This window comes from Amborella trichopoda, chromosome 10 (genome assembly GCF_054954075.1).
Source record: "Amborella trichopoda isolate Santa Cruz 75 chromosome 10, AtrichopodaSantaCruz75HAP2 v2.0, whole genome shotgun sequence".
Taxonomy (NCBI): domain Eukaryota; kingdom Viridiplantae; phylum Streptophyta; class Magnoliopsida; order Amborellales; family Amborellaceae; genus Amborella; species Amborella trichopoda.
Genome location: NC_142345.1, coordinates 28,351,612 through 28,423,700, shown reverse-complemented (window position 1 = coordinate 28,423,700; position 72,089 = coordinate 28,351,612). Strand labels below are relative to the sequence as shown.

The following is a 72,089-nucleotide window of genomic DNA, read 5'->3' as shown; positions in this document are numbered from 1 at the left end:
TTATAGTGTCATATTTTCCCACAGTTATAGTAAACTGATATTTTTCTTTTTCCCTTCTGTTTAAAGGAGTGATCTTGTAAAAAAATTTTAGGAAAGGTATTTTTTTTTCCTTTTGAATATCTAGACTTTGTCTTTCTAGAATCTCTAGAGTCTCTATATTTCTGTCTGTAAGATGGCTTAGAAGTAGCTATTGTGTTGAAGCCGAATTGCTCAAAGAAATCTCTCAATTCCTTTTTCCCCGTCATTCTTTGTTTCTCCAATTGTCATTTCAATTTTAAGTTTGCGCATAAAGCAATACCTTCAATACAAATTTCTGCAGATAATTCTCCAAGAGTATACAAAGAATAAGGAACAATTCCCCCACGCTTGTTTTTCAATCTTATCTTAACTTTTTTCTCAAACAAATGAAGAAGTCCAGCAATGAATTTTTCTTTCTAATGGTCAACTTTACTATCTTCTCAAGATAACAGTCTGTAATAAAATACATCTTTATACCATTTGATTTGAAAGTAAATCATCAGATCTGGCTGATAAAAAGGCTGTACTTCCCACAAAGTGAAGCATAATGGTATATATTAGAGTATTTACTGCATCTCCATCAGTAACTATATTCTCAAGGACCTGTCCAGGTCCTACCTCATTTTTAACAGCCTTGTTTAGTAGCATTTAAGATTTGATTTTTTGCTTCTTCGTCCATATGAAAATCCTACCATCCTCTAAGCCATCCAGTAAAACCACATATAATGACTTTAGCAATTTCGTGGTCTTGGTTTTCACTTGCGTTACATGCTGTAGCATATATAGTCATATATTTCTTGAGATCGAGAATTTGATTCTCAGACATCCCATCCATATTCCAATTTACTACGGATCATCTTGAATAGGAGACTGAAGTAGTAATGAGGTCATCCTCTATTTGTAAATCTACAGGAGTGCGCCTAGGATAATACATTCTTGTTGGGGCTACATGCCTAGTTTTTCTCTCATAGTCAATCCTATTAAGCTCTAAGCTTTATGATTTAAAAGCTTCTTCTATTTTAGATATTTCAATATCAGAAAAACTTTTATCTTGTTGAAGTACTTGGACATTACTTGATTTTCCTTTAATATCTAATTTTTCAAATCTTTTCATTAACTCATCTACCAATTCTTTAATGTCTTCTTTCTTTTTAATTCCTTGGAGGTTAAATTTTCCTGCAACAATACTAGGAGGTGGTTTGAATAAACATGCACTCTTTTCTTTATCTTCTTTCTTCTCTTGAGGTTTTATTTTATTTAAGAAGTTTTCTATTCTATTGGACTGTTTTCCTATAGTCGGTAGAAATAAATGTGTATAATTATTTTGTTCTATTATATGGGATATGGCTTCAATTTTAGCCATCTAGTTATCAGAATCTTTTGGTCCAATTTTGAAAGGTGAAGCTTTTATTTATTGTTTTTCTCTTTTTAGTTTTAGACTAGTTTCAGGAGGATAGATAGCTTCAATCCTTTCTCTTTTTACTGTATGAAAGGTTTGTAAGGTGTTTTGGACAATATTAATATTCTGAATAGTATTATCTTGAAATTCTGGGTATTTTATTCTTTCTTTTTTAAGGATATACCTAAGACATTTAAAGAATTTTATATTTGTTTTATGTTGTATCATGAATTTATTGAATTTAATATGAAAGAGTTCTTTCTGTCTTTCATTAAATTCTTTGAGGAACCATTCCCTTATTTGTCTATTTTCTTCTGACAAAAAATCTCTTTTTACCCATTCTTTATCTATGACAAACTTATCTTGGGTTTGAATTGTCAGAACTTCGAAATCAAATTCAGACATGGTTGGCTCATCGGGCTCAGTCTGAGAAGAGATGGGAGTATTTACAGTATAAACAGGATGTTGTACCTGTTTTTCATTTTTTCTTAATCATTCTAAAATGATTTTGTCATCATGCGCTTTTTCATAACTAGATTGAGGTACTGAAGAAGTTGAACTTCTAGAAGAAGTATAAGTTGATGGTACAGTATACTTAACTGGCAGCCTAGGAGCTAAAACAGTATTTGGAAACAATCTAGTTCTTCTAAGGGATGAAAATTGGATTTCAATTTCTCCATTTGGATATTCAATTATTTGTTCTGGATCTTTATTTTCGGGAATAGGTAAACGAGTCTCAGTTTGTAGAGACTAATTTTCAGGTAAGTTTACCTGCTTCCAGCATATAGCTTTAGGCTAAGATTGGATTTTTCCATATTAGTTTGAAAAAATATTGTTTGTCCCTTTTTATCCATTAATCTTGCATTAGAACAAAGAGTGTTCATGACCTTATAACAAATTCTAAAAACAAAAGCCAAGTTTTGGGATCTAGGGTCCATGTCAAATCCTTGAGTTTTAAGGTCAAGAGTTAGAACTTTTAATAAATTTGGATTGGATAGGGACACAAAAAAATTTGGGAAGCAGTTGAAAGATATAGGTCCATTATAGATACTCGATTCAACGATCCCTATAAGAGAGTCACTGAATCTTCTATGTCTATTATCTCTTATACAAAGCAAAACCGAATTATTTAGTCCTTCTCTAGTTAATGGTTTTTCTACTATTTGTGTAAGATCTATATGAAGATAGTTATAACCCCTTTTGATATGATTTGCAATCATTCTAGTTGAAAAGAGTTGTACGCTATCTTGATTTTCCATAACTGAAAGAGTTTCTTCAATCGTTTTTATTAAAAAATTGCTTTTAAACTCAAATGTTCCTGCACCATAAACAAATTTGCCATTGATTTATAATAACAGAAACAGAGATGCAAGATTATTCGCTATTGTAGGTTCAAGATTTACATTGCTGGTACTATAAATCAATGTTATGGAAAATTCAAGATTATTGTATTAAAGATGTTAGCTAGGGTTATATATATATTTTATGGGGTTATATATGTATTGTATGAGGTTATATGAGGTTTATATGAGGTTTATCAGCAGAAACCTCAAGCGTAGGAAATTGGTTATAATTAAAATTATAAATCAAAGAGGTTAACTGGCTTATTTTAATTTTATATATATATATATATATATATATATATATATATATATATATATATATATATATATATATATATATATATATATATATATATATATATATATATATATATATCGGGAAAATATGGGATTAGCCCACTAGCTCATATGAACATATGAGCCCAATGGCCTAGATTGAATCTGGGCCCATCTGACGATCACAGATGTCCAGTAGTGCTTGAATTTTAGTTTTTTTTTTCTACAAATTCAAATCACTTAGGTGCGTGTTCTTCTCATCAAGACGCACCAAATAAAATATAAAAAAAAGTATTCACAAAAAACAAAATTATCAAAATACCCTCCAAAGCTTTTCGAGGATATTTTGGTCAATTTATTTCATGAAAAATATTTGTTTGATATTTTGCAAAGATTCAACTATTTTTGATGAATTCAGGCCTAAAATTTCAAGTGATTTGGATTTGTAAAAAAAAAAAAAACTAAAATTCAAACACTATCGGAGATCCGTGATCATTAGATCGGCCTAAAATCAATTTGGAACGTTGGGCTCATATGTTCATATGAGTTAGTGGGCTAATCCCATATATATATATATATATATATACACACACACACACAACAATGATTTCATGCAACAGTTGTATCATAGTAGAACACAATCATACTTCTAGAAAAACATGTTTGTGGTATTTGTAGGACCCAAAATTTTGCATACACACTCTCTTCATCTTAATAATCAATTTAAAAAAAATAATAATGTTGGATTTGAACCCTAGATATGGTCAAAATGAGTCCTCTCCAATAACGATTCTAGATTATTTATTTGGTGAATTTCAAGATCTTAGCCTTTACAAACTCAAAATCATTTTTTCTTTTTTCATATTGTTCATCTAGTGATAAAGCCATGTAAAAAAATTGGAAAGAAAAAATCTTTCTAAGGCCTAGATCTAAGCATCTCACCAAAATGGATGGTCTATGTTAATTGGGCTAAAAATTTCTTTTCAGTTTGTGTTTTCAAAATTTTCTTTTTAATGATTGTTTACTAAAAGGAAAAGAGTTTATATTTCAAAGTTTGAATCAAACAAATGGTCCTAACATGGTTTTTCAAGCTTGTTGCATCACATTACTATACAACGGTTGCATGAAATCACTGCTCATATTGATAATGTCATACCTTCCTAATGACAAAAAATACCCTTATTAAAAAAAATACTCCATGTATAAAACAAATGTGTAGAAGTTTCCAAAAATGTTGAGTACAATGATAAATTATTAAATTATTCTATAGTGTGAGCACCCCAACTTAACTTATATATATATATATATGAAAAATGATTTCACCTACCCTCATCACCGTCCAAAGTTCCTTGCACGGTCACGATTGTCTGGTAGTATTTTATTTTTTATTTATAAATTGGAATGACTTGAAATTTGAAGCATATAAACATATTCGTGAGGTGCACCTAATAAAAATATTAAAAAAATATTTCGTAAGAAACATATTGATCAAAATACCCCAAAAACTTTTCAAGGGTATTTTAATCAATTTTTTCATGTAAAATATTTTTTTTGATATTTTTTGTATATTCACCTATTTTTTATGAACACGCGCTCAAAATTTCAGGTCATTCCGATATGTAGAAAAAAATTAAAAAGGAAATACCACTGGACAATCGTGATCGTACGATGAACTTTAGACGGTAATGAGGGTAGGCGAAATCATTGTTCATTTTCACCTATAGGCATTTTGTAGTATATATATATATATATATATATATATATATATATATATATATATATATATATATATATATATATATATATATATATATATATATATATATAATGCAAAATATTGAGATTAGTCTACTAGCTCATACGAATATATGAGTCCAACGACACAGATTGAATCTGGGCCGATCTGACGGTCACGACCTCATTTTGTATAAATTTGAATTTCTTTTCTACAAATCCAAACAACTTAAAATTTTAGGCGTGTATTCTTCTCATCAAGGCGCGCCTAATAATAAATTTTAAAAATATTTCGTAAAAAATAAATTGACCAAAATACCTACGAAACGTTTCAAAGGTATTTTGGTCAATTTATTTATTACAAATCATTTTTTTGATATTTTTATTAGATTATCCTATTTTTGAAGAATACACACTTCAAATTATAAATTATTTAGATTTATAGAAAAAAAATTAAAATACAAAATTAAGTCATGACTGTCAGATCGGCCCAGATTCAATATGGATCGTTAAGCTCATATGAACATATATGTTCATATGAGCTAATGGGTTAATCTCAATATTTCTCTCTATCTCTCTTTCTATATATATATATATATATATATATATATATATATATAGCTCAACAGTCACTCAAGGAAACCCTTCAAACACTCATAAAACTCCAGTTTTGCTCTGCCTCTTCCTCTTGGGTCTTGGTTTCTTATATAGAGGAGGCGAGGCCAGATTTCAAATATTCATTTCAAATTTGTACCGACATACCGACACCAAGATGCTTTACTAACATAAGATTCTATTCAAAAGTAAAAGTTATGACAAAAGTAGGATGCTTTAAAAAAGTAAAGAAAAATTCTTCACTAACTGTTCATGATTATTAATGTTTTGTCTAATAATACCAAACTAGACCAGTGGTCCCAACCAGAATGTATTATCCTAGGCCAACTCTGGTAGACTTTCAAATAGAATAAGACCTTATTACATATTCAATATCTTATTCAGGAAGGTCAATTGTAAATTGGAATAAAGATGGCATGTCAAAAAGTCAGATACTTGATCTTATGAAACATATGATAATGTATGCCACCGCACGCAAAGCAAACGAAACTAAGGACCATGAAATTGCTAAAGCCATTATCTGAGGATTCACAGGATGGCTGAGAGGATGGTGGGATTTCCATATAGATGAATCGGCAAAAGATCAAATTCTAAATACCACAAAACAATGGATAGTTAAAACCGAAATTGGACCTAGACAAGTCAAAGAAAACATAGTCAATGAAGGAGACGCTGTCAATACTTTAATATATACCATTATACTTCATTGCGTAGGAAGTACGGCCCTCTTATCTGCTAGATTTGAGGATTTACTTTCTAACTTACGATGTCCAACTCGATGTCACTTTAAGTGGTATAAGGATGTCTTCTACTCTAGACTGTTATCTAGAGAAGATAGTAAGGCCGATCATTGGAAAGAGAAATTTATAGCTGGCCTCCCCTATCTTTTTGCTGCGAAGGTTAAGATTCGCTTAAAAATAAACATGATGGAATCATTCTCTATTCTCTGTATACCCTTGGAGAATTATCGGCAGATATATGTGTCGAAGGTCTCGCCTTGTGTACAGACCTGTAACTTAGAAAACAATTGGAGATACAAAGAATGACAGGGAAAAAAGAGTTAAGAGATTTTTGTGAACAATTTGGATTCATTACTCTGCCTACTTCCAAACCAAATCATAAAAAACATAAAGACTTGCATAAAACCAAGTATAAAAACTTTAGAGAAAAAAATAGAACTTTTTCGAGAAAATTCCTACAAGATCACTCTTTTAAAAAAGGGGGAAAGAGGAAGATACCTGTTTGCTACAACTATGGTAAGATATGACATTATAAAAATATATGTAGAGTTTAAAAGAAAATTAGTGCTCTTGAAATAGACTCTGAAACTAAAAAACAGATACTTGATATCTTCTTAATTAAAAAGGATGACTCTGATAATTCGTCAACCTTTGATGATGAATTTTAATTGAAGAAGTAAATGATGATAACTTAATTTTTACTAGTTCGGATTCTGAGTTTGATCTTGATAATAGTAATAACTGCGAATGTAGTTTTTTGGAAAATATGAAGGGTTTAAATTTAAATACCATAACAAAAGAAGAAAATCTAATTATTGACGTAATTGATGAAATTATTAATCCAGAGGCTAAAAAAGAAGCCTTGTTACAATATATCAACATGACTAAAGAGCCCTCTGAGCTTACCACTTCCAAACCCTCTCTTATACCTATCAAAGAAGATTATAACTTTCTTGACATTTTAAAAAGAGTTCAAAACAAAACTCAAATCCTAAGGGAACCTTCGATTTCTGAACTTAAAAGTGAAATCAATGAAGTTCGTAATGAACTTAACCTTAAAAACTAGGGTTCAAATTCTTGAATTAGCAACTTCTACTTTTAAAGAAGAAAATCAAACAAAAAATGTAGAAGAAGAATTCAGTAACTCGATCAGTGACTACAATTATAATCTCCTGCCCCCTGAAATTGAAAATACCTTACCCAAGCTCTTTGAGAATGATAAACCTGAAACTTCAACAGAATGTAATATGCTGAAGAAAGGAAACAATTACAAATATGTTAATCGTTTAGATAAAGTCATAACTCAGAGATGGTTTACTATGGTTAAAATTGCTGTCCAAAATGAATATTCTTTCCAGACAACTGCCCTTATTGATTCAGGTGTAGATTTGAATTGCATAAATGAAGATTTAGTTCCAACAAAATATTTTAGCAAAACAAAACAAGTTCTCAATACTGCTGATGGTAGTAAAATGCTAATAAACTACAAACTTTCTGATGTGGCAGTCTGCAACAATGGTGCCTACTTTAAATTCCCTTTTATCATGGTTAAAGGCTTAAGCCAATCTGTCATACTTGGTACTCCTCCTTTGTTAAATATGCTATATCCTATCAAAATTGATAATACTAGAATTGAAGCCAATATTGAAGGACACAGAGTAAAGTTTGACTTCCTTGATAAGCCTAAAGTACATGAAATAAATAACATTAAAAATAAAATCTCTAATAAGGAAAAATTTCTTTTCCATTTAAAAGAAGAAATAAAATATAGAACCATTGACGAAAAATTGCTTTCTCCACAAATACAAAGCAAAATCACTAACTTCAAAAATGTTCTTGAGAAAGAAATATGTGCTGACATTCCCAATGCTTTTTGGAATAGAAAACAACATATTGTCGCGCTTCCCTACGAGCCTGAGTTTAATGAACAAAAAATCCCCTCGAAAGCTAAACCAATCCAGATGATAGCAAACTTCTTGAAATATGTAAAATTGAGATACAAGATTTGCATATAAAAGACTTATCAGAAAAAGTTCTTCACAATGGAGCTGCTCAGCGTTTTATGTTGGAAAGGCTTTTGAGATTAAAAGAGGAGCCCCTCAGCTTGTCATAAACTATAAACCTCTGAATAAAGTATTAAGATGGTTTCGCTATCCGATCCCAAATAAAAGAGACCTCTTGGATAGACTAGTAAATGCCTGTATATTCAAAGTTTGATCTAAAGCCTGGTTATTGCCAAATTCAAATAGTAGAAAAAGATGGATATAAAACTGCTTTCAATGTCCCCTTCGGACATTATAAATGGAACGTTATGCCTTTTGGTTTGAAAAACTCCCCATCTGAATTCCAGAATATAATGAATGATATTTTCAATCCTTATACTAAAATTATGATTGTTTATATTGATGATGTCTTGGTTTATTCTGATACTATTGACCAACATTGGAAACATCTGAATATTTTCTTTAAAACAGTTAAAAATGCTGGATTAGTTGTTTCAACAAAAAAGATAAATATTTTTAAAACTAAAATAAGATTTCTAGGACATAATATTTGGTAGGGAAGAATAATCCCTATTGATATTTTTTATTTTTCTTGAGAAAGATCTATTCTTTTATTATTTGACTTCTCTGATGATTAATCTTATAGTGAATTTAATGGTTAACAGTAATTCATATAGGGAAAGATCATTTAAATATTCACATATTGATGCAAAAAAATGAAAGTTAATAATGTAGTAGCCCTATTTCTTCTTGGATTCCTACAAAACAATATTTATAATGATTTTTAATATTTTTTTTGGATTTTTTTTAAGGCTGAATTTGACTGATACAGATGATTCCCAATCCGAATCGTCGATTCACAGATCCAGATTGGTTTTTTGGGTGCCCGATCCGGAGCACCTATCAGTTTTTTAAACTCTTTCTTCAAGTAATGCTGAAATATGTTGTTTCAGTATCCAAGATCTTTATAATAGCCTGAAAATTTATTTTCATCTTTAATTATAGGTCTAAAGTTTAACAATAGTGTAGATTCATCAGATCTATAAATACTTGAAAATTGACAGTCTCGATAGTATGTTGATACACTATTTTCAAGACTTAGAATCTATTTTTCTTATGGCCATGCATCTTGAGGTTGAGATAATCGAATTGAGGATTTTTCAACATCAAAATAATAGTTTCTAATGAATTTTTAAAGAGGGCTTTAATTTGATTATTTAGGGCCTCACCCTTATATAATTTTTTTCCAATATAGAAACCTCCCAATATTTTATATTTACCATTCGCCCAACACTATTTTATTTGCAGCCACCTTTTAAGTAAAAAAATTAATCTTTTTTTTTTAAATACCCCTTATTTTAATCCCTAGTTCTAAAGGAAAAGTATACAAAATTGCTAATTATTTTTTATACCAAGAAGTCACAATCTACACGATTGATCTTTTATACAAAGAAGTCCAACAAAGCTACAGGCAAATTCTATAAGACAGCTGTGAGACCAGCTTTGCTCTATGGGGTAGAATGTTGGGTGGTCAATAAACAATATATCTATAGAATGAGTGTAGCGGAAATGAGGATGTTGAGATGGATGAGTGATAAGACAAAAAAGACAAAGTTCAAAACAAATCTATTCGAAAAAATTTAGGTGTGGAACCAATCATCGATAAGATGAGAGAGAGTGGACTTAGGTGGGCTGACCATTTGTGGTGCGGACCCAGTACAATACTTGTTAGGAGATACGAGTTAGTTCAAGTGGAAAGATTGAAAGGTCAAGGAGTAGGTCCAAACGGATGTGACTGAAAGTAGTTCGAAATATATATGAACTTATGGCCTCATTGAGGGTAAGGTATTTAATAGAGCAGACTGGCAGATAGAGATTCATGTAGTTGACCCCAAATAATTAGAGAAAAGGTTGTGATGATGATGGGGAAGATGAAAATAAAATCAGAAATATTTTTATCACTTGGATTTCAAATCAAATGGCTGTAAGAATGTCAATGACAAGACTCAAAATTAAATTATTTTTTTTCCAATGAGATAGGTGATGGAGAGAGATAGGAGGTGATAAATCCCTTTGTGCATGGTCTAGAAAGAGAAAGAAGATGTGAGAGACAACTTGACATATATACAACACGTGTGCATTTGACACATTAGAGCGAATGTTCATGGAAGAGGGGGATGTGTGCAATTGTGCATTTTATGTGGAATGATTGTTTCATGCGGGCTGGACCACGTTTCTACAATATGCGGTCCAGATATATAAAGAATCCATCCTAAAGATGGATGCAAACAGGTGGTCCATCTAAAAACACTTGTAAATAATCCAAATGTTTTTTTTAATATAATCATTATTTATAGTTTTCAATTTTTTTTTTTCATATTCATGATTTTCATATTAAAGATTGTAGATTATCTAAAAATTAGGATCAAATTATATTTTAAAAATATATTTATTGCAAAGCCCGTATTTCTACAACATGTGGGTTGGCCTCATGTTAACCGCGTCCGAAGGAAAAATATACAACAATACTATTCATTTTTAGTAGAAGAAGATCATAATCATTTGAGTATCAAGTGGCTAACCAGGTGCGTACCAATGATCAAGCACAAAGTGCAAATAAAAATATCTCCAACACCTTCATACACCCCAAGCCGATATTTTTTTAGTGGCTAAAGATAATTATCGCTTCCTTATACTCAAAATAAATAGTTGTCTAGTATTACATCCCTGCTATTTTTTAGAAAGAAATACAAAGCATCTCCACATCAAAGAAGAAATAACGAAAATAAAAGTTTGGCATACAAGGATCATCGTAACCAAGTTTAAAGAAAAAGGATTGTCAACCGGTTTGTCACCCCAAAAACTGTGTCGGATTGATGGATCGACGTGTCGGATCAGAGAATTGGCCGAATCGGCAAGTTTTGGCCAATCAACAAGTTTTGGCACAAAACAATTTCAAAAAAATGATTATAATTTCTTAAAAATCTAGTTTCTTCGAATTGTTTTTATAAAAGTAGTGGTAATTGCATCATGGTTTTTTATTATTTGATAAAAAATAAAAATATTGCGAACTTGTTTAATTATTCTATACAATAACAAATTAACAGTAAGTTATTTGCTGATGTTTATAAAAGTTATACATACATTAATTTGAAATCACATTTTTTACTAAACATGAAAATAACATAATCTATATAATAAGAAAAATTTATTAAATAACCTAACAATTTAATATATTAAATTATGTGATATTTTAATGTATTTACAACAATAAAAATTTCAATATAGTAGGAACACATTGGATGCTATTTTATTAGCAGATATGACATGCCTCTGATGATACCAAATTTGGATCAGGCAAATCCGAATCGAAATGATGTTTTTTAAAACGTTGATTGTAATAATTACCCCATTTTGTTGACTCATCCACCTTTTCCATTTATTTCAATTTGGACAAAGGAGACATCTAATATCTCATGTCAATAATTTCAAACCAAACTGGAGGGATGTATGCAGTAGGGAAAGAATAAATGAAGATGAAATAGAGTTATAGAGATAGAAAGGGGGGAAATATCAATAGTAGATAGAAATGGGGCATATATCAATAGTTTCAAACCAAATTGGGAAGATTAGGGGTGGCAATGAGCCAGGTGGCTCAACATTAAAAAACTTAGGGCATGGGCAATAAAATGTGGCCCAAGGGCATGGCTTGGGCCCGATGAGGCTTAGCCCATTATGGTATGGCCCTTTACACTTTTTTATCTTTTTTCCTTTAGTTTTCTTTAAATTTTGCCTTGTTAGGCCAAACCAAGCCCATCATGGTCTGGCCCTGATAAGGTGAAGGTCGAGACTGGTCGGTCCTAAGGGGAATAGAGCCACGGCATCCCCAGCCCAAGCCCAACCCATTGAATATTCAGAAGAAAAAGAATGTGTGAGAGATTTTTTTTTTGAGTGAGTCAGTAGGGAGAGGGTTCCTCTACCCTCGGCAAGACTTGAGCCAAGGATGTAGTGTTGCAAATCGTTAAGCACTAATTTAGCCCCGGCTCTATCGAATTACACTGAGAAAGAAAAGAACTAGAAAGAACTTATCCTTGGAACGAAAAAGAATGGGGTTTTCAAAGTTAGGTTCGTGACTTCAATATACCAGATAGTAGGTCAGAGACCAAATAATAGTTTGGCTGGTAACTAAGGGAAAGCTTTTTATGTTCCCCCTACAACATAGAAATTCTATGTTCCCCCTACCATCCAGCCATCCATTTTTTATCACGAGAGCCACTCACCGTTTGATCTTAGATTCGACATCTTAAAGTATGCTATTTTTAAATTTTTTAATACAATTTTTTTGAATATAAAATTTGGTGCGTACTATCTTCTCATTGGGGTGCACCTATAAAAAATATTAACAATAATTTTTCGATAAAAAATAATGACCAAAATACCCCTTGAAGCTTTTATAGGTATTTTGGTCATTTGTTTTATTGAAAATATTTTTTTTATATTTTTCGTTAGTGAAAGTTTAATATAGGAATGGAAGTCAAAAATTTGGTGTCAAAACAATTTCTAAAACAAAATAAAAATGAAACAGTGTAGAGACGTGACATTGTGATTGGGTCAATCTTAGCCCTCCATTAAAAAATGGACGGTTGGATAAGGGGGAACATAAAACTTCTATGTTGTAGGGAGAACATAGAAAGCTTTCCCTGTAAATAATACAAACTAAACAAATATAGTAATATTGAGTACGGTATAACAATTTTAAAGTAAATAATATTAGATAAACAAAATTAATTATCAGCTAAATAGGTCTTTAGAATACCCAAAATCAGAATTTGCATAATGCCAAAAGATTATCTGCTGAACTTATCAAGGTGCATTATGTTGGGGATGTAACCTCCTTGCCAAAATAATAATAATAAATATTAAAAGAAAGAAAGAAAGAAAAATAACATAAATCATATGCACTACATGCTGCTTGATATCAATAAAAATGGCATTTTAAAATTAAATATAACCATTCAATATTGGGCATGGTTTGTATAAGGCCGAGGTTCTAAACAATCAAAGCAAGGCGCACCTTCAAATATTGTTGAAAGATGTTGTTTCAATAGTAGAAATCTTTATGATTTCTTGAAAATTTATTTTCATCTCTAATTATAGTATTAAATTTAAAACTTCAAAAGTAGTGTAGAGTGAGTAGATCTATGAATACTTGACACTCTTGAAAACTAACGGTCCGAAAATACATTACAAGATGCACTATTTGTAAGACTTGAAATCTTTTTTTTCTCTTGTCCATACATCTTGAGGTCTAGATCATCAATTTGAAGATTTTTGGACTTCAAAACAATATATTTTATGGAATTTTGAGGTGCGCCCTAAATTGATTGTTTAGAGCCTCGCCCTTATATAAAATGTTTGCTTCAAATTCCAAAATTTCAGGTCGAAGTAATCCCCTAAATAGCTCTTTCGCTTGAGAGAGCCCCTGTGAAATGTGCTCCTTTGGGATTACCTCGTATGTGCTCCAATGTACATTTACAGTATGCTGCTGCAGACTTACTCTGTTAAATTTTGTCTTGAATCTCTATAATTCACGGATTGTTTCCTCAATTTTAGGAGATTATGATTAGCCAACTTATTGTTATCAAGGAGTTAATTTTGGGGTGGTCCTATTTGTATTAGGATGGACTTGTAGACCCAAATTAAGAATGTTAAGTTTCAAATATGAAGAGGTCCTAGTGTACCTATTTTTCGACTGCCTTTCCCTTTTTTCTTTTATAAGGAAAATGGTTTGATAGGGCTGCAGCCCTATCAAAATAAGGAAAGTCTTACCTCATAACTCATCAAAAATTATAATTCAAGTATTGGAGAACCTTTACATCAATCATCTCGGCTTAAATATAGTAATTGTGAAAAAAAAAAAAAAAGGATTTCAAGTCCTAAAGATAGTGTATATTGCAACAAATCATCTAGATCATCCATTTCGCCCAAAAACAAGTGTTCGCAGATCCACAAGATCTGTGCTATTATTTGAGTTTTAAATTTTATTGTCATTGTTGGAAATTAGTTTTAGAGCAATTATAAATAATTTCAATGCTGAAAGTGCTTTTCAATTGAGGATTTGCAGTGAGGCTTTATTTTGTTTTCATAAAGCCTCGGCACAAAAAGAGAAAATTATATATAGAGAGAGGTTTTGTGAGAGAGTTGTTTTATTAGTTAAAAACTGTCTATCGTATTTTCTTGTGGATATTAGTTTGACGAATTACGTAAATCCTGATGTTTTTTTTGCGTTCTTTCCTTCCTGCTTTATTGTTATTATTATTTTACTTGGTGTTGGTTGTGGGTTGTATTTCCTCTCACTCTTTACTTACCAAAAATCAACCCGAGTTTGGCGTTTCCATGCCAAACATACTCCATGGTCTACAAGAATACACACAAAAAGTGAAGAATGATAATGGAAAAATGGGAAAGTAAATGAGAAAAGATCAAAACTCGTTCTGTACAATCTACTTTGAATCATAGTTGGAAATGATTGAATTGTATGAAAGTACCACATGGATAACATAACCACTATCAATGTCAGACTACAAGTTAATTTCTTTAGAGATACAAAAGCATGGTTTTGAGTAGCACCAGGATTAACGAATACAGTTCTTTTCTCAGTTTAATATTTATATCCTTAAACTCTAAAAGCTTAATTCGATGCTTCTCAATATACTTCAAAAAATTCATTAAGAAAATTCATGCAATGCTCTTGTTATAGTATGTTTGGACCTCTAAACTCTATTGAACATTACTGCAATATGCATATTTGAAAAGAGTACAATTCTAATGACCATTATAATACCATTATAAAATGAGCAGTGATTTTGCCTACCCTCATCACCATTCAAACGGTCACAGTTGTCAAGTAGCGTTTTAATTTTTATTTTTTTTCTATAAATCCAAATTACTGAAATATGCATATTGCAGTAAATCATTTTTTTCTATAAATTCATTTTTTTTCTATAAATCAAAATTCATTTTTTTTCTTTAAATCCAAATCTAGTAGTGAGGCGCACCTAATACAAATATAAAAAAAATAATTCGTAAAATATAAATTGATCAAAATACTCCAAAAACGTTATGGGGATATTTTGGTCAATTAATATTTTGTGAATTATTTTTTTCATATTTTTATTAGGTGTGCCTCACTAAGATGTATACATGCTCCAAATTTCAAATCATTCCGATTACGAAAAAAAAATGAAAAATGAAACACTACCGGACAACTGTGACTGTGCGATGAAGTTTGGATGGTGATGAGGGCAGGCGAAATCACTGTTTATTTCATCTACCTTTATCACCATCCAAACTTCATCGTACAGTCATAGTTGTCCGATATTGTTTTAATTTTCATTTTTTCTGAAAAATTCAAATTACTTGAAATTTGGAGCATGTGTGCATTTAAGTGAAGCTCATCTAATACAAATATGAAAAAAATAATTCACAAAATATAAATTGACTAAAATACCCTAAAAAAATTACAAGGGTATTTTGGTCAATTTATATTTTACAAATTATTTTTTTCATATTTTTATTAGGTGTGCCTTACTAAGATGTACACATTCCAAATTTCAGATCATTCCGATTAGTAAAAAAATAAAAATAAAAATTGAAACACTATCAGACAATCGTGACCGTGTAATGACGTTTGGATGGTGATGAGGGTAAGGAAAATCACTGTTCATTTTCACCTATAGGCATTTTGCAGTATCTTCCATATATATATATATATATATATATATATATATATTGTTTGATCCAAAATTCGAAATATACACTCTTTTCATTCTAATGAGCAATCACCAAAAAGAAAAATTTTAAAACATAAGTTAAAAAGTATTTTTTAGGCTGATTAACATAGGCCGTTCAGTTTGGTGAGATGCTTACATCTAGCCTTAAAATGATTTTTTTCATTTCCAATTTTTTTGGATGGTTTTATTATCATTAGATGAATAATGTTAAAAAAGGCAAAAATGATTTTAAGTTTATAAAGGCTAAGATCTTGAAATTGACCAAATGAATGGTCTAGATTCATTTTTGGAGGGGACTCATTTTGACCATATCTAGGGTTCAAATTGAATGTTTTTTTTATGGGGGATTGATTATTGAGATACAAAGAGTGTGTGTGCAAAATTTTGGGTCATATAAATACCACAAACATCGTTTTCTAGAAGTGTCGTTGCATTATACTAAGATACAACCGTTGCATGAAATCACTGCCCTACATATAAAGAGTTTGAACATTAAAATGTGCTTTTTTTTTTATAGGGGATTTTTTTGGCACTACCCATATCTTAACAAAACATCCATTTTGAAGATACATGTTGAAGAGTCATCGGGCTCTTGCACGCACTCACTCATTCAACACTTTACCTATTGTCTCTCAATCTAGATGGTAACTTATCATGCCCCTATATAAATATTAGTTCTCATTTTGGATTGCTTTCTCTCGAGCTCTTAAGCGGGATTGTCAATGGTTCGGGTAGGATACTGGCCCGAAATTTTGTGATATTCAGGCTTCGGGCTAGCCCCAGGCCGGGTATAAAAAGATTGCTTTTCAGGCTAGTGCAGCCATGTGATGCACTGCCCAAACCGAACCACCCTCCCTTGCTCCTCTCTATGTGGAAGAATGCCCAACTAAGAGCAAAACTAAATGTCACATTGAGAGGACATATAAATGAGCACCCTCTTAAAATATATTTTTGAGATGGATGTTTTGACCCAATTATTAAGGATATATACTCTCGAACACGGAGATCATAGATATAAAAAAAATAGGGATTATCTACAAAGAGGCAATTTATCTTTCGTACATAGAGGTCACAATAAGTCCCACTCATTAAATGTCAAATTAGATAGATTGGGAGAGCCACCAAGTCTGAGAATTTTGCTTTTGGATCTTCGTGTTTATTAAATGTCACTCTTACATCCATCCACATTCACATCCGGTCGGGTCGAGTCAGGTTCTGGCTAGGGCAAGGGCTGAAAATACATTTTTCGGGCTGAGGTGTATTTTCAGCCTGAGGTCGGGCCGGATCTAAAGTAATTTGGGCCTTTTCTTGGTTCGGTTTTGAGCTCCCCCGAGCAGGCCTGGTGGCGGCCCTACTCTTATGTAAATATTATCATCTATTTTGTTTCAAGGGTACATAGTGTGTCGATACTCCACAATTCTCCTATTTTTCCCTCTTCTTAATTATCATAGGAATGGGACTGATTTTGATGGACTTTATCAATTTTGTTAAAGAAACTAGCGAGACTATCAAGTACCAGGGGATTCAGTTGGACTAAATTGCTTGGTTCCACCCATTTGATTATTTTTTATTTTTAATATTTTGAAATTTTTTTATTTTTTTGGATTAGTTCCTACATTAAAAAATCGGTTTGATTTGGCTTAGTTTGTTGATCCCATTTGGTCCTGTCGGTATACGATCAAGCCAGCCGATCTATGTTTTAAAATACCGACTTCGTGCATGCCATGTAACTTCATCCAAGAGTTCACGACTCTGTTTCTTATGTTATCAGCTATAACTTTGGGGATGCCATTTGTTGGTTTAGAATTGGGTTGGTATTTAACATAAGGTATAGTTATATGGCCCACCCTTAATTCCTTTGTAGAAGTAAGGTTGCAGTTTTTTATATTTATTATTTAATTAGAGGATATAGATTTGACAAATCTTTTATGACGACATCAAATTTATATTGTTAAACTAAGTTGAACGGTGTAGATTACTGAAACTATCTGCAAGCAAGGTTGCCACCCTATATTAACTTTTTCCCCATTTTTTTGGGTGAATAAATTTTTCCTTCAATATAAAAATAAAACAAGTTTAAGTAATTTTAAGGATTTGAGGTGTATTTTTATTTACATATGAACGCAATATTTTATTAGGTGAGAAAAATTTGTGCATAGTCCGTATGGGAAAAATATGTTTTGGTCCATATTTTCATAAAATTTGAAGTGAAGTCCAACATTTCCGTGTGTTTTATTTTAAATTACATTTGCATACACCTCATATCATATTATTGTAATCGCTCATATTTTTTTGACAATGTTCCGTAATGTATATATAAAGGAGAATTACAAGGATTTCATACAATAAGATCATGCAAAAATATCAAATTCGGCAAATCAACACCTTTCTTTGCCAAGAGATCAACAAACTCTTTATCTTCCCTATACACATGCTGAAATGTGACATTCTTCTCACGCACCAGATCCATGATCTCCATCAACTCCAATATCAATATCTATGGGACCCTTGATATGAAGTTACACCAATTAATAACATTCAAGGATTCCCCCTCGGCAATGCACGTGAGTTGAACATTTTGATCCATGACAAGTTTCAAACCTTGAAGCACTGCCAGCAACTCTGCTTCATTAACCTTTCTCCACATGGACCTGCATAACAAAACAATATTTCCCCTCCATAATCTCTAAAGATTCCCTCCATCCTGCTCAGCCCGCCTTACCCATCAAACTACCTTCACAATTAATTTTAATACTACCCTCCAAAGGCACTACTCAACGCCCAATGGGTCTCGATTTGATCATCTGTTGTGCCATAACATTAGTAATATTCACTTCGAAATCAACTTTAGAAACTCCAAAACCTTCCTTTGTAAAACCAACTCCATAAGGTATGTAATATCCTCTTTTAAATCACTAATTAGAAACAACCCCTCAAAAACTCTCCTATTCCTTTCCAACCAAACCTCCCAACCTTACCAATCTGAAAAATCATACAACCTACCTTAGGTAACCCATCAAAAGACAATTATTCAAGAATGTGAATATGATTTTGAGGCAAGGTACAATTTACAAAAAAACCAGAACCAAATGTCATAGGTAAAAGGGCAATCAAGGAATAAATGATCTCCATTTTCATCACATTCGTTGCAAAGCATGCAAATATTGGTTACAATCCTTCCTGTCTCAATCAACTTTCCAATTGTCAAAGTTTTTCCTTGGAATATCACCCAAAGGAAGACTTTTACTTTTTGTGGACCTCTCTAAGATCAAATTTTATGCAACAAAATATGATAAGGTGATTTACCCGAAAAAGAACCATCACATTTGCCTCTCACATCAATTCACCCTTAAAGCTTTGGAATAATTTAACTTTATCCAGCAAATTTAATAGATATGTTATTTGGCTGATGAAGTCATCTTTCACCCTATTATACAAGCACTTTACATCCTAAACCCTCCTCTCCATAATAAATAGATCATTGATTTTTGCCAATGGATCACTTACGACATTGAAAATCAGTGGACACAAATATTTCAAAGGATACTCCCCAACCCACTTCGCCTGCCAAATAGGATGAGTCGTTCCATCCCCAACCTCCCATCGAGAGCACCTGATCATGATGCTTTTAAATCTACATAGCCAGTCTTGGAATGAAATCCCGATCGAAAGATAGTATGTATCTCCAAAATAACAGGCTAAACTTACAACGATGAAATGGTTTCAACTCCTACTGATCTGTCATAGTTTGTTTCTTAACTCCAACAAGAAGGATGAATGGATTTGGCCATTGAACACATAGGGCTTTTTCACTAGGGCTGAGAATTTACCTAGCTTGTATTCAAAATATGAATTTCGAAAATTCCCTGGAAAATTATAAAAAAATAGTCCAAAAATCCTTAGAAAATTAGGAAATTCCTCCAAAATACTTAGAAAATTAGGAAAGAAACAAGAAAAGCATAGAAAAATAGAAAATTTGACTAAAAATACCAAGGGAAGAAGAAAAAATCCTAAAACCTCTAGAAAATTAGGAAAAGCCTCTAGAAAGTTAGGAAAAATTCCTAGAAAACCTTAGGCTAGAGACCCTAAGTCGAAATCCTCTTAAAATCTATTCAAATTAAGATCGAAATTTAGGAATAAGTTGTCTTAGATCCAAAACCTTAGAATCAGTCATAAAAAATGCAAGAGAAGGCATTCAAAGGTGTAAATCAACCCGTAGTCCTAATGCGGTTCTCTCTCTTTTATTTATTTATTTATCCATTTTTCTATTTTATTTTTATTTATTTTTCTGGTTGTTTTTTTATTTCTTAAATTCTAACTAGAATTTAAGCTTTTTAAAGTTTAATAAACGGATTCTAAAGCTGGCGCAGCCAGTATATTTAGAGATTTAACTCATTTCACAAGAGATTTAAGTTGATCTCACTCATAGATTGATCTGAATTCATGTGTAAACACATTGTGTGTGTGTGTGTGTGTGTGTGTGTGTGTGTGTGTGTGTGTGTGTGTGTGTGTGTGTGTGTGTGTGTGTGTGTGTGTGTGTATATATATATATATATATATATATATATATATATATATATATATATTTTAAAATGGATTGTTAGGTCAAACCAGTCACCCACCAGTTCTATGCTAGAATAAAATGTACTCCATGATTTTTTTTCTACTACAAGTGAAAAACAGAAAAAACGGTGAGAACCTATAGAAATCGGACAAAATTTGGACTTGGACCAATACGAGGCTTCGAAAATGCTGATGAGGGGGCACTTTGTATTTTATTGATGCTTAATGAGCAGTAACCCCTTATTTTATTTCAAAAGGAAAGAGACTTCACCATGGCAACATTTCATTGTGGGTTACTTCCTGCTTTTTGTATTAGACAAATGATCATTAGTAAGAGGGAAAATGAGGGAACTCATGAAGGACGGGTTCATAACTGATGTTGCAAGCCATTTCTAGTATTCCTAAGTTGATGACACGGATAAAATGGGATTTTCCATGGTGCTAGAGATTATTAAATATGTGAAAGTTTATGTATCAAATGGACTCCGTTATATGGTTCTCCATGACTTTCTCCTCTGACAGTCCGCATGAATGGATGGATTAATTTGGATTAGGCCCAAAGACATTCAATCACGTAGCAATGGGTATTAATCTCCATCCATATGTTTGTGGGAGCTAATGGTGGGAAACCATTGAATTGTCATCCACTTGCCTTACCAAATGTAATATGTATTCTCTAATCATCTAATTCATTTTATTGCAGGCATTATTGGAGAGGAGTTATGATACTTCCCAATTGTCAAGTGGAAGCATCTAAAAGGAAAGATCAAACAAGGTTATTTTGGGTGGGTTTAAGTATATTTAAGGGATTGTATACTATGAGACCATTTATATTTGTTACAAGGAGGTCATAATTATTCCTAAGCATTAGATGTCATATTGAATGGTTCAAAATGTATTACAAAGTCCGAGAAAGTTTTTTATTGAACTTTGAGTCTGGTCAATGACACTTTTATAGCCACCTAATTTTAAATCTTGTAGAGAAGAGTCATTGTGATTTCCTTGTACCAAAAATAGATGGTCTCTTTTTATATTTTTCCTATATTTAATCTGTCTAATGGAGTATGGTATATGTTTCCAAGGCAACGCTCACCTTCCCTTTCCACCAATATGATGAAATGTCTTTGTGGGTACAACTATACGTCAGTCTTCAGCTGTTTGTCGATAGGACCTGCTGGTGTTTGTATCATTCGAATATCGATAGGAACTGTTGGTGTTTGCAGCATTTGAATAACGTATGCAACGTTTCTTTGACTGTGGTATATTTTTCTTATGAGCTTGTTGTTTTTTCTCCTAATGTTTCTCCCTTTTGCATGCATAAATTAGAGTTTTGCAACACAATATGTGCGGGTCCATCCAAGTGGGATGAAGCAGTGTTTTAAAAAATGGCGATTTGATACGGAATCTCTCGAATCAACTCGGGAATCGGTCATCCCATGTTGATTCTCGCAAAACCTAGGAAAACGCCATGTTTAGAGCCGAAACGTCATTTTTGAATAGTAAAACGACTGGTCGCTATAGTTAAAATGGGCCTTCTACAGTAAATCCCATGCATTACCCATATTCCACCCAAAAATAAGCTGGATCTATAAATATATGTTTTTTTTTTTATCAATAATGGAGGGAAAATATCGATTGGGGTTGAATCGAAGCCAAAACAATGCATTATTGTGAATTGTTTGACTGAAATTTAGGTTTTATTTGAGCGGATTAGGGTTTTTCGAATCGTGATTTTGGTGGCTATTCTTCAACAATTTGATCCAATGCTTTTGCTGAATGACCGTGGTAATAATGGATTTTCATCAAAATCAGGTAACATATTTTATTGTTTTGTGCTTTTTTTCGATTTTTTTAGCGAGATTTATGTTTTGCTTTTTTAGGGTCTAGGGTTTTCTCAATAGTGTTTCTATGACCTAAGGTTGGCTGCCTCTTCTATCTGCACTTAACCTTTCTCCTTTGTTCCTCTTTTGAGATTTTTATTATCCTTTGTTTTGGTTTGTAGCTTGTTATTTGCCTCTTCATTTAGTGAAAGGAACAATTTCTATTTCCTCGTATTGTTTTGTTGTGGTTCTTAGATGTATCCTTATTTATTGGAGCAATTGAATTCTTTTTTTGGGTTTTTTCCTTTTGTGAATCGCTTTCCCCATGTTTGACTTCTGTTGGTGGCTATGGTTTGGTTTCCTATTGTTTAGATCAAACCTTGGTATACAGTTAAGTTCTAGGTCATACATGGACGATGTAGTTCCTGATAGTTTTATATTTGATAATTTATTAGTTTTCCCTTGCTTTACGTGTAACATTTTGGAATTATTTGGTTTGGTGCTTTTGAATTTTATATCTTTTGAGTTATTGATTTTGTCTCTTTTTAATTATTTTTTTTATTGATAATCTCATAGCACCTACTTGATCATAAGCCTTGCGATGAAATTTGTGGACTAATAAATTTGAATTATGTTGAAGATATTTCTCTCCTTGCGTTCCAACAATAGAATATGCTTAATTTTTTGGAATTGGCTCACATGAAATAATAGGTGGTTTGAAGTTTGTCATCATTTTCTGGATTCAATATCTAATGTTGGCAGTTTGATTTGAATTTTCTCCTATATTTCTTTGTGGTGTGTTTGCAGACAAGAAACATGGTTATCATCAGATGGAAACACCCAAAGTTTGTCATGATTAACATTAGATAGAAACACTTAAAGTTTGTCATTATATGAGTTTCATTAAATACTTAATTTTGTGAGATCTACAATTTTGAAGAATTATTTGTCATTTAAACATGCGTGATGCCTTTTGTCGATTTGGATAGTGCAAGATCAGTACATGGTACTGTGGTAGCAAGTATCGCCTTGTTGAGATGGGTTTGGCCTAAAGAGAGGATGTAAGGAATTTCAGGGAGAGTTATTGTACAAGTTCCATATACATCTTTCAGGGAATATTATTTCTACGTATCAGAAGAGCTTGGAAGTCATACTTGTTTGAAAATTTGGAGCATAACTAAAAGTGAATGCATGAAACTCCATTCTACCGATTAAGTAATTCTTGGGACCTATCTAAAAGTTGTGTCTTATATGATACTGTCCTGAATTATATTTGCATCTATTTGTTTATTTATTTTTATTTTTTGAGAAAGATCTATTCTTTTATTATTTGACTGGTTCGAGGATTAATCTTACAGTAAATTTAATCGTTAACAGTAGTTCATATAGGGAAAGATCGTATCAATATTTACATATTGATGCAAAAAAATGAAAGTTAATAATGTAGTACCCCTATTTCTTCTTGGATTCTTAAAAAACAACATTTATAATGATTTTTAATAATTTTTTTTGTTTTTTTGAATTAAGAATCTGACCGATTCTAACGATTGCCAATCTGAATCGCCGATTGACCGATCTGGATCGGTTTTTGTGGTGCCTGATCTGAAGCACCTATCCGTTATTTAAACCCTTGCTTCAAACAATGCTGAAATATGTCGTTTATGTATCCAAGATCTTTATAATAACCTGAATTTATTTCATCTTTAATTATAGGTCTAAAGTTCAACAATAATGTAGATTGATCAGATCTTTAAATACTTGAAAATTGACAATTTAGAGAGTAAGTGATACACGATACACTATTTTCATGACTTATAATCTATTTTTCTTATGTCTATATATCTTGAGGTTGAGATAATCGAATTGAGGGTTTTTCAAAATCAAAACAAACTTTTCTAATGAATTTTTAAAGAGCGATTTAATTTGATTGATCAGGGCCTCACACTTATTAATTTTTTTTTCAATATAGAAACGTCTGGAAACCTCCCAATATTTTTTATACCATACTATTCACCCAACACTACTTTTATTTGCAACCACCTTTTAAGTAAACAAAAGTAATCTTTCTTTTTGAAATACCCTTTATTTTAACCCATAGTTCTATAGAAAAAGTATATAAAATTACTCTTTATTTTTTATACAAAGAAGTCACAATCTACACTATTTATCGTTTATACAAAGAAGTCAAACAAAGTTGAAGGGCAACTTCTATGGGATAGCTGTGAGACAAGCTTTGCTCTATGGGGCAAAATGTTGGGTGGTCAATAAACAATATATCCATAGAATGAGTGTAGCAGAGATGATGATGTTGAGATGGATGAGTGACAAGACGAGAAGGACAAAATTTGAAACGGATCTATTTGCCAAAATTTAGGTGTGGAACCAATCGGATGAGAGAGAGTAGACTTCGGTGGGTTGGCCATTTGTGGCGCTGACTCAGTACAACACCTGTTAGAAGGTGTGAGTTAGTTCAAGTGGAAAGATTGAAAAGGGCAAGGAGTAGTCTCAAAAGGATGTGGCTGAAAGTAGTTCGAAAAGATATATGAATTTTTGGTCTCACTAAGGGTATGGTATTTATTATAGCACATTGACGAATCAAGATTCGTGTAACCGACCCCAAATAATTAGAGAAAATGTTGTGATAATGAAGTAGATGAAAATAAAATCATAATTATTTTTGTCAGTTGGATTTCAAATTGAATGGTTGTAAAATGTTATCAACAAGACTCAAAATTAAAAAAAAAAACAAAAATCTAGTAAGATAAGTGACGGAGAGAGATAGGAGGTAATAGATCCCATTGTGCATGCTCTAGAAAGAGAAAGAAGATGTAAGAGACAACCTCACGTATATACAACTCGTGTGCATTAGACACATTTGAGTGAATGTTCATAGAAGAGAGGGATGTGTGCAACTGTGCATCATATGCGGAACAAATGTTTCATGTGGGATGGACCACGCTTCTACAATATGCGGTCCAGATGTATAAAGCATCCATCCTAAAGATGGATGCAAATAGGTGGTCTATCTAAAAGCAATTGTAAATAACTATCCAAATGTTTTTTTAGGACAATCATTATTTCTAGTTTTCAATTTTTTTTTTTATAGTCAAGGTCTCCATATTAAAGCTTGTATATTATCTAAAAATTAGGATCAAATTATATTTTAAAAATATATTTATTGCAAAGCTTACATTTCTACAATATGTGGGGTGGTCGCATGCTAAACGGGTCCTAAGGAAAAATATACAACAATATTATTCATTTTTAGTACAAGAAGATCGTAATCATTTGAGTATCAAGTGGCTAGCCAAGTGCGTACCAATGATCAAGCTTAAAGTGCAAATAAAAATATCTCCAACTCCTTCATACACCCTAAGCCATTATTTTTGCAGTGGCTAAAGATGATTATGACCTCCTTATACTCAAAACAAATAATTGTTTAGTATTTCACCCCTGTTATTTATTAGAAAGAAATACAAAACATCACCATATCAAAGAAGAAATAACGAAAGAAAAAGTTCGGCATACAAATATGATCGTTACCAAATTTAAAGAAAAAGGGTTGGCAACTCGGATTGTCCACCCCAAAAACTATGTCAGACCGATGGATACGTGTGTCGGATCAGAGAATCAGCCGAATCGGCAAGTTTTGGCCCAAAAACATATTTAAAAAATGACTACAGTAGTAATTGCATCATGATTTTTTTATATACATAAAAAAATAGAAATACTAAGAACTTGTTTCATTATTCTATACAATAACAAATTAACAGTAAGTTATTTGCTGATGTTTATAAAAGTTATAAATACATTAATCTGAAATCACAATTTGTACTAAACATGAAAACAATATAATCTATATAATAAGAAAATTTTATTAAATAACCTAGCAATGTAATATATTAAATTATGTGATATTTTAATATATTTACAACAATAAAAATTTCAATATAGTAGCAACACGTTGGATCCCATTTTATTAACAGATCTAACACACCTCTGATGATACCCAATCCGGATCTGGCGAATCCGAATCAAAATGGCGTTTTCTAAAACCTTGATCGCAATGATTACCCCATTTTATTGTCTTATCCACCTTTCCATATATTTCAATGTGGACAACGAAGACATCTAATCTCTCGTATCATTTAATTTCAAACCAAACTGAAGGGATGTATGCAATAGGGAAAGAATAAATGAAGATACAAGAGAGATATAGAGATAGAAAGGGGGCAAAAATCAATAGTAGATAGAAATGGAGCATATATCAATAGTTTCAAATCAAATTGGAGAGATTAGTGGTGGCAATGGGCCGGGTGGCCAGCATTAAAAGACTAGGGCCAGGCCGGGGCCCAGTGAGGCCCAGTTCCTTACTCTATTTTATTTATTTTCGTTTAGTTTTCTTTAAATTTTACCTTGTTCGGCCAAGCCCGGCCCAACATGTCCTGGACCTGATAGAGCGAAGGCCGGGCCTAGTCGGCCCTAAGGGGAATCGGGCCAGGCCTTCCCCGGCCCAAGCCCAACCCATTGACAGCGCTATATTCAGGGGAAAAAGAATGTGAGAGAGATTCTAAACTTTTTCTTGTTGGGTGAGTTAGTAGGGAGGGGCCCCTCTACTCTCGGTAGGAATTGAACGTAGGATGTAGCGTTGCAAATCGTTAAGCGCTAATTTAGCCCGGGCTCTAATTTACTCTATAGAATTAGACTGAGAAAGAAAAGAACTAGAAAGAACGTATCATTGGAAAGGAAAAGAATGGGGTTTTCAAGGTTAGGGTCGTGACTTCTTTGTAATATACCAGATAGTAGGTCAGAGACCAAATAGTATTTTGGTTGGTAAATAATACAAACCTACTAATATTGGGTACAGTATAAGAATTTTAAACAAAATAATGTTAGATAAAATAAAATTAATTATCAGCTAAATAGGCCTTTAGAATACCCAAAATCAGAATTTGCATAATGCCAAAAGTTTATCTGTTGAACTTATCAAGGTGCATTATTTTGGGGATGTAACCTCCTTGCCATGAAAAAAAAAAAAAGAACAAAAAAAAGAGAGAAAGAGAAATAACAGAAATCATATACACTCTGTTTGATATCGATAAAAATGGCATTTTAAGATTAAATATAACTATTCAACATTGGGCATGGTTTGTATGAGGCCGAGGTTCTAAACAATCAAAACAAGGCGCACCTTCACCTGAATTCTATGTCTCTTGTTTTACAGTTGAAATTATCAAAGTCACGGTGTCGACTAGTTTTGGTTAATGTCACTCATGTTAAAACCAATACTGGGCTATTCTCAGACACTTTCTGGTCTTACTCATATCACTTCCACCATTTGGAAGGTTTATCAGATCGTTTATTTGCTTGCTTTCTGTGTACTGATGGCTGATGTTATGGCATTGACACATTTTATGCAAGTTGTTCTTCATGCTTCATGCTTCTTTCAACTGAAACAAGACTGAATCTGCTACATAAATTGGCATTCTTGAGAGTGCTACACTTGGTTTCGGCATTGCTGTCATTATTATACAAAGGTGTCTATCTTCTTTGAATTTTAGTTATTTGATGATTAAAATTATGAAATCCATCTTTGATGGAATGAAAAATCAAAGCGCTACCATTTGTTAGTTAAATGAATCTACATTTTTTGCAGGCTGGTGATTATTCGTCCAATGCATGTTGGCTGTGATCTGCTTGTTTTAAGTCGTTTCAGCCAGCCATGGAATGCTTGAGAAACTACCTCGAAAAGAGAAACCCACATACCAGCAACTGAAAGACAAAGAAAACCCATGATAATGAATAACTTCACTTAGACAAGGCGGTGAGTGGGAATGGATGCAGTGCACAACCATGGAAGTAAAAACCACGCGAAAACATTTCTAGAGGCCGAAAATATAGAGGAAGACGATGAGTGGGTTCTTCTCAGTCAAGGAAAAATTTCTAGCAATGAAGAAGATAGATTTGCTGAGTCTTCTGATTCTTCTTCCTCTGATTCATCTTCTGATGACCTCGAATTGGGTTTCAGAGGGGAGCCAAAAATGGGACAGAAAGTGATTCTTGAGCCTTCACCAGCTATTCCCCGAGCCCGATTGCATGGCTGATGGGCATGGCTATGAACGGCCCATGCTCTTGCGGTCAGTTCACTCTGATTCAGTTCAAGCACCAGGCGTTTCTCTCTTACCCCCTAGGCCTTCTGATACCCAAGGTTTCTCGAGTGTGTCTAAGTAATCACCACCAATTCAAGTGATGTATAAATCTGAATATTCAAACCCATCAATAAGTAAACATGAAACCCCGAGTGCCAAACAATATAGAATCCCTTCTTCTGTTTTTGCTAGAACAAAGTCTCAAACACCCATGGAATGGAGTGTGGCCTCGAATGAATCTTTGTTTAGTTTTCATGTTGGAAATTCTAGCTTCTCGAGAGACCATGTTTTCCTGTTTGGAAAGTCAGGGGAGCTCACTAATTTCTCAAATAGGCCTCCTTTGGGGTCTCGTCCTATACCGTTCGTAGTGGGGTCTGATGCCAGAGAGGTGGAAGACGAGCATGATTTGGTAATTGAGGTTAGCACTGATGATAAGGAGGATGCTCAAATTTTGCTTGAGGTTAGCACTGATGATAAGGAGGATGCTCGAATTTTGCTTGAGGTTGAAACTACGTCTCCTGATGAACCTGTTGGTCCTTCATGGAAACCTGCTCCAGCATCAGTGCCTAATTCTTCTAGTATCTCTCACCATTCTAATGATAGTGGAACCAGCATCCGCTCTTTTGCATTTCCTATGCGCTCTCTCTCTCTTTCTGTGGCACACAGACACCAATTTATATTGTTATTTAATATAGATCAATGATCAGATTGGCTTACTCTGCCATTGGAGTTTATGCCTATTTATTGGCTTACTCTGCCATTGGAGTTTATGTAAATAGGCACAAGAAGGTGTATCCAAATCCAGTGGCCTAGAAGTCACATTCTACTTTTCTACATGGTGACTTAAAGTAAATTATTGGTCATTTTCACTCTTAAAACCGAAGTCCTTTGTCGATTGTTTTTTGTTTTTATTTTTTTGGTTTCTTAATTTAGTTGCGGACTAAGACAAGTACTAATTTGGGGCCCTCTCTCTCTCTCATGAGGTTTCCTTTGACAATTATGTGCAGACTGACTGAGGGAGGACATAGAGCATCTGTGAAAAAGGTTGGCGATGACTCTACCCAAATAAGTCGGACAAGTCAGAAGAAATGGTATTCATGCATCTGCTGCTGCCAATTCTGCTTTGGAGAGGGTATGCACAACTTCTGTTCTTGCTAGCCTTTAGTAGAACACATTTACTTTCCTATGCTTCAGAACAGTTTACTTCATATAGTTCGATAGTTTTTTGGTTTGATTTTATCATGAGTTGGAGTTAATCATAGCTTTCTCTTTTCAATCATCTTGCCTGTGGGTTGTCCTACGAGTACTGCTGTTCTCCATTCTACTCCCCCCACCTCCTCCTCCTCTCTCTCTCTCTCTCGATCTCTTGATTGTGAATGTCGTAGTTTAGCCAGACTGTACCTTGGTAATGCATTGCTCAATTTTGTGTTACAGCCTGTATATTTGAGTTCTATTGACTGAACTCGGTGGTTCACTAATTCACTTGGTTCCCTTGTGTCTCTTCATGGAGAACTGAAATCAAACATTCTAACAAGCTCCTCTTGCATCATTTTTTTTGGTTCACTTTCTATCTCCTAATGTGAAATATGGATTGAATCTGTGTCAACATTAGATACGGCAATAAATCATTGCCTATAACTCTCTGAAACTAACACATTTGATTTTGCCTGCCATTTTCCTGTTCGAAATGTGAATATTCAGATTGTAAGTTTGTAACTTAGGGGTCTCACAGTGTAATACCGTTGATGCTGCTCTTGTTCGATCAAAAGTGTGATATGCATTATGAGAATTGTATGAGTTTGAACCTCTGAACTCTACTGAACATTACTGCAATATGCATATTTTAAAAGAGTACATGAACTTACAACAAATGACTTGCACAAAGAGAGTTTATTCCTCTGCTCCCCATTACAAAATGACTGATAATTCATATGTAAAAGCTAAAACAGTTCACACACTAAATATACCAGAAAAAAAAAAAACAGAGGCAAAGTGGATCCAATTCCATAAACTTAATTACATTTTAACAATTTGTCAGCTTAAATAACTTTCAAAAGCTCCATAAACTTAATTACATTCAACAATTGGTCAGCATAAATAACTATCAAAAGCAATGGAGATTTTTCCTAAAACAATTGATGAATTCATCACTCTATACAAAACATTTCCCCGTAGAAAACCATTAAACTGTGCTAAAAAAATGCAGCATGCAAAACCACAGAAATGTTGCCCAAAAAATGGTCTCTAATCTTCCAAACTACTGAATTGTGGACCTTCCTAAACTCCTGAATTATGCCTCAGAGATCATGAAAAGTCTAGATCTCGCATAACCAGCATAAGCAGGCACCACCTCCAACATACGTATACCAAATTTCAAATCCTCATCTTCAATAGGCATCACCCCCATTAAGATCCATAACCCCCATTCTGTCTTCATACCTTCTCTCTCCTTTCCCATTCTTTCTCTCTCCTCCCAATTCAACTTGAGAACCCATTGTCAACCTCTTTGAAGAATGATGAGCTTTCAACTTGGCTAGATGCTTCTTTCTGTCAAAATGTTTCCTCATATGGCCACCTAAAGCCTGACCTGAATTGAACCATTGGTTACACTTAGTGCATATATGGCTCCCTTGCCTTTCTGGTGAGAAATTGGCAGGAATTCTGCTGATTTTTGGTCTTTTATTGACAGATACTTTCAAGCAGGCCACTGAAATCTCAGACCCAATTCCAGAAACTTGAACATCCTCTTATGATACTTCCTCCTCCTCAAGAGTTATTAGCGGCAGAGACTCCAATGAAAAGCTTCCTCTTCTTTGAATCATGGCAGTTTGAAATGATTTCACCTTCTTGGGGTGTGCCAGAATTAGTAGTTGTCTCAATAGCTCTCGCCTCCCTCTTCACCTCCGTCTTCTTCTTCCATTGGCCACGACGGTAAACTAAGAAGCTTTCATGGAGGATTTCACTCTTTTTGGGATCCGATTCCAGGCTTTCTTTGTCAGTTTCTTGTATTCCTCCAAATTTCCTTGAGATTGAGAAAGAATGGGTAAGTGATGCACAGTTTGTTTGATGCTTTTTGAAACTCCCTTAATCTCTGTCTCTGCAAATCTTTACTTTCGGACCTGGCAGTTTTTTTCTTTCTTGTTCCAGATCTAGTGACCAACCAATTTGAGAGGGGAGAGAGAGGATAATGTTCTTTCGAGCTCTCCTCTGTTATGGTGCTATTGGTATGGTATGACAAACTTTCCACAGAATTCATCTGTGCGCCATTGCTGGAATATTGGACCTGCAGGTTCCTCTCATACTTTCTGGCGAGTACAGGCTTTTCCGGTGGCTGAATCCCTCTCCAATCTCTCTTTGGGTGGCACCTCATGTGGCCAAACGGAGTCTTCATCGAGGGAAATTTCTTGGTGCACAGAGCACACACTGGTTCTTGTTGGGTATGCTTTGTTGTTTTCTCTATTGTTGTGCTCTTTCTTTCTCCTCTCGTGCTCATCTTTCAAACCTATCTTATCACTGTCAGTGAAACCTGCAAAAACACAAAACCATCAAACTTCGATTTGAGAAAAACCCATACCACAATACTTTGATTATAAAAGAACCGATATCAAAAAAAAATGATTCAGAAAGACGTATTCAAGGAAATTATTAGAAAAAATCTTGATTAAAAAAGTACACAGACAAGGCAAAGAATCTTGATTAAGGAAAACATTAGGAAAGAACCCATATAATAAAACCTTGATTAAAAAAGTACCCGTACAAGGAAAATATTCTTGAAAGAAGTAGCTCAAGAACCTGCAAAAACTTACCATAATTGGATGCTTGGGCTTTAACGTGAGCTCCGAGAGGTCGCTTTGAGCCGAACTTCAGGTTTCAGAGCTTGCAGCTATAATGGCCTAAAACTCCAGCGACCTGATCAAATTGAGAAGTAACTGATTCGGGGGAACGGATTTGACATTGAGAGTCTGTTTTCTTGCCCACCTTGAGCCTGATCGTTAACCTTGGGGTTGATTGGTTTCCATCAATGGAAACTGGTTTGGCCTCAGAGCCAGAGGAATTTGAAAAATCAGAGATGGAGGGTTCCATGGAATCAGAGAAGGGAAGATAAGAAAGACCAAGAATTAGAGGGAGAAAGAGGCAGAGGTACGCAATGAACGAGGAGGAGGTGAAGAAGGGAAAACAAGACTTAAAATGAGAGAGAAAGAGAGGGGGAAATGAGAGAGAGGCTGTTTCTTTCTCCTCAACCGTAATGACAAGACTGTTTGCTTCTCTCAACTGTCAGGATCGATGGGAAGACTTAGAGAGAGAAACAATTAGAGAGAGAAAGAGGGCTCTAATTCTTTTCCTCCTCAACTGTCAGGATCGACGGCCAGGATCCAATTTTTCATTTTTTTATTTACCTAAATTAAATTTTAAATTTCCTTTTAATATTGTCTCACCTTAAATCGTTTGTTTCCGTTAGTTTTCTACTTTTATACTAGAGCATAGTATATATACTGTGCTCCTTTGGGAGCATACTTTACTTTATACCCTCACTTATATGACTTATTTGGAAGGATTTGTTTTCAATCTGAAAATTGGGTAATCACATTAGAATTACTGGACGATTAATCTCATTTTTATTTATTTATTTATTATTATTTTTTTTTTGAAATTTGAGTTTTCTAACACTTAAATCTCGTTCTCTAAAAATTGAACGGTTTCCATTCAATTTTAAGATTTTTTTTTTTTTTTCAAGTGCTTAGATAGTGCAATTAGGAAATAATTTTTTATTGAAATTAATCTGTCTGTTAAAGATGTTATATCCTCCTAAGACTTATCCTAGGTGGGGATCTATATCAGGGAATAAATGCATAGTATGCTGTTCTATATCAAAGAATAAATGCATAGTATACCCCTAGGGAGTATACCCCTAGGGAGCAGAATGCCTTTTTGCTTTATATCATGGGTGAGGTTTGTATATGGTTGCCTCTTTACAAGGCGCACCTCTAAAATTTACTTTGAGATATCGTTTTGGTGTCGTAAATGCATACTATAGAAATAAGGTTTGATGTTGTTTTGGTGTCGGCTTGAAAATATATTTTCCTATATAATTATAAAATTCAGAATTTATAAAATAATATAGATTTGGATTTGGAATTCTTTTTTTACTTTATATCCATGCATGTCAAGGTCGAGAAGATGAAATGGGATTCTCAATCATCGAAAAAGTATCAATTCGAGGTTGCCTCCTTAGACTATAGAAATAAGGCGTACCTCTAAAATTTATTTTGAGATGTCTCGTTTGGTTGTCGGAATTGAAATTCTATTTTCATCTATAGTTATAAAATTTGGAATTTAAAAAATGATACATATCAATAATATTAATAAACACAATAAAAATCTTTAAAATAAATGGTCCAAATAACATGTTACAATATATACTACTTTTTAGATGAGTAATGATCCTATAGGACCCTCTCCCACGCATGTGTGTAGGATCCCAAAGGATCACAATTAAATTTGGCAAGGATATTTAGAAAAGTTATCACATGGGTGTGGGACTTGACTTTTTTAGAGATCTGTACTAAATTTAATGGTGTTGCTTTGGGGTCCTACACATATGGGTGGGGGAGGGTCCTATAGGATCATTTTTCTTTTTTTTTTAGATGTAGAATTCTTATTTTTCTTTATTTCCATATATCTCAAGATCGAAATGTTCAATTCAAGGGTTCTCAAACCTCAAAAAAATAGAGGTCCGAATAACTTGTTATAAGATGTACTTTTTTTTTTATTTAGAATTCCTTTTTTTTTTTCTCTTTATTTCCATACATATCGAGGTTGAAATGATTAATTGGAGGGTTCTCAAACATCGGAAAACTATCAATTGGAGGCTGCCTCCTTATACTATAGAAATAAGGTGTGCCTCTAAAATTTACTTTGAGATGTTGTTATGGTGTCGGCTTGAAAATCTATTTTCATCAATAGTTATAAAATTCAGAATTCCAAAAAAGATATAGATCAATCATATCAATAAACACTCGAAAATATTGGAAATAGATGGTTCAAATTACTTGTTATAAGACGTACTCTTTTTTGGATTTGGAATTCTTTCTTCTTTTTTTTCCTTCATTTCCATACATCTCGAGGTTGAGATGATCAATAAGAGGGTTCTCAACAATCGGAAAACTATAGGTCCAAATAACTTGTTATAAGATATATAGTTTTAAGATGCATTATTTTTTGGATTTAAAATTCTGTTTTTTTTTCTTTATTTCCATACATCTCAAGGTCAAGATGATCAATTGGAGGGTTCTCAAACATCAAAAACTATCTTGTGTAGGAATTTTAAGGCGCACCTTACTACAATGGTATAAGGTTGCAACGATATATAAACTGTTTTTTTTATACTATTCATGTACTAACACCTTAATATCAATGGTATAAGGTTGCAACGATATATAAACTGTTTTTTTTATACTATTCATGTACTAACACCTTAATATCGATAAAAAATTAGGTCTGTACCATATAAAAATATACTAATTACATACTGGTCCCTAAATATGGCATACTTACATAGAAGTCCTTCCTTTGGATTTTTTATTTTTTCTAACTTTGCTCTTGCTCATGTTAATTTTAATAATATTAGTTTTAAATATCTATATGTCATTCTGAAGTAAAAAATATAATTAAAAATAAAATAAAAATAAAAATAAAAATCGGACTGCTCTACACTTATACTAACCCCTTTATGATTTTAGAAAGAGAGAGATTCCATCGAGGAGAGCGGGTTTACTTGCAGGGTAGTAATAAGTAGTGATTGTGTTTTAGAGAGAGAATTGCTTCTTTTGGAAGCTGGAATAGGTTTTCGAAATCAGTTTTAGAGAGAAGAATCGCTCGTAGTGTAATTGTAATGCTTTATAAGAGAGTAAGAGAGGAAGATTGTTTAAGATTGGAATGGGTTTTCTTCTTTTTTTTATTTAATTATTTAGAGAGATATAAGCTTCTTAGAGGTTAAAAAAACAATGACTTTTTTTTCCTTCACCATTTCTTGGTTTTGGGGTAGAGGGTGCGGAGCATCCATGGGTGGTCCGATATTTGAAGGTAGGATGTTTCAAATATCGGACCACATCATAGTATGAGTATAGGGTAGTTGATTGTTAAATACTCGACCGCTCCTATAAATAGAGCAATTTGATTTTTTTGACATTAGACTGCCCTATGAATATCTATAAATAAATAAATAAATAAAATTAAAACGCAATCTCATGTTTGAAACATGGGGGCATACTTAGAAAAAAATAAAGAAGTGGGGGCACATAAAATGCATATGTAATTACCATACAAAATTGGGTGCCTCCAATTATTCCATTGATCAAGCTCAGACTTCCAAAGAAATTTTCTTGAACTTTGGGACTCATCCAAGCTATCAAATTTCACATAAAATGGTTGTAAAGAATTGTGACCACTTTATATCCAAAGTAAATGGTCTCATTGTATACAATACTTAATTTTATATGCTACACATCGTAAAATTCTCTCTATAATATTTAGTTGCAAAATTCTATTCAGGCATGTCTCTCTTAAGCATTCGCACAAATATTATTACGTATAAGTCAACCGACTTATGTATACAAGTGCGAGCCTCCTTTAAAATTCACCTTAAAGATGGATTTATGATCTAAAATTTTTGGAATTCATCCTCTAAGCCAAGCTGATCATATATATATATATATATATATATATATATATATATATATATATATAGGAAGATACTACAAAAAGCTTATAAGTAAAAATGAACAGTGATTTCGCATACCCTCATTATTGTTCAAAGTTCATCGCACAGTCACAAGTGTTCGGTAGTGTTTCATTTTTCATTTTTTTTTCTACAAATCAGAATGACCTGAAATTTAGAGTGTGTGTTCATAAAAAATGGTTGAATCTACGAAAAATATAAAAAAAAATATTTTACATAAAACATTAATCAAAATACTCCCGAAATATTTCAAGGGTATTTGGTCAATTGTTTTTTGATAATTATTTTTTTATATTTTTATTAGGTGCACCTCACTAAGATGTACACAGGCTCCAAATTTCAGGTCATTCCGATTGCTAGAAAAACAATGAAAAACGAAACAATACTGGAAAATCGTGATCGTGCGATGAATTTTGGACGGTGATGAGGGTTGGCGAAATCACTGTTCATTTTCGCCTATAGGCATTAGGAAAATTTTTTGGAAGTATTTCATGTAAAATATTTTTTTTATATTTTTCTTAGATTCGGTTAATTTTGATTAACACAAGCTCCAAATTTCAGGTCATTCCGATTTGTCGAAAAAAAATGAAACACTACCGGACAATCGTAACCGTGCAATGAATTTTGGACGGTGATGAGGGTAGTTGAAATCACTACATTTTATAGTATCTTATATATATATATATATATATATATATAATTTACAAATTAAAATGTACTTCTTTTTTATAGGGGATTTTTTTGGCACCACCCATATCTGATTTGACCCTGTGCACTTAACACAATATCCATTTCAAAGATACACGTTGAATAGTCATCGGGGTCTTGCACCCACGGATTCATAGAACACTTTACTTATTGTTTCTCCATCTAGATTGTATCTTCTTATGCCCCTGTATAAATATTAGTTCTCATTTTAGATTGCTTTCTCTCCAGCTCTTAAGCGGGATTGTCAATGGTTTGGGTTGGATACTAACCCATATTTTTGTGATATTCAGGATTCGGGCTGGACCCAGGCCAGGTTTAAAAAGATTTTCTTTTCAAGCTAGTGTAGCCATGATGAGCGGCCCAAACGGAACCACCCTTGCTTGCTTCTCTCTTAAAAATATTTTGTTGAGATGGATTTTTTTACCCAATTTTTAAGGATATATAATCTTGAACATGGAGATTATATATGTAAAAAAAATAGAGATTATTTACAAAGAGGTCATTTACCATTCGTATATAGAGGTCACAATAAGTCTCACTCATTAAATGTCAAATTAGATAGTTTGGGAGAGTCACGAAGTCTGAGAATTTTATTTTTGGATCTTTGTGTTTATTAAATGACACTCTTACAACTACCCACTTTGAAATTCGGGTCGGGTCAAGTCAGATTCCAGCTAGGGGAAGGGCTAAAAATACATTTTTGGGGCTGAGGTCAGGCCGGGTCTAAAGTAATTTGGGCCTTTTTTTGGGTCGGTCTTGAGCTAGCCCCAGCAGACCCGGTGACGTCCCTACTCTTACGTAATTATTATTATCTATTTTGTTTCAAGGGTACATAGTGTGTCGATACTCCATGATTCTCTTTTTTTCCCTGTTCTTAATTATCATTCAACTTAAGTAATGATTGAAGAACAATGTGTTGGATCAGGAGTAGCCGATGCAAATTGGGAATAGGTGGATATAGACTAGGTTCCTTGCCAAAATGAGGAATGAGACTAATTTCGATAGACTTTATCAATTTTGTCAAAGAAACTAGCTAGATTATCAAAGAACCGGGGGATTCAGTTGGACTAAGTCGTTTAGTTCCACCCATTTGATTATTTATATTATTTTTTACTTTTATTGTTCTACAATATTTTTTTAAAAAATTTTGATAAAATTTTATGTTTTATTTTTTCCTTTTATTGTTTTAAAATACTTTTATTTTTTAAAAAAAATTAAAACATCGGTTTGATCTGGCATGGTTTGTTGATCCCATTTGGTCCAGTAGGTCTACGATCAAGCCAGCCGATCTAGGTTTTGAAACACTGACTTAATGCACTCCAGGTAACTTCATCCAAGAGTTCACGATTTTATTCCTTGTGTTATCAGGTATTACTTAGATGCCATTTGTTTGCTTATATGGGTCACCATTAATTTCTTTGTGGAAGTAAGGTTGCAGTGTTTTATATTTATTATTTAATTAGAAGATATAGATTTAATAAGTCTTTTAAGATGATATGAAATTTATATTGTCAAACTAAGTTGAACGGTGTAGATTACTGAAACTATCTATAGACAAGGTTGCTGCCCTATATTATCTTTTTCCCCTGGATGAATAACTTTTTCCATTAATATAAAAATAAAACAAGTTTAGGTAATTTTAAGGATTGGAGGTGCATTTCTATATACATATGAAGACAATGTTTTATTAGGTGAGAAAAATTTGTGTACAATCCATAATTCTTTGGCAAAAGCATGTTTTGGTCCATATTTTCATAAAATTTAAAGTGAGGTCCAACATTTTCATGTTTTTTTATATCAAATGACATTTACATACACCTCATATCATATTATTGCAATAGACACATCTTTTTTTTTTACATCGTTCTGTAATGTATTTATAAAGGAGAATTACAAGGATCTCATACAATAAGATCATGCAAAACTATCAAATTCGAGAAATCAACATCTTTCTTTGCCAAGAGATCAGCAAACTCGTTATATTCCCTATACGCATGCTGAAGGTGACATTCTTCTCACGCACCAGATCCATGATCTCCATCAACTCCAATCTCAATCTCCATGGAGCCTTGATATGAGGTTATACCAATTAATAACATTCAAGGAATCCCCCTCGGCAATGCACGGGTGTTGAACATTACGATCCGTGATAAGTTTCAAACCTTGAAGCTGCTAGCAACTTTGCTTCATTAATCGTTCCATCCCCAACCTCCCATCGAGCACACCTGATCATGAAGCATCTACATTGGAATATACATAGTCAGTTGTTGAAAGAAATCCCGATCGAAAGATAGTATGTATATCCAAAATAACAGGCTAGACTTACAACGATGAAATGATTTCAACTCCTACTTATTCGTAACTAGCTAAGAATTTACCTGGTTTGCATTCCAAAATATGAATTTCGGGAATTCCTTGGAAAATCATTAAAAAATAGTCTAAAAATCCTTATGAAAATCCCTAGAAAATTAGGAAATTCCCCAAAAATCCCAAGAAAATTTGGAAAAAAAAAACTTGAAAAGCTTAGAAAAATAGACAATTTGACTAAAAATACCTCGGAAAATAGGAAGAATCCTAAAACCCCTAGAAAATTAGGGAAAACCTTTGGAAAGTTAGCAAAAATTACCGAAAAACCTTAGGCTAGAGACCCTAAGTTAAAATCCTCTCAAAATCTCTTCAAAATTAAGATCAAATTTTAGGAATAAGTTCTAAAAGATCCAAAACCTTAGAGTCATTAAAAAAGCAAGAGAAGGCATTCAAAGGTGTAAATGAACCCGTACTTCTGATGTGGGTCCTAACTTCAGGCTTTCTAGGTATGTGACATATCTCTCTTATTTGTTTATTTATTTATTTCTCTATTTTTCTAATTTATTTTTATTTATTTTTCTAGTTGTTTTTTTTATTTATTTCTTAAATGTTAGTAAAATTTAAACTTTTTAAAGTTTAATCAACGGATTCTGAAGCTGGTGCTACCCGTAGGTTTAGAGGAGAACTAGATCTGCAAAGATCTGTGATGTTACTAAATTTATAATTTGAGCGACCCCACTCTCTCTACTAATCTAAAAAAATTAACTCGTTTCGCAAGAGATTTAAGTTGATCTCACTCAGAGATCGATCTAAATTCGCGTGTAAACACATTGTATACATTTCTTTTTAAAAAATGGATCGCTAGGTCCAACCAGTTACCCATCAGTTCTGTGCTAGAATGGAATGTAATCCAAGATATTTTTTTTACTACAAGTGAAACAAAAAAAAACTGTGAGAACCTATAGTAATCAGACAAAACTAGGACTTGGACCAATATAAGGCTTGAAAAAAGCTGTTGAGGTGGCACTTTGTATTTTATTGATGCTTAATGAGCAGTAAACGTTTATTTTATTCTAAAAAGAAAGAGAGTACACTATGGCAACATTTCAATGTGGGTTACCTTCCTACTTCTTGTATTCGACAAATGATCATTGGTAAGAGGGAAAATGAGGGCACTCATGAAGAACGGCTTCACAACTGATGCTGCAAGCCATTCCTAGTGATCCTAAGTTGATGACACGGATAACATGAGATTTCCCATAGTGCTAGAGATTATTAAATATGTGAAAGTTTATGTATCAAATGGACTCTGGTATATGGTTCTCCATGATTTTCTCCTCTGAAAGTCCCCATGAATAGATCGATTAATTGGATTAGGCCCAAAGACATTCAACCAGGTAGCATTGGGTATTGATCTTCATCCACATGTTTGTTGGAGAAACCACTGAACTGTCATCTACTTTCGGTACCTAATGTAAACTGTATTCTCTAATCATCTGATTCATTTTATTGCAGCCATTATTGGAGTGGAGTTGTGATACTTTCCAATTGTCAAGTGGAAGCATCTAAAAGAAAAGATCAAACAAGGTTATTTTGGATGGGTTTAAGTATATTTAAGGAATTGTATACTATGAGACCATTTATATTTGTTACAAGGAGGTCATAATTACTTCTAGGCATTAGATGTCATATTGAATAGCTCAAAATATATTACATAGTCCGTGAAATTTTTTTATTAAACTTTGAGTCTGGTCAATGACACTCTTATGACCACCCGATTTGAAATATGCAGAAAAGAGTGATTGTGATTCATTGTACCAAAAATAGATGGTCACTTTGTAAACTTTTCCTATATTTAATATGTCAAATGGAGTCTGATATATGTTTCCAAGGATATACTTACCATCCATTTCCATCGATCTGATGAAATGTCCTTGTGGGTACCACTATAAGTTAGTCTTCAACTGTTTCTCGATAGGAACTGTTGGTGTTTGTAGCATTTGAAGATCGATAGGAACTACTGGTGTCTGTAGCGTTCAAATAATGTATGCAACGTCCCTTTGACTGTGGTATATTTTTCATATGAGCTTGTTGTTTTTTCTCCGAATGTTTCTCCCTTTTGCATGCATAAATTAGAGTTTTGCAAATACAATATATGCAGGTCCATCCAAGTGGAATGAAGCAGTGTTTTAAAAAAAGACGTGATGGCACGGAATCACTCAGGAATCGGTCATCCTGTGCTGATTCTCAAAAAACATAGGAAAAAGCCTGTGTTTGGAGCCGAATAGGCATTTTTGAATCGTAAAATGGTGGGTCGCTACAGTTAGAATGGGTCTGCTACAGTAAATTATGTGCTTTACCCATTTTTCATCGAAAAAGCTACTGGATCCGTAAATATGTACTGTCTTTTTTATCAATAATGGAAGGGAAACATCGACTGGGGTTTAATCGAATCCAAAACAATGCATTGTTGTGAATTTTTTTACTGAAATTTTGGTTTTCTTTGAGCGGGTTATTTCCTTGAAATCGTTATTTTGGTGGCCATTCTTCACCAATTTGATCCATTGTTTTTGCTAAATGATCGTGGTAATACTGGATTTCATCAAAATTAGGTAACATAATTTGTTGTTTTGTATTTTTTTTATGGTTTTTTTTAGCGATATTTATAGTTTTTTTAGCAATATTTATAGTTTTTTTGAGAGGGTTTAGGGTTTTGCTCAATAGCGTTTCTGTGACCTAAGGTTGGCCGCCTATGCTATCTGCACTTAAACTTTCTTCTCTGTTGCTATTTTGAGATCTTTATTATCCATTGTTTTGGCCCGTAGCTTGTTATTTTTCCCTTTATTTAGTGGAATGAACGATTTCCTTTTCTTGGTTCTGTTTTGTTGCAGTTCTTAGATATATCCTTATTTATTGGAGTAGTTGAATTCTTTTCCTGGGTTTTTTCATTCTGTGAATCGCTTTCCCCATGTTTGAACTCTGTTGTTGGCTATAGTTTGGTTTTCTATTGTTTAGATCAGGCCTTGGTGTACAGTTAAGTTCTATGTCATACATGGAAACTGTAGTTCCTGATAGTTTTATATTTGATAATTTCTTAGTTTCCTCTTGCTTTATGTGTAACATTTTGGAATTGTTTGGTTTGGTGCTTTTGAATTTTATAGCTTTTGAGTTATTAATTTTGTCTTTTTTCTAATTTTTTTTGTTTTGAATAATCTCATAGCCCCTACTTGATCATAAGCCTAGCGAAGAAATTCGTGGACTAATAAATTTGAAATATGTTTAAGATTTTTCTCTCCTTGTGTTCCAGCAATAAGGTATCTTAATTTTTTGGTATTGGCTCACATGAAATAATTGAAATAGGACCCAAAGGAAGACTAACGTTTTGTGGAACTCTCTATGCAACAAAATATGATAAGCTGATTTACCCCAAAAAGAACCATCACATTTGCCTCCCACATCAATTCATCTTTAAAGCCTTGGAATAACTTAACTTTATACAACAAGTTTAACAAAGTTGTCCTTTGGCTAATGAAGTTGTCATTCACCCTATTATACAAGCACTTTATATCCCAAACCCCCCTCTCCATAATAAACATATCATTGATTTTTGCCAACAGATCACTTACCACTTTGAAAATCAGTGGATTCGAGTATTTCAAAGGACACTCCCCAACCCAATTCGCTTGCCAAAAAGAATAGTAGTTCCATCTCCAACCTCCCATTGAGAGCACCTTATCATGAAGCTTTTATAACGAAATCTACAGAACCAGTCATGAAATGAAATCCTAATTGAAAGATAGTATGTATCTCCCAAATAACAAGCAAGACTTACAACGACGAAATGATTACAACTCCTACTGATTCGTAACAGTTTGTATCTTAACCCCAACAAGAAAGATGAAAGGATTTGGCCGTTAAACTTAGAGGGCTCTTTCACTAGGGCTAAGAATTTACCTGGTTTGAATTCAAAACCTTAATTTAGGAAATTCCTTGGAAAAATCATCAAAAAATTAGTCCAAAAATCCTTATAAAAATCCTTAGAAAATTAGGAAATTCCCTAAATATGCCAAGAAAATTAGGGGAAAAAAAATAGAAAAGCATAGAAAAATAGAAAATTCGACCAAAAATACCTAGGAAAATAGAAAAAATCCTAAAAATCCCTAAAAAATTAGGGAAAACCTCTGGAAAAGGTAGGAAAAATTCCTAAAAAACGTTAGGCTAAAGGCCCTAAGTCCAAATCCCCTCAAAATCTCTCCAATAAATCCTCTCAAAATCTCTTCAAAATCAAGATCAAATCTTAGGAGTAAGATCTCCTAGATTCAAAGTCATTCTTCAAGAAGGCAAGAGAGGGCATTCAAAGGTGTAAATCAACCGGTAGTCCTGATGCAGGTCCTTACTTCAGGTTTTCCAGGTGTGTAATTTTTCTCTTTTTAATTATTTATTTATTTCTCTATTTTTATTTATTTATTTATTTTTTGTGTGTTTTTTTATTTCTTAAATGTAGTAGAATTTAAGATTTTTAAAGTTTAATAAATGGATTCTGAAGCTGGCGCTGCCAGTATGTTTAGAGGAGAACCAAATATGCAAAGATCTGCGATGCCCCTAAATCTATAATTTGACCTACCCCACTCTCCCTACTAATCTAAAAAAATTAACTCGTTTTGCAAGAGATTTGAGTTGATCTCGCTCAGATATCGATATGAATATACATTGTATACGTTTCTTTTTTTAAAATGGATCGCTAGGTCCAACCAGTCACCCACTAGGTCTGTGCTAGAATGGAATGCACTTCAAGATTTTTTTCTACTACAAGTGAAAAAAAAACGTAAGAACTTGTAGCAATCGCACAAAACTAGGACTTGGACCAATACGAGGCTTTCAAAATGCTGATGAGGTGGCACTTTGTATTTGATTGATGCTTAATGAGCAGTGACCCCTTATTTTATTTCAAAAGGAAAGACAGTACTCTATGGCAACATTTCATTGTGGGTTACCTTCTTGCTTCTTGTATTAGACAAATGATCATGGGTAAAAGGGAAAATGAGGGCACTCATGAAGGACCGTTTCAAAACTGATGTTGCAAGCTATTCCTAGTGATCCTAAGTTGATTACGCGGATAACATAGGATTTTCCATGGTGCTAGAGATTATTAACTATCGGAAAGTTTATATATGGAATGGACTCTGGTATATGGTTCTCCATGACTTTCTCCTCTAACAGTCCCCATGAATAGGTAGATTAATTGGATTAGGCACAAAGACATTCAACCAGGTAGCATTAGGTATTAATCTCCATCCATATGTTTGTGGTTGCTGATGGTGGGAAACCACTGAACTATCATCCACTTGCCCTACTAAATGTAAACTGTATTCTCTAATCATCTGATTCATTGTAGACATTATTGGAGAGGAGTTATGATACTTCCCAATTGTCAAGTGGAAGCATCTAAAAGGAAAGATTAAATAAGATTATTTCGGGTGGGTTTAAGTGTATTTAAGGGATTGTATGCTATGAGACCATTTATATTTGTTACAAGGAGGTCATAATTACTCCTAGGCATTAGCTGTCATAGGCTCAAAATGTATCACAAAGTCCGAGAAATTTTTTTATTGAATAATGAGTCTGGTCAATGACACTCTTACAATCACCCGATTTGAAATCTTGCAAATAAGAGTGATTGTGATCTCCTTGTAACAAAAATAGATGGTCTCTTTGTATGCTTTTCCTATATTTAATCTATCCAATGGAGTATGGGATATGTTTCCAAGGCTACACTCACCTTCCATTTCCACCAATCTGATGAAATGTCCATGTGGATACCAGTGTAAGTTAGTCTTCAGTTGTTTGTCGATAGGAACTGCTGGTGTTTGTAGCATTCGAATATCGTTAGGAACTGCAGGTGTTGGTAGCATTCGAATAACGTATGCAACGTCCCTTTGACTTTGGTATATTTTCCATATGAGCTTGTTGTTTTTTCTCCGAATGTTTCTACCTTTTGCATACATAAATTAGAGTTTTGCAACACAATACATGTGGATCCATCCAAGAGGAATGAAGCAGTGTTTTATAAATCGGCAAGTTAGCACGAAATTGCCAGGGTCGACCCAGGAATCAGTCATCCCATGTCGATTCTCCTAACATATAGGAAAACGTTGTGTTTAGCACCGGAACGATATTTTTGAAAAGTAAAACGGCGAGTTTCAACAATAAAATGGCGGGTAACTATAGTTAAAACGGGTCTACTACAGTAAATTCTGTGCTTTGCCCATTTTTCACCAAAAAATCTTTTGGATTTGTAAAAATATATTGGTTTCTTTTTATCAATAATGGAGGGGAAACATCGATTGGGGTTGAATCAAACTGAAAACAATGCATTGTTGTGAATTTTTTGACTGAAATTTGTTTTTTTTTTAGCGGATTAGGGTTTTCCTCCAAATCATGATTTTTGTGGCCATTCTTCATCGATTTGATCCATTGTTTTTGCCAAATGATCAGGGTAATATTGGATTTCATCAAAATCAGGTAACATAATTTGTTGTTGTGTGTTTTTTTTTACAATTTTTTTTAGCGATATTTATGGCCGTTTTGAGAGGGTTTAGGGTTTTGCACTATAGTGTTTCTGCAACCTAAGGTTGGCCGCCTTTGCTATCTGCACTTAACCTTTCTCCACTGTTACTCTTTTGAGATTTTTATTATTCTCTGTTTTGGTTTGTAGCTTGTTAGTTTCCCTTGATTTAGTGGAATGAATAGTTTCTATTTCTTGTTATTGTTTTGTTGCGGTTCTTAGATATATCTTTATTTGTTGCACTGGTTTCCTATTGTTTAGATCAGTCCTTGGTGTATACTTAACTTCTTTGTCATACATGGACATTGTAGTTCCTGATAATTTTATATTTGATAATTTATTAGTTTTTCCTTGCTTTCGAGGTAACATTTTGGGATTGTTTGGTTTGGTGCTTTTGAATTTTATAGTTTTTGAGTTATTGATTTTGTCTCTTTTTTTCTTTTTTCTTTTGTTTTTTAATAATCTCATATCACCTACTTGATCATAAGCCTTGTGATGAAATTTGTGGACTAATAAATTTGAATTATGTTGAAGATATTTATCTCCTTGCGTTCCAAAAATAGGGTATGCTTAATTTTCTTGGTATTTGCTCACATGAAATAATAGGTGGTTTGAAGTTTATGTCATAATTTTTTGGACTCAATATCTAATGTTGGCAGTTTGATTTTAATTTTATCCCATTTTTCTTTGTGGTGTTTTGCAGACAAGAAACATGGTTATCATCAGATGGAAACACCTAAATTTTGTCATGATTATCATTAGATGGAAACACTTAAAGTTTGTCATTAGCGTGTTTGAGTATATGAGTAAATACTTAAATTTTGTGAGATCTACAATTTTGAAGAATTATGTGTGATTTAAGCATGTGTCATGGCTTTTGTCAATTTGGATAGTGCAAGATCAGTACATGGTATTTCGGTCGCAGGTATTGCCTTACTGAAATGGGTTTGGCCTTAAGAGAGGATGTAAAAAATTCCTGGGAGAGTTATTATACAAGTTTCATATACGTCTTTTGAGGAATATTATCTCTAAGTATTAGATGAGCTTCGAAGTCATACTTGTTTGAAAATTTGGAGCATAACTAAAAGTGAATGCATGAAACTCCATTCTACAGATTAACTAATTCTTGGGACCTACCTAAAAGTTGTGTTTTATGTGATACTTTCCTTAATTATATCTACATCTATTCTTTTATTTTTTTTATTTTTTTAGAAAGATCTACTCTTTTATTATTTGACTTCTTTGATGATTAATCTTACAGTGAATTTAATGGCTAACAATAGTTCAAACATAAAAGAACATCTCAATATTCACATATTGATGCAAAAAAATTAAAGTTAATAGCGCAATACTCTCATTTCTTATTGGATTCTTAAAAACCAACATTTATAATGATTTTTAATAATTTTTTTGGAGTTTTTTAAGGCCGAATATGACTAATTCAGATGATTCCCAATCCAAATCACCGATTCACCGATCCGGATGGGTTTTTGTGGTGTCCAATCCAAGGCACCGATCCGTTTTTTAAACCCTTGGGATGAGATTAGGCGAATAAAAAGCTTAAAGGCTAAGATTTAAGAACAGGGGTTATTATGTTATATTCTATAATTGCAACAGTCTTCAATGTTCTCTTTATTTTTAGTAGAGGAGATCATGAAATTGAAATGGTAATTTTTTTATGTTATTAATAGGGAAAATTATAAAAACCCCCCCCAAAGTATATTATCTATGCAGCTTACCCCCAGCTAACCTTTCACCTCACTTTTTTCCCCACAATCACCTTTCCTCGAAAAAACCCCCCAATGTAAAAAGTGGTTATTTTTTGGACAAAAATGCCCTTCTTTACAAAAAAAAAGTCAATTGACGATCCCAAGTAGCGTATTGCCGGAGAGATCAATTTAACCGCCGGAGCGATGTGGCTCCAGAAGGTGTACTGTCGGAGCGTGTATTTGTACTACCGAAGCGCTTGTCTTTATTGCCGGAGCAACCTATTCAACCGCCGGAGCGCTGTGGCACCAGAAGGTGTACTACCGGAGCACGTCTTTGTACTACCAGAGCATCTGTCCTCATTGTCAGAACGACCTATTCAACCGTCGGAGTGTTATGGCTCCAGAAGGTGTACTGTCGGAGCGAGTCCTTGCATTGTCGAAGTGCATGTCTTCATTGCCGGAGCATTTAAATGGACTGCCGAAGTGCATGGGGAGAGAGTCATGGGTAAAAGCCACGAGGAGAGAGAGGGGGGTAGTTTAGTTTTTTTTTTCTTTTGTTTGGATTGGGGGTTTTTGTGAGGAAAGATGGTTGTGGGAAAAAAGTGAGAGGAAAGATTAGCTAGGGGGTAAGTTGCGTAGAAAGTATACTTGAAGGGGGTTTTGTAATTTTCCCTTATCAATAAGCATCGTCCATTACTATTGTTTTAGTTGCTACTGTAAGTACCTGTGCAGTACCCATAAATGCAATCTAAAAGTATTTGGTGCCCCAACAGTTTTGCTCGTGGCCAAACTGTAGCTTGGAGTACTAGCATAAAACCAGCTAAACTAGAGTTTCTATGCAATCTCTCCCCAACAAAATTTTTCTTAATAACTTTTTCACCAAATATACCTTTTCTTGCAAATACCCTCCCCCCCCCCCAACTCAAAAAAAAAGAAGAAAAAAGAAAAAAAAATCCTCCCTTAACCTTTGCCCCTTTTCCACCTCTCTCTCTCATATTTTCCTAACAATCTAATTTTTATATTCCACTTAGAAGACCCTTGTCTCCCTCTCTTTCGCTCTCTCTCTGGACCCAACGGCCTGAGCTCCCTCTCTCTCCCCCCCAAACCTGGCCCGAGCTCTCTCTCTCTCCCAGAAGCTAGGCTCAAGCTCTCTCCCTCTCCCTCTACAAAGGATATAGCTCTCACAACCCGAGAACCCACCCTCTCTCTCGATCTCTCTCTCCTTGAATCTAGGGCTCGAGCTCTCTCCATGTCTTTCGCTCTCTTACGAAGGACCACAACCCAATCTCTCACTCTCTGTGTGAATCAACTAGGGCTCTCTATTTCTCAGCCCCAGCCCCCAAAGCTCGAGCTCGATTTCTAGCTTGATCTCTCAACCCCGAATTAGCCCCATTAAAGGTGTAAAAGAGTATTTTATTTATTTCTTATTAAAAAAATATATAGCTAATTCTCTTTTCCAACAATTTTTACATTTCCATCTGCTTTTCTCTTTGATCCTACATGAAATTTTACCTTTTTGGATTATATTTAGGCAAAGTATTGATGCAACTTCGTGCACGCATTGAGGATTTAAATTGGAGAGAAGAAATTAAGACAGTATGCATCTGTTTCTCACTCAGGATTATCCTCTCTGTTAAACCTATTTAAAAGAATAGATGATTGGTTTGAATGTGGTAACCTTTAGGGCTTGAATGTTATTGGCACTAAAAAAAAATTTCTCTACTGTAATTTTTTCTCTATTGGCTTGAATGTGGTATCCTCTCTATTTTTTCATGTTTATCCTCTCGGTTATCCTCTCGATTATCCTCTCTGTTAAAACCTTTTTTTCTTTATTGTAATTTTAGGGATTAAATGTCATTGCTGGTTGTAAAGTTTGGGTTTCTTTTGTTGTATCTATTTCCTGTTGGTTGTCTTTGCATGAATTGTTTCTTAGTTGCGAAAATCTAGAAAGATTGAAAATCGTTAAGTCATTTGATCTCAGTGGATTGTTCATGGCTTAAGATTTGTTGAAGTTTTTGAATGTGTTATGGAGGTTGTCACTTTTTCTCTATTCTCATTTAGGGCTTGAATTTTCTTGGTGGTAGTAAATTTTGGGTTTGTTTCGTTCTATCTATTTTATGTTGGTTTTCTATGCTTGAATTGTTTCTGATTTGATGATCCATCCTCTTTCGCTTGTTGAAATTTAGTTTTTCATTAAAAAAAAAAATGCCTAGCTCTTGTTAACTTTAGTAGTAGCTCTTGTTTTTGTAGGCTTTATACGCCCCAACAACATGCCTACCTCTTGTTAAAATTTATTTGTAGATGTTTGAAAAAACAATCTAGCTTGAGCCCTACCAAATTTGGGCAAGTTCAAGGCCAGTATTAAGACATAACACAGTGTGTGGAGTGTAACATATTGCAAATCTTGTGCGGGACAAAAAAAAAGGGCGATAGCAGATTGATTTATTGTATTTTTGGTGGAGAACTTCGATCAAGTGTCGATGAGACTTTAAATTATATTTGTGGTGATGCATGTACATTTATGATTGATAGTAGAACTAGGTTAGATGACATGCGAAGATACGTAGCATAGTAGTTCTCACTTGACATCCACTTGATACCAATGGGGTATTTTGTCCCGATAAATAGAAGTTTTACTGTGAACGATTTATTGACGATGCTATTGAGAGGATATTGAACGCATATGAAAGTGAGAATAATGTGTTCGTCTATGTATTTGATGGGAGTGAACATAGGGGTGGAAGTACTTCATGTAATATTAGGGCAATCGAAGAGGTCAGACCCCCCCAATCATCTAATATTTTGGTCTCTAGTTCCAAACAAAGCAATTCACCAAGGTTGCTTAGTTCATGAGAGGATGTACTTACTGGAATAGGGTAGCAGTTTGAATCTTTAGAGAACTTCCAAGAAGCCCTTAGCAAGCTTGCTAGAATACAACATTTTACATATCGTTTTTGTTAATAATGAGGGATATCGCATAATGGAGAAATGCAATGGTGATGGAAGCAAATAGGAGATATACAAGACTAATGTTTTTAGCATCAAAACATGGAAAAAAGAACACTCGTATAATATTGGGACAAGCAATGATGTACAGAGAATAACATCTCAAAAATTTGTTGCATCATTAATCAAGGATAAATTTAGTGACACTGTGCATTATAAGGATAAATAAATCATGAATGATTTGTCTTGAGACTATGATTACCCTATTGCAAGCTTAGCAAAAGAAAGAAACGGCCATCAAAGACAAACATGGTTCGCAAGAGGGGGTGTACAGTCAGTTACCCGCATATGTAAACCATGAGATGTAGACGAATCCCGGTAGTTATGCGATAGGACAAGTATGCAAGATGGTAGATTTCGTCGATTATTCTTAAGATTTTATGGCTCAATACATGGCTTTAAAAATGAATGTCGTTCACTTCTATTTCTCGATGGGACATCACTAAAGGCACGATACCTTGGGATTCTACTTGCTACCAACTCACTTGATGGGGAAGGAAAAATATTTCCCATTGCATTAGCCATTATGGATGCCGAAAGTACCGATAATTGGTTATAGTTTATGAAATCTCTTAAGATTGCTATTGGGACAGATCGTGAAATCATTTTTTTGTCAGATAGACACCCTGGTCTAGTTGCTACTGTCTGTCAAGTTTTTTAGAATGCCCATCATGGCTTCTATGAGCGTCATTTAGCAGAGATATTCAAGAAGGAAATAAAACACATACTTAATGATATTAAGAAGGCAATTGTAAAATCCTTTATTGGAGCATGTAGAGCATACAGGCTGCAAGAGTATTTTGAGAAGATGAGTGAAATTAGATCAATTTTTTATGACGCATTCAAATGGTTCATGAAATCATTGCCAGACCATTGGGCCACACTTTAGATATAAGCGATATGACCAAGTAACAACCAATGTGGCTGAGTCATATAACAATTGGATTCTAAATGCACGAGACATGCCAATTCTTCAGTGCGTTGACTTGATTAAGGAACAAATCATGAAACTAATGGCCACTTACAACTTGGAAGCTAAAACCTGGACTACAACATTTACCCCACATGCTCAAGACAAACTGATAAAGATCATAAGGCAATCCCTTTTTGTTAGGGTCATTATATCAATTGGAGTAGTGTTTGAAGCAAGGGGTGATCACACGCATTGTAACATAAATCTAATTGCATGAGAATGTGAATGTCGGGGTTGGCAAATAATGGGTTTGCCCTACAAGCATGCTTGTAAAAGCCTTCAATGGATGAATAGAGATCTCATTGACTATTGTGAAGACTATTTCATGGGTTGCAAAGTTTCGTGAAACATATTCCGAACCTATCATGTCAGTTACCTTGATCGATGTATCTGGACGTATACATGGACAAGTTCCTCCAAATGGAATAAGAGTACTTCAACCTCACTCAAGATGACCCCTGACTGACTTAAAAAGAAGTGCATCGAGTCGTAGGAAGTACCAATGCGACCTATTCACTATAGTCGGTGCAAAGGAACTGGTACAATAGGGTAACATGTAAAGAACCCACTTGAAGGTACATAATTGTACTTATCTTCTTTATTCTATCTTTTCAATTTGTAGTACCCACTTGTAGGAAATTTTGTTAGTACATATATTAATGGTGTTTGTTTATGGTGTTTGTTCCACTTATGTTCATTTTGCGCTTTTGGGGCACATACACTTATGTTTGTTTCTTTTATACCAGAGCACCATAATTGGTTTTGAATGGGCCAATTCATATGTACATAATCTCTTAATTCGTTTTCTCTCTTTTTTTGTTGGAGCATCCACTTGTGGTTATTTTTGCCAATTCATAAGTACAAATTTTCTTAATTGATGTGTTGTCCACATGTAAAACTCTGATAATATAAATAGATTTAGCGATACAAGACCTAGAATAGCTAAGAGGAGCAAGGGACCCATCCGCTTCGTCTGATCAAAGGTAAAATATACGATGGTCTATTTACTTTAGTTCATGATTTACATTAATTAGGTAATTCTTTTATTGTTAATAACTATTGTCATTCTTATTGAACTTCATTTCAGGAGAAAGAATTTTCATATTAATAATTCAACTAAGACCCTAGGAAAATGGGAGATAGATCCATGACAGGTAGCCTTGGTTGAAAAAACTAGATTGAGCTCATTGATAGACATTGGAGTCTCCCATATCGATTGCAGACTACTGAGGGCCTTATAGGAAAATGGTGCAAGGTGACAAATACTACACGCTTAACCGTTGATGAAATGACTCCAACCCTGTACGATGTGTGACAAGGATACCTGCAATAAGTGAGCCTATAAAAGGCATCAGACTTAAAAACCACAGGACTTTCATCAAGGAGTATTTGGGAGATTTCCCTAAAGGTGATAAGTTAACCCGCCTTAAACATGCTTGGTTGAGGATGAAATTCGCGCAACTACCAAAAAGCTTACCAATTAAAACTGCCTCAACAGACTTGAGCTTATCTCATTTATTTAGTTGACACAACTATATTTGCTGAGTCATCTCAAGGATTAACGCTTACAATTTACCTACAAATGTTCTGAGATCTCAATGAGGCAGGGAAGTATGCATGGGGTGTTGCAGTGCTTGCCTTCTTGCATCATTCCTTATCTAAGGTCATGGACGGGGAAACACATTTTAGTGGGTCAGCAGTGGTACTACAAGTAATTTTCACTATCTTTATAGTCAATATTTAGAGCTTTACAATTTCTTTAGCTTCTAATTAATTGCTTAGTTATTTTTTATGCAGCATTGGGTCTATGAGCATTTTCCAGCTCTAGGCACCAAGGATACAATCATCACCCTAGAGCTTGCACGTGGAAGAAACAACCACGCAACAAAGACTCATTAAATAATATTTGATGACATCTTAATTAACATGGTTAGTGATATGCTCGAGCGATTATGTAATTGTAAGTAATCTATCAAAGGCAAATGCAAACATGGTCAGTGGTTGCTTGTGTGCTTATATAATTGTAGATAATTTATGAAAGGCAAATACAAATAAGTTTATTGTGTTATTTTTGTTGTAGGTGACTTGACAACCATATGAGGAGTACAACCCATTAGATACACTCAATAAAGAAAACGCAAGGTCGATCTGAAATGTAGATGCGTTAAGAAATGTGAGAATGTTTAGACAAACATTAGACTCCAACTAGAAAACCAGAGAATCACATTCATGGCCAAACTCACCCATGCACTTCATATAAAAAACAAAGGCTTTATTATTTATACTGGTACTGAGCAATTCCAAAGGTTTAATCCTCTATTGCATTTTACATCGACTTGAAGAATTAAAATAAGTTCAGCACCTTTGAAACCTACACATTCGTTACTACAAAAGAAAATACAAACATGTGAAAGGAAAAAGATAACATCGAGGGCATATCAGCCCATATACATGTAGATATATGTAGTGACATGTTATCCTTCGAGTCCGGTCTTCTTAAGAGAACGGGTCTCAAATGAGTCGTAGGAAACGATTCTCTCTCTTTGTATCTTGAATGTCACTCTTTTCTACTCTTGGTTTTTATCGAAGTAAAACCTCTGAAGAACGCTTTCTCTATTAGACCGTGTCTATAAAAAAAGTGCGACCTCCTCTTTAATTGAGAAGTACCCCTTTTTATAGTGCTAAACTATGGTTGTTCAGTGAACTGCAACCACTTTCGTGTTCACTTCAATCCATGCTACACCTTTTAAGGGTGTTAAAGCAAGGGGCCCAGAATTCAACAGTGCTAATTTGATGAGAGAATTCCTTGTTTCGAAGAAACAATCCCCCTTTTATTGTAACCTATTGGCCATACAATCCGTAAAGCTTTTAAGGCTTTAACTGTCGGACAATGATACTGACAATGGGTTCAGTCATAGTTCAAGACTTTTATAGAATGAGATGGATTACGCTATCCATGACCAATTTATACTATCCTTGAGACTGATATGGGTTAAGCCATCTCTAGGCAACTTTAAACTGTCCTTGAGGATGAGATGGGTTAAGCCATCTTTGGGTAACTTTAGATTGTCCATAAGACTAAGATGTATTAAGCCATCTCTAGGCAGCTTAAGACTATCCTTGAGAATGAGATTGGTTAATCCATCTCTAGGCAGCTTTAGACTGTCGTTGAGACTGTGATGGGTTAGCCATCTCTGGGCAGCGTTAAACTATCCTTAAGACTGAGATGGGTTAAGCCATCTTTGGGCAGCTTGAGACTACCGATGAGACTGAGATGAGTTAAGTCATCTCTGGGCAGCCTTAGATTATCGTTGATACTAAGATGGGTTAAGCTATATCTGGGCAGCTTGGGATTGTCATTATAACTAAGATGAGTTAAACCATCTCTGGGCAGCTTGAGACTGTCGTTTAGACTGAGATGGGTTAAGCCATCTCTGTGCAGCTTGAGACTTCTGTTGAGACAGAGATGGGTGAAGCCATCTCTGTGCAGCTTGAGACTGCTGTTGAGACAGAGATGGGTGAAGCCATCTCTAGGCAACTTGAGATTGCCTCTTTGATAGTCCTTAGTCTAATCCCAAGATCCATAGACTATGTTATACTCTGAACATGATCAAACGAAGCTCACTTAAATGGCATTAATAAGAACCATAGTTATCCATCGTATGTTCGTTGCATGTCTTTAAGTGGTTTATTCTTTGTCTCTCATTGAGACTTAGTGTTTATACCTTTCAAGGGCAAAGGATGAGCCATTAGTAATTTGATCAATGTATCTAGTAATGTTTATGATAAAAGTACACCCAACAAAACCACCTCAGATGCTTCACTCATAGAGAACTATTTTAGGGTATTTTTCAACACTTGTATCCCTGATATGAATAAGGAGGAAGCCAATTGCATCCTAGGCCCGCAGGCCCCAAAATGCCTGCAGACCACGAAAACATTATTAAACTAAACCCTGATCTGATTTGAAAGGCAATAGATCGGTCTGAAAGAGCATGTGGAGGTAGCGCTTGACTCCGCCAAGTTTCGTCGTGATTCAATGGCTTTAAGGTAGATTAGGATCAAAACTAGTTTTTCAGGTTTGGCCTCTAGCATACCGAAAATGCGCCTCATAACTACAGCCCTATCATTGGAGCTTCAGCTGAACACAAACCACTTTTATTGGATTCAGAAGGTCCGAAAACCTAAATGCCAAATTTCAACTCATTCGGACACTACTGGACCATCTTGTGACCAACTTACCCAAAAAGGGTGGGTTACGCACTATGCCAGTACCCCCTTGGTGAACCAGTTACCATTTATGGAAAATGTGTAATATGATTTCGGGATCACCTTTGAAAGGTCATAACTTCTTCATCTTAAGTCGGATCGAGCTCAAATTTTAGGAGGATCTTCGTCTCATTGCTATGTACATTTTTGATATGTAGCACGACCCATGACACGACCCAAGATGGAAGAAATCTTAAAAAGAATCCACTTAAGAAAACTCATGCTTTACAGATTTTTTCAAAGACGAGATCTCTTCAATCAAACAGTCATATCACGAAGCCCTGACCTCGGATCGACTTGAAAACGGGTCCGTTTGCGACCATGATGTCAAAGACTTCGATCCAAAGTAAACATCATACGTGATAAGTGATCGAAAAGGCTGTATTTCGAGGTCACACTAAAGGTTATTTTGCGGCTTCCGGTCAATTTCCCCAATTCGAAAAGTGGATTTCCGACCATTAAATTGAGCCATTCTTGTCACAAAACGACCGTGATGACTTCCCAGTCATTCTACGATGGAAAGATCAATCTGAAACCCTATGAAATGGACTAGATCTAAGATCTAACATCGCAAAATCTCTATTCTTTGACAAATTTCACCAAGATCTCAATACTTCGATTTGAGGATCGAAAGATATGTCAAAATGATCGTCTTGCCAAGACCATCACTTTCGCAACATTCTTTTCACTGAAAGGTTGCCGGAAAGACCCAAAACGGGTCCCGGATGACCACCATAGCCAATGGCCCCTTTTTGGGAACCATCTTTCCATTTTCAAAGTTGTGGATAACGGCAAAATAGTCATTTTGCCTCAAAAACGGGATGCAAATTTAATTCATAGAAAATATATGTTTTTAGCAGCTTTAGTTAGTTTTGAGCATCCACCATTGTTTCTAAAGGAGTGTTATATAAGCATTTGTAACCCTAACTCCCAAGAGGAGGAGAAATTAATGAGATTTGTCCCCCAAGCTTAAGATTTCAATTGATTTTTCCCTTGGTTTGGCAATATTCTCCACTACCCCTTTTCACTCCAAGGGAGGAGAGAGTGAACTTTCTCCATAAGCCACTACCCCTAGAACTTCGTACTTCTCACTTGAAACCTCCGCCTTCTTATTTGGGATTTACCACTTCCGGCCTAGCAGCCAATTCGGTTTCAGAAGCTCACTAGATAACCCCTCTTCTCTCTCCTTTCTCTCTCTTCCCTTCTCTCTCTTTCTTTCTCTCCCTCATGGTCAATCGGGCTTGCAGCTCTCTTCTTCTCTTTCCTCTCCCTTCTGCTCTCTTTTCCTTCTCTTTCTTCTCTCTCCTCTCTCTCTTCCCTTCTTCTTTGTCTTTCTCTCTTTCATTTCTCTCTCTCTTCTTTATCTTCTCTCCTCTCTCACTCCTCTCTACTTCTCTCTCATCTCTTCTTCTCTCCTTCTCTTCTCCTCTTTCTCTCTCTCTTCTCTTCTCTTCCTCTTTCCTCTTCTCTTTCTCTCTCTTCTTCTCTTTCTCTCTCTTTCTTCTCTCTCTATCGCTCTCCCTCTCTTTAAGACTGAAGCTGTCGGTCTCTTCTCTCTTTTCCTTCTCTTCCTCTCTCTTTCTTCTCTCTCCCTATGTCTTTCTCTCTTTCTTCCCCCTCTTTCTTTTCTCTCCCGATTTTTCTCTCTCTAAGCTCGACTGACAGCTAAGTTGTAGGTCCATTCTCTTCTCTCTCTTCTCTTCTTCTTTCTTCTCTCTCTTTCTCTCTTTCTCTCCTTCTTCTCTCTTTCTCCCTTCCTCTCTCTCTTGCCCGACTCTCCCTCTCAGCCTCTCTCTCTCTCTCTCTCTTACTCTTTCTCTCTCTCCTTCTCCCTTTTCTCTCTTTCCCATCTCTTATGAAATTCCTCCCTTTTATCTATTTTCTCAATGCCCACACTATCTCCTCTATCATCATCTCATCCACAACATCTGGTTATAGTTGTTCATTTCATTTATTTTGTTCATATGCCTATGTGAGGGCATTTGACAAGATGGCATCAAACGGCCATCGAATTGGCAAATAGTCTTGTATCATCCCACCGTTCTATATATCTCTAATGACAAGTTAGGGTCTTGTGATCCACTTGTCTGGCAACCTTATGTGTGTGTGTTCGTGAGCCGCAAAGTGCAAGCAGAGGGGGCTAAAGCCGAACCAGTTTCAGACTAGGAGACTAGGGGGCTTTCCGTCGTGATCTAAGAGGGAGCTCGCAAAACGCCTGAGAGTGTACGGACCCACCATGAGGTAAGTACCACCTCACACCACACAATCCTCACTCATTAGTTGGTACCTGTCCGCACGTGCACCCCATGCACCGTGGTTCCCAAGAGAGAGATATTGAGCCGGACCTGAATCCGGATCGCCGCACAGTCTCACAACCTGATGAGATCGAGGCACCCAACCAAGAACCTCGAAAGGGGTGTAGCATTCGACCAATCTCGAGTGGATCGTTAACATCGTACGCCTTACACCTTCTTCCATAGGGTGGCGCATGCACAACTTTTTCCAGTCATCTTAATTAAATGTGAGAATGGATAACCATCTCGTCCATCATTTCCCAATACAATCATCATCATTTCCAAGGAAAATACCCCTTAGCTTCTTCATGGGGGTCTATAAATCCGTTGGCTACCCTGGTGGTCAGTCCATCTTCCCAACAGTTTCTAACTCTTCGTCTCCTCCTTTAAAATGTCTTCCCCTATTCTTCCCAAGCATCTCTCTATCTCTTTATACCCAAAGCTTACTACCGCTATCTGTGGTAGTGAGAGTGAGGAGGGGCTTTATATTAACACTCCTATGGCTGGTGGTCTATTTGAGACCAAGAAGAAGTGTATAACAGCCTTTGTTGTTGATGGTTTGGTCTCTTCTTATGAGGAGGCATTGCTGCTGAGATCACCTCCATAACTGTGGAGGAGGTCCTCGAAGCCGAGCTTATGCTGGACCCAAAGTCCAAGAAAATTGCAAGCCTGAGGCAAATGGTAGTTCGTCTCCACCGAGAGGCAGAACACCACCAAAATAATGTCCGACTTCTATCGGGAAGCGGTCAAACGAGTTAGGGAGCTTCTAAGGAAGTTGTCCAAGATTAGCAAGATGACTCACTTTGAGGAATAATGCCCCAAGGCGTAGGCAGACGGAGCTTCTCCTTCTTCTTGCTTTTCCCTTTGTTTTTCTTTCTTTCTTTTTCTTTTTCTCAATATGTAAGGGCTAAGTTCCCCCCTTTTGCTATCAATGAAACTTCTTCGGTTTGAATCTGTGTCTTGTGTTGTGTAATCTTGCATTCTACATTATTTTTGCATCTTTTAGATATACATATATTTTCGTACACCGTCGGTTTATCTTCTTACCTTCTTGCTTATTCGATGTAAGATGAATTCGATTCAAAATTTTAAATTTTTACCCTTTCTTTTCAAATAATGCCAAGGGAAATTGGGTAATATGATAATACAACAAAATGAAGTTTTGTATTTCAGGAGGGGTATTTTGGTAAAGTGTCTATCAGCCATCATTATCCCGTCATCAGGACTTTTAAGTTTCCGAGATGAGGAGGCCAAGCGTCATATCGCTCTTTAAAACGCTATCCCTCCACATTATTTCATCTTCAACGTCTGCTTTGGAAATCTTCTTCCTCAAGCAACCATTTCTAGCATCTTTTCTATTTCCTTTCTAGCAGATCTCCTTTATCAGAGAATCCTTATGCATCTTCTTCAAAGAGAACCTTCTTTGAGGAGAGGCTTCTTCTTCGACTTCCAGAGAGTTCTTAGGCTTCGCTCTTTGATTTTTTGAGAAATTCTAGCTTTTGGTTCAAACAAACTTTCGAATCTTCAAATCATTCAAGGTGATCAAGGGTCTAAGAATGAAATCTTTCAAATTCAGATAACGTGGTATTGTTGAATGAGAGCCTTTGTTACCTCCCTTCTTTGTCTTTCCACTTCGACTTGTGATGCTTTGAGATACGGGAGGAGCTTCCACGGTTATCTTTGCTTGCGATAGTGCCATCTCCAGCTCCTTCAAATCGAAACTTTTCAGAGCTTCAGCTTACATACTCTTCTTCTCGCTGCGTCTTATGTAAGTAGTTCAGCCGTGCTCCAAAACTTCCTCAATATCGGATGAAGAGTTGAGATTCCTATAGTATTCTGAGCATAGCTCGAATAGTTCTGGGTAAGGACAACTTTTCACCTTTTTCAATATGGGGACCTGGTGGGTCCAACTTTTAGGAGGGATATGATCGATGACTATGATCCCCTCATTTATGTATTCTTGTGTCAAATTCTTTACTGGCCAACAATCTTCCAGTTCGTGGGTACGAGAACAATGTTATTGGTAGTAAGGGACTCCTTTTGGGGGAGGCCTTCTCTTTGATGTTCTCCACCTCTTCGAAAGGGGTATAAGTCCCATGATGAGAAGATGCTAATATATGTGGTATCATGGCCTGATCAAAGTCGTAGGGCCCTTGATCTAAGAGGTTCTCAGCTACTCATAGGCGCTTAGCTTCATTAGTCATAACAGAAACCATGTTTGCCGCCACCATCTCGACCTCTGATGTTTCTTGCTCAGCAAACTTGCGCTTTCCTTCCTTAATGAGGTCCGCGATGATATCCTTTAAAGGATAGAAATCTTGTATCACATGTCCTCCCATCCAATGAAACAGGCAGTAGTCGGTTCGGTCTGTTTGATCGAACTGCTTGGGATATCTTGGCAGGGAAGCGTGATGGTTCCAACAGCTAGAAGTTTTTCAAAGATCGCAGGAACTTGGTCTTTATTGAAAGACTACTCCTTGTCAATGCATCTGCGGTATCTGCCTCTTCCTCATCCACGTCCTGCCCTCTGTGAAAAATCATAATTTTAGAGTGGTGGATAGTTCTTACCTCCCCCTATTTGGGTGACCACCGAAGTAGTCATGGAATTTTTGGTTTGAGTGACTTTGGTTTTACCTCTATCCACGTCCTTCCTAATGGTTACTAGCTTTGGGCATAGGCCAAAACCCTCCAGAAGACTTTTTAGGTTAATTGCATTAGTTACCATGTCATTGAAGTTCTGGGATTTGGAAGCGTGCAGGTGTACGGCAATGTCGGCTCTTCTAATTTTAATGTGCATGAGTACCTCATGGTCTTCAAGGAGTAAAATTGCCTGCCTTATGTTTAGATTCCTCCACTGAGTGATATATTGTTGAAAGGGCTCATGATCATTTTGCTTCATGTTGAGAAGTTAAGCCAAGTGGACCACCCTTTTTGTGTTGTGAAACCTCGCCAAGAATGCTTCTTGCATTTGCTTCTACGTAAATATAATCTCAGGAAGCAGTCGAGAGTACCAAGCGAAGGCTGGGCTTGATAGTGACAATACAAATTGTCGCATCAAGAGGTTCCCGTTACTGGCTGAGTCCGCACATACTGATACAAAATGGGCCAAGTGTTGATGAGGGGAGCCTTGCCCATCAAACTTCGAGAATTTGGGACGCTGGTATCCTGAGGGATATGACACTTCATTGACATATGATGGGTATGGTTTCCGATAGGTGTGGAGGGTTTATACCCCCAAAATGTGGATTGCTCGCAGTTTCTACATTACTAAATTCCGCACCGTCGCCTCTATTAAGGAGGTGTGAGTTGTATGCGACGTAGGCTTAGGGGATGACGGTTCTCCATAGCTAGATTTGAGGATTGAGGCCTTAAAGGGCCACTGGGATTGGGAGTCGCATTAGTAGCTCTCAACATCTCTAGCTCGGCCGTCTGCGCTTCGAATTCCACTTCTTTTTGGGCTAGCTCAGCCTTAAGGCGCTCCATTTCTTCAGCTTCATGCAGGCCCTTCCCCATTCCACCCATCATCACGCTTACAACAGGGTCTTGCTCAAATGGTCTAGTGGATTCATTATCTGAGACTGGTGCGGTGAATTCCGGGAAGTTAAAATGGAAAGACAACGTAGGCACAACGGGGTCCTTCTGGGCCTTGGACATGCTACAAGTGACATGAGGATTCTCGATGGTTTGATGATGTCTCGCCCTCTTTGCAAGAGGTTTGGCAGGTGGAGGCTCCTCATTTGACGAGAGGGATGAGATGTCATTAAAACTCATGGCCATCTTGCCCTTAGGGGTCTCCTCAGTTTCATCGGGCTGTTGGGTTGTCGCCCCGATCATATTTCGATGTTATATTTCGAGGAGCTTGTCTCCTAGGTCTTGCGAAATTTTCCTCCAAATTGATCCAAGTTCCCGGCCTTGATATGGTCATCTATTGTTCATACGACATGGATCTATTCGAACGACTTCCCTTGCTTTGTCCAGGACATATTGAGTAAGAACTCCATGCACATGACTGAGAACTATCTTAACATGTGCCTTATGGGCTTGATTGCACCTCTTGGACTCTGCCTTGGGAACATGAGGAGGATTGTAATCACCTTGCCTCAAATCGTGCTCTACTCTGGCGATCTGTCAACAAACAGCACGAGGTGATCTGGGTGGCTTGTCGTCGCGGGAACTTCTATGCGCTAGGCAATGAGTACCACACGAATCGGGCAAGTTAACGTCGTGGAAACGTCTAACCACGGGCCTGTGGGCTGCATATGGTGATCTAGATAGATTAGGCTCAAGGGGAATTCTAAGCATCAGCCGATGAGTGTCACATGAGTCAATGACTTAGTGGCCTGAAAACGTCTAATCACCGACCTATGGGCTGAGTACGACAATCTAGGCAGATTAGCATCATGAGGATTTCTAACGGCCAGCTGATGAGTGTCATGTGAGTCGAATATATTAGCGTCATGGAAACATCTAACCGCTGACAAACGAGTGTCATGTGAGTCAGGCGATTTATTGTCACGGAAATATCTAACCGCCAACCTGCAGGCTAAGTACAGTGACCTAGGTAGATTAGCATCGTGAGGTTTCTAATCTCTAGTCGATGAGTGTCCTTGATAGCTAAGCGTGGAACTCATATGATGAAAAGCAAGAAATGGGAGCCTTGAGGTACAGGAGTGGAGTGCTAAGACAGTAGGGATTGTGGTTTAGGCCTCACAGGAATAGCTCAGCCCCTCTCCTTTTGCGCAGGAATGGCTGAGTTCACAGAATGCAACGGCAGCGTTTGTCTTGACATTGCAACCGATAACACCATGTCGGCTTTTACCAGCGGGCGTTGGTTGGGGTAAATCAAGATCACCCTCAATGGTCTGCTACCTGGGACCAAGTCCACTTGAGGGCGACATTTTCTCATCATTCTAACCTTTGAAGTTCGTGGTTTGGTTCCTTATCCTTCGATCGCTACCTTTCCAGCAGGCAGGCTAGACGTAGCTTTAGGGAAAGCAGCTTGACCCTTGATTGGGGAGGAATGTAGTAGAACTTTCAATGTTCCCACCTGGAAGGATGCCAATTACAGTCGCAATGGTTACTTCTGACGACTTGTGACTAACACAGGGGTTCGCTCGTCAGGGTAAATAAAAAGACATGAGACTAATGTGGAAAAGATCGTGAATAAATACATATTCAGAGAGAGACATTCGACTTCCTAGACTCTATCATAGTAGAAATGTAGTCCCCAATGGAGTCATCAGATATATGGTCGCTCTGAAATGTAGATGCGTTAAGAAATGCGAGAATGTTTAGACAAACATTAGACTTCAGATAGAAAACCAGAGGACAAGACATTTGAGGCCAAATTCACTCATGCACTTCATATCAAAAACATAGGTTTTATTATTTATACTGGATACTGAGCAATTCCAGAGGTTTAATCCTCTATTACATTTTACATCAACTTGAAGAATTAAAATAATCTGAACACCTTTGATTCTGGCTTTGAAATCAATACATTCGTTTCTAAAGAAGAAAATATAGACATGTTAAAGGGAAAGGATAACATCGAGGGCATATCAGCCCATATACCTGTAGATATATGCAGGGACATTATCCTTCGAGTTTGGGCTTCTTAAGAGAATGGATCTCAAATGAGTCATAGGAAACGATTCTCTCTCTCTTTGTATCTTGAATATCACTCTCTTTTCTACTCTTAGTTCTTACCGAAGTAAAACCTCTGAAGAACTCTTTACCTCTACTAGACTGTGTCTATTAAAAAAGTATGACCTCCTCTTTAATCGAGACGGACTGCTTCTTATAGTGCTAAACTATGGTTGTTCAAGGGATAACCATGCATTTCTCATCTTCACTCTCTATCCTCATCCTGAGTTTATCTAATCATTTGAATCACAGATCTTGCAAGGTGCGATCTTTATCTTCATAATGTTGTTTACCTCTTGTATATATCATTTCATGTTTTTATCTCACTACTAGGTTGTTCTCGTAGATACAATCGTTGATGCTTGTGTTACAAATTTCGACCTTACCAACCTCATGATCTCACGGGAGAAAAATCATAGATTCATTATTATCATCATCGTTGTTGTCAATGGGATGTAACCACTTCCATTGTTCAACTCAATCCATGCTACACCTTTTAAGGGTAAAAAAGTAAGGAGCTCAAAATTCAACGGTGTTGACTTGATGAGATATTCATTGTTCCAAAGAAACAATCCCTCTTTTGCGGTAACCGATAATTCGTACAATCCGCAGAGCTTTTAAGGCTTTAACTACTGAACAATGATATTGACAATGGGTTAAGCCATAGTTGGACGATTCAAGACTTTTGTGGAATGAGATGGGTTAAGCCATCCCTGAGCGGCTTTAGACTGTCCTTGAGACTGGGATGAGCTAATCCATCTCTAGGCAACCTGAGACTGTCTTTGAGACTGAGATAGGTTAAGTCATCTCTAGGCAGCTTTAGATTGTCGTTGAGACTGAGATGGGTTACACCATCTCTGTGCAGCTTTAGACTGCTATTGAGACTGAGATAGGTTAAGCCATATTTGTGCAGCTTGAGAAAGCTGTTGAGATTGAGATGGGTTAAGCCATCTCTGAACAGCTTGATACTGTCGTTGAGACTGAGATGAGTTCAGTCATCTCTGAGCAACTTCAGACTACCTCTTTGATAGTCCTTAGTTTAATCCTAAGATCCATAGACTAGGGTATGCTTTGAACATGGTCAAATGAAGCTCACTTAAATGACGTTAATAAGAACCATAGTTATCCATCGTATGTTCTCTGCATGTATTTAAGTGGTTTATTCTTAGTCTCTCATTGGGGTTAAGTGTTTATACTTTCCAAGGGCAAAGTATGAGCCATTAGCAACTAGATCAATGTATCTGGTCTTGTTTATGATAAAAGTATACCCAACAACACGTTGTGCCGATCATATCTGATAAGTTTCTACATTGCAGAGTACTATATGTCTAATCGTGTGCTGCAACAATTTGGGAAGATGCCCTGTTAGGCCTCCCAAGTGGGATAGGAGAGCGAAGGTTAGTATACACCTCACAAATTGGATTGATGACTTGAGTAGCAAGATAAAAGACTGGGGGCAATATGAACTCAATGTTGTCAAGGCAGTAGTGGATAAATATGGTTGAATTCCTATAAAAGATTTTATGGCCTTGTACAATACGTTCACCCCTAGATATAGAAATACCCCCATGTGCCCCCCTCTTCGACGCAATCACATATAAAATGCTCCATAGGCCATCGTGACGACTTGAGATTGATATATTATTTAATTTACGTATTGTAATTTTTATTGACTTAATATGCATTCAAACTAATTATCTATTTTGTTTTTTTATTGTCTACTTGCAGCGATTAATTTGTATGGGGATGCTACAAACTGCACTTAGTGGTGAAGTATTAGCAGGGGAATCTAGACATTATGTACATGCAACCCACGATTTCCTATTGTATAACACTCCTGTAAAGACAGGTGGCAAGGAGATGGTGGAGGGAGATGGCGGAAGCAAGAGCGAGGAGAGAGATGGTGAAGGTGAGGAAAGCAATAGCGTAGAGGGAGATAGTGGAGAAGAGGAAAGCGAGAGCGAGGAGGGAGATGGTGGAGATGAAGAATGAAAGAGATGGTGGAGATGAGGAAAGCGAAACCAATGAGGACAATGAGAGGAGAACAAAGAGAACAAATTACCAGATTAAAGTTGTCAACGAGGGAAAGAATTTGCGATCGCAAAGAGAGGGGGATGTCTAGAAGGGAAGGACTATGGAGGAACCCGATGTGAAGGGAAAGAGTATTGCAAGCTAGGCAAAAAATAGCTGACGCGAAGAAAGCGACTAATATGTATTTTTTAGTTTGACATGTATTTTTTTATCTGATGTTGAATCAGATGTATTTTTTAGTTTCATATCTGAATGAATTTATTTTTTTATCACGTTTGTGTGAAAAGGCATAATGCTAGTTGCAAAGGCTATAAACCTATTTTTTAGATGTATTTTTTAGTTGATATATAGTTTTGAGTTTGATATGTATGTTTGAAATATATGCTAAGTAAATGATATGGTTGTTATGTATTTTGATGTTTAGCTTGATCTCACTTGGTCTATGGAACCAATGCTAAATATTTAAAGACAAAATCTGAACAATCCAAAATCACCATAGCAGAGTTTAGGAATCTGAAGTTGGTTGGTACCATGGTGATAAGTGAATTTCTCTAGCTTGTCCCAAGAATGATCTGATGAGAACGGACTGGATGATTGTAACGAAAATGAATCACATAATTGGAACACAACCGATAGATATATATCTTCTTTGTTTACTTGTAGGATATGTCTATGGCGAGTATTTTGTGAATACGAACAAAGATGTCTTGGTTGCAAAACCCTCATAATTCTGCCTTGAAACTTGGTGCTTGGATCTTACAAATTCATTATCCGAAAAAAACAAAGGGCGGTTCGACAATTTTAAGAGGGCTATCCGACACTTCAAAAACGTGGTCCGACACTTCAAGAACATGGTTTGACACTTCACTATAGAGCAGCCCGGCAAAAAGTTAATGGAATTAAGATGCGGTCTGACATTTCAATAGTTGTTTGGTACATTTGTTACTCGAATAAGGGGCAGTTCGACACTTCACTATTGCAGTCCGACAGATGGCTTACTAGAAAAAGGGGCGGTCCGACACTTGACTATTGTGGTCCGACACATTTGTCACTAGAATAAGGGGCGATACGGCACTTCATTGTTGCGGTTTGGCATACGTCTTACTGGAAAAAGGGGCGGTCCGACACTTGACTATTGCGGTCCGACACATAACTTACTGGAAGAAGGGGCAGTCTGGCATTTCAAAGTCACGGTCCGGCATTCCCTTGGAACAATCCGGCATTTGGCGGTTCGACAGTCTTTATTATTGGAGTAGAGGCAGTCCGATGTTTTAAAGTGGAGGTCTGACGCTTATGTTACTATAATAATGGGTGGTCTGGCATTTAGAAGCTACGGTCCGGCACTATAGTGTTTGGAGTAAGTGGTCCGATAAAACAAGTGAGGTCCAACATGTGTTTTTGGATTAATTAAGAAGCTACGGTTTGGCACAATTGTGTTTGGAATAAACGGTCTGGTAGTTAACAAGTGTAGTCTGGCATATGTGATTCTGGAATAAGTGGTTCGGCAATTCACAATTGTAGTCCAATAGAAAGGATGGAATCCGATAATTTACAATTGCGGTCTGATGTAAGTATTAATAGGGTCAGTCAATAGCTGGCAAATTGATTTGTTAAGCACGACAATGTATGGGAAGGGTATTTTCATCCAAAAAAAGACAACATTTAGCCTTGGGGGGTATTTGTAATAAATTTTGGTTTTGGGGAAAAAGTTACTAAGAAAAAAGGTTGGGGGTAAATTGCCAAAAAAGTCTACTTTTAGGGCTTTTCTACAATTTTCCCTACTTTAAAACCCCTGATTTTGAGAACAACCTAGGGACTACAAAAAATTGAATTGAACACACCCCGGATATGCCTAAAAAGTCATGTACGAAGGGAGACTAGCGTTTTGGAGTAGGGGTTTAAGATTCAAGATTCTCATGTGACGCAGCAGAAAATTACTGGTAGTCAATACCCAACAAATACAACCACATTTTAGAGAGAGAAAAAAATATTTAAAAATAAATCAAAATATAGCAAAACATGTGGATTTAAATCCTCCACTACATTGGCCACAACCACAAGAGGGAATAAGGAAAAAAACCCACAAAAGGCATCTCTCTCTCTCTCTCTCTCTCTCTCTCTACACACTTTGTAAAACGTCAACTTCTTTATTCACATCCAACCAACCAAAAATCCATTTAGAGCCTTACATTCTTTTAAGGGAAAATTGCTAAAAACCCCCAAAAATATATTTGTTAGACACTCTTCCCCCACCCTAAACTTTCTTCACTTATTTTTTTCAAAAACCATATTTTATAACTAATACCCCCCAACTCAAAAAGTTACATCTTTTTTGACGAAAATACCCTCTCTTCACATGATATCATTTCAGATCCCGATAAAAGGAAACGCCGGATTGCTCAGTTTGACGTACTTCAAAATGTCGGGCTGCTCAGTCTGACGTACTTCAAAACATCGGACTGCCCCTACAAATTCCGGACTACCATATCAAAACACCGGACTGCCCCTTCAAAATGCTAGACCGCAACTTCAAAATGCCAGACCGTAACTTCCAAATGCCGGACCGCTCATTCCAGTAAAAACATAATCGCCGAACCGCCACCATAAAACGCTGGACTGCCCATTCCAGCAAAAAAAATCACCGGACCGGTTGTTCAAAATGCCGGACTGCCATCCCTAACGAACATAATTTGTTACGTGAGGGAAGGGTATTTTCCTCCAAAATAAATGAACTTTTTGTGTAGGGAGGTATTAGCTAGAAAACAATATTTTTTGAGGGGGGGAGAGAGTTGCTAGGAAAAGTTGAGTGGAGTGTAAAGTGGGTAAAAAGTCCATCTTGGGGGGTTTTAGCAAATTTCCCTTCTGTTAACTTCCCATCTCCAAAAGATTCTTTGCCCTTTCCATGCCACTTCCAAAGATAGGCCTTGCTCCTACTAAAACATATCTTTTATCTTCCAAAGGAAAGTCTTTTTAAAAAAGAAAACTTACCACCTTACCTTTTGACAAATCCAACTCACGTGCCTGCCCAAAATAAACCTCTTTCTTTTAAGGAAAAAGTTTTTCGAGGGTCTAAAAAATCAAATTAAAGTGCACCTTAATTCGACTAGAAGATGATGTTTTGAAGCCCAAACATCCTCAAATTTATCATCTCGACGTTAAGATACATGGATATGAGAAAAAAATAGATTTCAAGTTTTTGAAATAGTGTATCTAGTATTGTATTTTTGGACCGTCAATTTTCAAGATTTTCAAGTTTTCATAGAACAGCTCAATCTACATTATTTTTTATGCTTTAAATTTTATAATTAGATATGAAAATATATTTTAAGACTATCACAAAGATTTCTAGTATTCAAACCGCATTTCTCGATACTATTTGAAGGTACGCTATATTTTGGTTGTTTAGAGCTTCCACTATGTACAAATCACACCCTTCAATAATAGTAATAATAGTCGCTACCATGTGAAAATAGTACCTTCAGAATAAGGCTAACTATTGCAAACAAAAAGAAAATGTCCCTACCAAAAGAAAGATTTCCAAAAAAGAGACATCTTCCTAAACTTAATAAAGGGACTCATTACAAAAGAAAAAAAAATACTCATAAAAAAAATTAAGACTCTAAAAAAACAAAAACTTAGACAAGATAGTTCTTCTTCTTCTTATTGCGATCCGATTGCTTCAGATAATCGAGCGCAATCATCTCGATTGCATTATCTTCCCTTGGTTGGAGAGAACTCGTCCTTGAGCTAAGCTCTTCGTCACTAGAGGTATCTCCCGCAAAAAGATTAAGTGCTTGACATTGAAATCATTAGAAGTCCTCATGTGGCTTGGTAGCTTTAACTGATAGGCATTGTCATGATCTTCTTAAAAATTTCGTATGGCCCAATCTTCCAATTACTCAGCTTGTTATACTCCTCAGTAGGATAGCTATCTTAAGTCAAAATAGCCCACACATAATCTCCAACTTCGAACACTTGCTTGTGACAATGCTTATCTGCAGCAACCTTGTATTTTGCATTACTGGCTTCAATCTGCTTCTTAACCTGCTCATGAATGCCTTTAATTTGGTAAGTTAAATCTTCCCTGCATGGGTTATAGGAGTCAAATCTAGCGCACTGCTTGGATTATATCCATAGACAACTTCAAATGGGTTTTTTTAGTAGTTCGATTCTGGGAAATGTTAAAAGCAAATTCAACTTGAGATAAGCCAAATCCCATTGTTTCGGTTTGTTTCCGGCTAAAATACACAATAATTTTCCCAAGCTCTTATTCGCTACCTCTGTTTGACCATGAGTTTGTGTTAATAAACACTACTAAAATATAACTCAGTTCCCATCGACTTCCATATAGATCTTCAGAAATGACTCATGAATTTTGTATCTCTATATAAAGTGATTAATTTTGGAATGACATGCAATCTTTCAATCTCCTTGAAATAGATTTTGGCAATGTTAGAAGCATCCATAGATTTCCTGCAGGCAACAAAGTGTGTCATTTTAGAGAATATGTCAACCACCAGAAATCCTAAATCCATACCTCTCTATGTTCCACGCAAACCCAACACAAAATCCATACATCTTACCATAGTGCAGCTAGCACTAAAATGGAATATAGAGTCCAGTATTCTGCATGGTTCCTTTAGAAACCTGACAAACATAACATCTGTTTATAAATCTACCAATGTTATGCAACATCTTGGGCACAAAATAATCATTAGACACCGAGGCCATGGTTCGTCATGACCAAAGTGACCTTCATTATGCAACTCCCTAATGATCGTTTCTCATAGTGAGCACTTTGGTATACACAGTTTTAGGCCTCTGACAAGAAAATCATCATGCACATAATAATCATCATGCTTACCTGCTACAACATCAGCCATAATTGCTCTAAATTTATGCTCATCTTGGTACAACTCCTTAGAAGGCTCAAACCCACACCTTCACCTTCATAGTGGTAAGTAATGTGGCTCGCTTACTCAAAGCATCAGCTACCTTGTTATGAATACATGCTTCATGCTTCAAGGTAAAAGTAAACTCCTACAAGTAAGACACTCATTTATCATGCATTCGGTTGGGTTTGTGGTGGCCACTGCTGTATTTAAGAGTTCCGTAATCCGAGTAAAGAATAAACTTTCTCTACGCCAAATAATGTCTTCAATTCCTCAATACTTGCACAATAGCATAAAACTCAATATCATAAGTAGAATAATTAATGTAAGGACCCGGACTTTCCCAGCATATGGTAGTGCGCCGGCGAGTCGTCAGTCTGTAGCCAAGCGCATGGGTATTGCATGGAAGCCGTCAAGCGCAGATGATCATGGAAGTTATCGAGCACATATGAGCATGGAAGCTGCCGAGCACATATGAGCATGGAAGCCGCCGAGCGCAGATGGCATGGAAGCCGCTGAGCGTAGATGAGCATGGAAGCAGTCAAGCGCATATGAGCATGGAAGCTGCAGAGCGCGACGCTGTTGAGCTCAAATGAATACGACAATCTAGGGGAACTCTTCTCATGATGGCTTGCATGCCTCTTAGGTGCCAATTGTCAGTTGTATGCTGATGCCCCCTTTCTTTTGCTTATTTACACCCCCCCTTCACACCCCTCCATGAGTTTTTCCCTCTCTCACCCACATCCTCCATCTCTAGACTTAAAGCCTTAAGCTTGAACCCATCCTTGGAACTTGGTCCTTTGAAGGGAACCTTGGAGTCTCTTTTGGTGCATGTAAGTATATATAACTTCCATGCTTCAATGATTTTATTTGATGCATGTTTACTTAGTTCATTAAGTATGAAATTCATGTATGAATATGAATGTGATTGTGAATATGGGTGTGGATGTATACTATTGAAATCTTGATAAAATGTGTCATGTTTTCCAGAACTCTGACTCCTAGTTATATGATAGTTTGAGTATTAAAGACATCTCTGTTGATCATAAAATTTTGTGAGAAAGTACCACTGTGAATCTATTTTAAGATGGTAAATATTGCTTGTTAATACCTCTTTTGGTTTGAAACTTATTAGTCATTTATGAAGTATGCCATAATGGTGAAATGAATTTCCAGAACTATTATGTGTTTTTGTGTGGAATTGTTCACTGACCAAAATTTATTAGAATAAGGTTAAAATACTTCTAAATGAAATATAAATGAGTCTATTTTAAAAATGGTTTTGGAACTATGATAGAATTCCATGTGGATTGGAAGTAACACCCATTTTTCTATGAGAATGTCACACTGGAATTTCTACTGTGAAGACAGGAATTTTCCAGAACTGTGACTCCTATTTGTGTGATCAATTCAATATCGAAAACATCTCTGCTGATCACAAAATTTTTTGGGAAAGTACTATTTGAATCTATTTTAATATGAAAAAGACCTCTTGTCA

At 35.5% G+C, this 72,089-nt stretch overlaps 1 protein-coding gene and 1 long non-coding RNA gene across 32 annotated transcripts; one reads left to right on the top strand and one right to left on the bottom strand.

The window, feature by feature from the left end:
- Positions 1-22,103: 22,103 nt before the first annotated feature.
- LOC110006424 (uncharacterized) lies at positions 22,104-46,796 on the top strand. 31 transcript variants are annotated; one of them, XR_016042737.1, is made up of 6 exons: positions 22,104-22,296; positions 27,961-29,291; positions 29,461-29,585; positions 31,143-31,496; positions 31,601-31,890; positions 46,475-46,796. XR_016042737.1 is itself a non-coding variant. In XM_088849696.1 (5 exons), the coding sequence occupies exons 2-5, from the start codon at positions 28,882-28,884 to the stop codon at positions 46,509-46,511; spliced, it is 384 nt and encodes a 127-aa protein (XP_088705822.1). In that variant the 5' UTR covers positions 22,104-22,296; positions 27,961-28,881; the 3' UTR covers positions 46,512-46,695. The 31 variants fall into 31 exon arrangements, 2 of the variants coding, with proteins under 2 accessions (XP_088705822.1, XP_088705821.1); XR_016042727.1 differs by lacking the exon at positions 46,475-46,796 and adding an exon at positions 37,190-37,414 and having other exon boundaries at positions 27,961-29,301; XR_016042742.1 differs by lacking the exon at positions 46,475-46,796 and adding an exon at positions 27,726-27,841 and having other exon boundaries at positions 31,601-32,140.
- Positions 30,438-32,749, bottom strand: LOC148780113 (uncharacterized). Its single transcript, XR_016042754.1, has 2 exons — positions 32,260-32,749; positions 30,438-31,979 (listed from the first exon to the last, which is right to left on the bottom strand). It is a non-coding gene; the product is annotated as an uncharacterized LOC148780113 (long non-coding RNA).
- Positions 46,797-72,089: the final 25,293 nt, after the last annotated feature.

Coding starts and splice junctions, on each gene's coding strand:
- LOC110006424 (XM_088849695.1), top strand. CDS start 28,882: ATGATAAGGAGGATGCTCAAATTTTGCTTGAG. Junction 28,914..29,460: donor ATGCTCAAATTTTGCTTGAG/GTTAGCACTGAT, acceptor AATTATGTGCAG/ACTGACTGAGGGAGGACATA. Junction 31,891..40,721: donor CACACACTGGTTCTTGTTGG/GTATGCTTTGTT, acceptor ATTTTATTGCAG/CCATTATTGGAGTGGAGTTG.